A 70,790-nucleotide genomic window follows, 5' to 3' on the forward strand; every position below is an offset into this window, starting at 1 on the left:
AGAGTCTTTATTTGTTACAAGGAGTTTAGTTTCAGCGGAAAAGAAAAATATGCTTTTAGATCTGTGATATCTTACCTAACAATGATACATGTCCACACATTTACCAGCTGAAACAACTGAAAACTAAAGCATATTTTATAATTTATATTCTTGGGCACAAATCTAAGTCTTCCCACAAGAACAATGTGCATGCTGCATTGTAGTATTCCAAATACTCCTCAACAAACCACTTTGATTAATGGCGAAATTGCCACGGGGACTGATTAAGAACTAAATAGATCTAACTCATACTAACCAATGACCAACAGGGGTAGTCTTCAAATACAGAAATAACCCCCAAAAAATCCCAGAAGGAACAACTTTCTTTACTGGATCAGAGGCTAACAGCTTGATAATCTCTCTAAATAATTTAACTGCTCATCTGAGCACTATGAGCACCGTACTGCGGAAAGCATGGCAGAAAAAAGTACTAAATTACTTTCTTAGCTCTAATGCACAACCACTTTGCACCTCAGAGAAAACATTTGTTTTTCCTTTGTTTTTCATCTGAAAAGCAGAAAAGATGTGTTTGTAAAAGACCTCATGAAATGCACGGTTTTGCTGTTAAATTATTATTGTGTTATTAAGCTTATTCTGCAGTGACTGCTTTTATTTTCTGCATTAAATATAATTTCACAGCATGTGCTTTATTTTCTTCGGCCAAACTCCATGCTTTTTCTCCTCTAGTAGAATCTAAAGACTTGCCTGGAAATTGTAGAAGGAGTTGCATATGTTTAAGCGAACTGAACAGTACAGCAAACAGGAAAAGGCATTAAGAGCTATTGAGAAGTAACGTCTTTGGAGTTGTCTATTTTACATATTTATTACAGCAGTAACACACTTATTTAAATATTGCTTATCCTACCACAAGATTCTGAAGAATCCCAAAACTGGTGATGTCTCTGACTCCTTTACCTTATTACTGAAACTAACCTTTCTCCTTCTTTTAGGAACTAGTATATTGTTGATCATTCCAGCTAAGTGCCCTTCTCTTCATTTTGGGTTTCTGGTCTCATCTGTCTCAAGAATCTTCCTCCCTGAGAGTAAGTGTAGCATATTCCTGAAGTATCTTGTGCAGCTTCTTTCAAGAGTTCAACCATTTGCTCTTAGCTTGCTGCCTGTGTGCAAGATCACTGCATAAAACATCCCTGTAAAATGTGCTATGAAGATGAGCAAAAGACTCGCAGTGAGAACATACTGGAAAATTAAGAAGCTGCCCTAATCATAAAACATTAGTAAAGAAAACCATTACTACAGGTAGGTGCAGCTCTAGCCCACCAAATTGCTGCACAGTTTGGCAGATGGATAGAAACAGGTTTGAGTCTTATCACCTCTATATAATAAGTATATATCTCAATTGGGTCTCAGTTACACCCTCTGTAAGATGGGGATAAAATATCATATGCCTATTTGATGACAGTTATCACCATCATTAATAAAGATTCAGGGGAAATTTTACTTCAAATGATACCTTCTAATGTTGTACTTCATACTATAATGAGAAAAGCACTGCTGCTCATTTAATTCAAGTTATCATTCACTTGTGAGATATAACATGGAAGGAAATCCTTCAGACTTAGTATTTCTTTCATTTAAGTGATTAGCAATAAAACTTCCAGTTATTAAAGCAGTGAACCACTTTCAGACTAATAAAGAATAAACTAATGTCCTTTGTGGACTGGAAGGAAAACGACATTTATTCCTTTACCAAATAACTTCTGAACAGAAGGAACTGAGCACTAACCTGGTAGGCTGTGGTTTGTAAATACCTGAAACAAAACTTTCATCCTGCCTGTACCACTGGTTAAGAGGCTGCATTTCTTTGCACATTCAACAGCAGGTTTATGCTTGAGGAATGAAGATGGCACATCAAACAGATCCTACTCGTCTGAAATGCTTGAGTCTGATTCTCCTTTAGAGTGAATTCCAGTTATATTTTCTTTTGATGATTTGCCAGTTCCCAAAAAGTGTTGAGTAAAACCTGCCTGATTATCATCTGTCTGCACTGTTTTTTCAGTCACAACTGTCTCTTTTGATTCCCCATGAGATGCAACACTTAACATTTTCTGCTTTTGCATTATTTCAGTTAGTTTCATTCTTTAAATTATACATTTAATTAATTCCAAGTTTTCCTTTTGTAATATTCCTGGCAGGATCATCAGGCTTTCACCCAACAAAAACCTGAAAGCAATGAAAAAAGAAATACATATACAAAGGATACAAATACAACCCTGATTTATATACAGCACAAAAGCCAACCTAAGAGGTCTCTTATAGCATGTATTGGTCAAGACTTTGCTTCACTATCTCTTCTTTTGCGTTCTAGGTTTAAAAATATGCCCTTTATATAATAAACCCAGTACTACACTTATTGTACCATAAAAATTCAATTGAATTCAAAAAAATAAATAAAAATATTTCCCAAAAAACTTATGACAAATGTTTGATGTCTCATGTCTTGACACTTCTTCAAAATTTCCAAATGCAGTAAAACTTTATGGTGATCTCTTCTGACACCACCTGGAAGCCCCCACCTCAGGACCATCAGCTGGAGTTACAGCCTGTTTCTTTACAGTAATTGTATAACTGAGGACAGGATTCTTCCATTAATGCATTTCTTTCTGCCTCTGATTCCGACACAAGCAAGCATAATGAAATCAGATTGTTCTAATAATGAAAAAAAAAATCGTTGCAGTTTTGATTATTTTGCTGCATTTGATGACAAGAAAAGCTTTGAATGAGCCAGAGGATAAATATTTCTCAGACAAGACAGATGTTCTCACAGGGCATATACTTTGTACACGTGCAACTTAAGTTTAATTGGACATTTAAATACTGATGAGCCAAATTTGCATGTGCAAAATGTACATCTAAATCCAAATTTTGTGTGCTACCCTTCCTTAGAGCAGGTAAAATTCTGAGCTTGCAACGCTCAAAATAGTAAACTACTCAGAATCTGTCAGGACAGATGAAACTAGATTTGAGAGTTGTATCCATCTCTTCATATAATGGAAATTGCATTTGCTTGGTATACAAGAATCTCACAGCTTCATATAAAAATGTCTATATTTGCTCCTGTGTATAACTTTCTTCTTGTTGACATTCTTTCCTGCCCTCAATGATTTACGATTAACACCTTCAAAGATATTTTATCATCTTTTAAAATACCTCAGGGATGTTTTAACACGCAGAGAAACGGTTTATCAACTGTATTTTTTAGAAGAGTAACCAACCATGTTCTTAAGGCTCCAGAGCTCAAGCTGTTCCTCGCTCTTTTCTTTCACCTCTTCAATACTTCTGTCATGTTCTCTCCCTGAACAGATATCCAAAGAAGTAATGTTTGCTTTTCATATTTAGTGTGTCTCCTCATAAAATACATTTCTTCCCCATTTCCCGATCCTGCAAGACACCGACCACTTCTGCTTCTTTTGAGTTTATTGATAATACAGGGTCTAGCAGAGTAGGGCTTGTGTCTGTCCAACAAAAATTACTGTGATGATCACAAAGAGATTCTGCTCAGTCTTTACCAGTCAGAGGTTGTAGTAGAAGTCTCAAATATATACATTTAAAACAGGAGAAGATAAATCGAGGGGAGACATATTGTAGCTTGTGATATTGTATTATGTTATGTTATATGCAAAGCGACACAGATTATCTTAATTAGTTCCATCTGTACCAGTCAGTACCATACAATATACCTGTCTATATAAAAGCCATGAAGGAAACTCGCAGTGATGCTGAGTACCATTTTTTGCCCATGCTGGGAAGAAAACCAGGGGAGAGACATTATCTGTAGGTATGCACCATGAAAAGAGGTAGAGAACATTCATCATACCATGAAATTAGGAAAGACAAGGTAACTGCTCGTGAACTCATCTGACCGAACAGTTACTTGACACATACACTAGCTAATAAGCTAATGTGTCTGTTTGCACTCACAACATACTAAACATCACCATCAGCAAGTTAACAGAGAAAAAATGTATAAAAATAGTGGGTTCATTTAAGCTACTAAAATTATCCCACAGAACTTCACCTTTTTAACTCTTTCAGACTGATCATAATGCCTCTTAACCAAATTCAGGTAGCCTTCATTGGCAGCATACATGTGGATGTCTTGTGTCCCAGGGAAGGGAATAGTATATCTCTTTTCCTTCCATCAAATGAAAAGGATGGAACTAGAGCTCATTAACAACACATTGCAATCTGCACTGACTTCTGTAACACAAATTTATTGAAAGCAATGCTTAATCATATGGACTGTAGCTATAAAGTCAACTTAAAATTATCCATAAGCATTTACACGTCACAGATCCACTGCATGGGGACAGACTCTGAAATAGGCACTAAAGCCACTGAGATCCAGACAGTTTTACTAAAACAAATTCATTTCCCTCTATACCTGTTCAAATGTCCACTTTGTTCCAAGTACAGTTATGTTACTTTATTCATTTCTATGAAGTGAAAACTTTCTTCCCTTTTCAGATTTAGGCACATACAGTTTTTGTACTGCTTTCCTACTACTGGAGACAGAAGGAAGCAAAGCACTAAGCATCTGCTTGGACACTACCAGAGGGAGACAAACAAAAGACAAACCAAACCAAACCAAACCAAGCAACCCCCACACACAAACCAACCCCCAAACCCCATGCAGTCACAGAAAGAAAATCTTCCTATGCATTCTTTTTTCATATAAACATCACATAGGCAGCTTTAATTCTGGCACATCCTTACTTCTGAGTAAGATTGATTTCCTTTAAGTGGATTTGTAACTTTAGCACTATTTTAATCTAGGAGATAAATTTCTATACTACATCCTGTACTTTTATCATCTAAAGACATATGGCATGAGGGGGGAAAAAAAAAAAAATCAATGTCATGCTGAATGCCAGTTAACTAAAACCTGGTAATATTCTAGTTCTGATCTTCAGAGAAAAATACAAACCTGATAATGCTGTGCACATTTGTTCACCATCTATAGAGGCTCTGTACTTTTTATCAACAGGCTTCTGCACTTTCCCTATACTACTATAAATTCTGTCTCTTCAAGGTCAATTGAACCATAGTTTTCCCTATAAGTAGAGATCAAATGGTTCTCTACGGCGGAGACAGCAGCTTTTTAGATAGTAATGCTTTCTTCATGTGTTTGTCCTGCAGGAAATAATAAAATGCATTACTAACAGAGACACTTGATTTAAAGAGCCTGTTCAGAAGAGTGACTCTATACAAGACTATGTTTATGTTTATCACCTCTCAGTGACACTATAACAGATAATTGTTTGAGAAGGAACAGATTATCTTTTCTTGAATGATAGCTTCAAAACTCATCCCAGACTGACTTTTTCATTTCAGTGATCATTACCAGTAATAAAGATACTGCAGAAGAAATTATGCCCTCAGAGATGCACACATAACCCCATTTCTTTCCACTAAGGCTGTGCAGTTATAGTTTGGCTTTCTCTGTGATTGCTGTGACCTTATCCCACCTCACATCATAAGCAACTTGCAGCAGGTAAATCACAGCAAGAGTTTTCAAATTTCTGCTGTATTTAGACATAAATACTTAAAACACATGCTACTGTAGGAACCATTACCATGAAAGCTCAGGAAGGGATAGTTATGTAAACTTTAAACTAGACGGACAAACTTTCAGTCTGACATGGGACACTGGTGTCTGGATATAGACTCTCATATGTCTTGTGTAATTCAGCCATCTAGAGTCACTCCTCACTTTGCTCTGAATGAAGGAGACAGAAAAGAAACAGTTAACTCTTTATTTCACCCATATAAAATATTCTAACATGATTTTCCAGCACCTAGTCAATGTGTTTTGTCTTAATTCTGGTAGTGCACTACCAGAAGTTGCTTCTGTGGGCTCAGAAACAAACAGGAAACACAAAAAGTCAGGCAAACAGAAATTCTTCTCACAACCGTGGGGCAGACCGTTCTGAGATGAAGCCAAATCCATGTTTGTGACAGAATAGGTGACAGCAACAGAAAGAAAATCTACAATCCTCTTGTCTTTTACCATAACCCCACCTCATGCCAGAATCTATGGCTCTGCAACCCTAAGCTTAGCCATTGTTTTGTTGTATCGTCCTGCAGCAGTGAAGATTTATCCCGTACACTCTTCTAGTTTTCAGAGATACATATGAGGATGTTTTTCCTCCTCCAATCCGCCCAGAACTCTCACACTTCTGGTGTTTCATCTGTTGAACAAACATTTCCTCCCCGCTTCATTCTGCTGTTAAGAAGTACTTAGGATGCCGTACTATAAGCTACAAAACACAGTTGAAGGAAACAATTTGCAAAGTGGAACTATTTCTGGTTCAAACCAGTTCCATGATTTTCATAGCATGAATTTCACAGCATAACTTGAAATCACTTGTATTGCCTCAGATGAAAGGACTCCCTATGTTTGCACTTCTGCCGAAGGTCTTGTATGAATAAATGCTGGGGGTTTTTCCATACTCCTATTTTACTGACCAAAATCTAATAGCTCATCAGCTGGGCCTGCTTTATCTACGCACCCCACATCCAACCCATTGCAGTGGTACTGTAGACATCAGCAGCCCCAATTTCCATGTCAGCTGTGCCGGGGTGAGCACAGGGCTGAGCAGGAGACATGAGGACATGTGGCTCATCAGTCACAGCTGTCACCCCTCCTCTCAACCCACTGACAGAAACTCTACGTTATTCCCTGGGATTTGATACATGACAATGCAATGAAGCATCTTTGGCCTTGGTTCTAATAGCACTGAATGAACCTGTATTTAACAGCACACAAATACAATTTAAGACTGCTCTGAAGTTTTAATTCAAAATAAAGTATAAAATACCAATGCGATAGTGACAGTTCTTGTGCCCCTGCCATAATTTTTTTTCCCTCCTATATTCTTCAAATACCTGTATCAACAACAGAAAGAGCTGAACAGATATTTGAGAACAGGTCACTGTGTTTCAGAGATACCAAATCATTTTGTAGCAAAAACTGCACCCATCCTGTGCTAATATCTCCTGTAAGTTGAGGCCGGCAAGTGCACTGCCTAGCGATGTGCTCCAGGGCACCACAAGGACTGACAGATGAGGGCAAAAAAGAGAGAGAGACTCCCTGCCTCCATAACAGCAAGCAAACAAACCACAAAATGACAGCCTGCTGAGGAAAGTTTTGAAAAAAATGAAAAAGCATATCTTAATATTAATTAGCAAACCAACAAAGGCACTAGCAATATTAACCCATTCAAATATGTACTAAAAGACGGAGGAGCAAAAATATTTTAAGTCAAATTTCAGTTTAAAAACCTAAACTTCATTTAAGCATTGGCATTGCCATCTCAATTTTCTGCACCAAATTTGTCCCAAGGAAAGATTCTCAGAGACAAATTTGAAAAAGGGAAAAAAAGTAAGCTATGCTTGATCAGATGAGATTTCCAAATGATTACTGCAAGAACAACACTGTATATAAAAAGTATTTTTTAAAAGCTCTTTCAACTGGTGCTTCAGCAAGGCAATTACTATCTAGGCAGTATGGAAAATTTTGTAAACTGATGAATTCCTTTTCAATCATCCTGTATTTTAGACACTTGCTACTTTTACTGTTACTAGTATTGACATTTGTTTTCTCAGGCCAACCAAAGATTTACTGCAAAACCCATTTATTTAAATATATTGTGTAGCCCTACAATCAAAACACTCTTGCCCTACTGAATTAAAGCATAAACCACCATTTTTTCACTGCCAGTGGGTTTTTAATTGAAAAAAGGTGGTGGTGGTGGTGTGTTTTTCAACAGTGTTTAGAATTCCCACTGTAGTCATGATCTCTATTTACAGTTGTGCCTATCTTGGTAAGATTCTTTACATTTTCCCTCCCTCCCCCTCACTTGTTGCTGCTCAGGCCTTTCCATAATATAAAGTACCTAGACTTTTGAAATGACCACATTCCAACCATCGTGCCTTATGAGAAAATGGCTTAACGACAAAAATCACCTTCCCAAATTTGCAGAGAAGCAAATAATTGATACAGAAGTTCCCAATGCAAAATATTTTCCTTGAACGAAGACTTCCAAACAAACACGTTTACTAACAGAACCATAGAAGCTTTCTCAGGTATCTTCACAAGAGTGTGTGGTTTATAGGCAGACTAGGAGCTGAAAAAACAGGCATTTCACAAGTTTGCCATTACACACAGTAACACCATCAAAGCAAGAGATGTGGTTTTGATCTATCCTTCCCCCGCCCTCCCTCACTAATCTATTCAGATAAATTGTCATGGCAACTTGACTCATACACCAAGGATTGGAGCAATGACAAGTCAATTCCCCTTGGAAACCTTGTGAAAAGAAAATGTCCTGCCTGTTCTGATGCTGGCAGACACTAAAGCTGAATGCCCTTCCTTCTCACAGGACTGCAGTGTGCAGCCACAGCAACTTCTCCCTGCCAGACACTCTTGCTCAGATGTAGCCATGAGCCTCCCATTTATGTCAAAGGCAAGAATGCGTAATTTGGAAAAAGTCCTGCCTTGTGTACTTTACCAGCTTTTACTAAATATGAGTTGAGTTCATAGAGAAATCACGACCTTTTGAAATTAAGAATTCTTTAAGTATTTTCCTTACTGAGAAAGAACATACACTTACTGATTTTAAACCCAGCGTTTGAAGAAAAAGTACAGCTTCTTCTTGGATGACAGCAATACACACCATATTTCTTTCAGATGTCCACAGTCTCTTCAGAAGAGTGAAAAGCACAGAACAAATTCAATTTTTCTTCCTTCACCTGCAGTCACAACAATTCATATATTTTTTCTTTATATCTATGAAGACAAGCAGTATTTTTGCAATATATTTAGTGTATCCTCCTTTGTTAAAACAGATATAATTCAAGAGAATGATACTAATGTGTGCATCTCTTGATGCAGACAGTAGCACAAACACTTCCACTCCGTCAACAGAAGTCCTAACATGACAGTCACATAAACTATCCTCTACTTGCTACACCGGCTCTTGGCACCAGCGCCCAGAGCATCCAGCCTGCGCCTCTAACATCCCTCTCACCAAATGCTGTGTGCGGCGGAGCGCGCGCTTTCAAAGAAACAATGAACGTAATGGTGACTCTCTTACAATTCTCAGTGGGATGACTGACCCTCATATTAACAGCAAACACAACTACCCTGAAAAACACGTAAACATATACTGAGAGAGGGAAGATGTAATTCTTCCACCAATTTTTAAGAATGCTTTCTTTGTGACAGAAAATCCTTCGCAAGTTCAAACTTCACCCTAGAATTGCAGTAGGCAATACACAATTAAAAAAAATAAACACATACCACAGCAGATAAATAGGCGTTTATTAAAGTTCATCTCAAACCAAACAACAATAAGGGACATTAAGGCATCTTGTGATCAGTAACCATTCATATAGCAAAGACGACTTCTCTTTCTGATGCAAGATAGCAGATTAGGAAAAAAAAAGTTCTCCCAACACATTTGGCAGATTGCTGACTTCCACCATGCCACCACTTGGTCAGCAACCCCTCCAAGGAATGCCCCATTTCTCCAGTGAAAGAGCTACAGAATCACAATACTCACTGAGACACGTGCAAGAAAGCACTTCTCCCTCCCCTCAGACGTCCAACCATCTGTGGGGATGCACACTGGAGAAAGACTAACAGATGGATACCGCAGAGAATAAAGAAGACATACGCCTGCTATAACCACTCAGTTTTGAGCAGACTAGAATGTTTGGCCTTGCTTTCGCTACTATTTACTATTTCAGACAGTAACTAGTGAAGAAGGGACCACAAGCTTCAGTCTATTACAATGTAACAAGTTTTATGTTCTCCTTCTACATTCATATTAGATAAACAAATGACAAAGGTCTTGTTTCCATGGAATAATTTATTTTGATGAATTATGCTGTCAAGTGACCAATCACTGTTATAGTGCTTTTTTCTTCAGTTGGAATAAGAACACCAGGAAATGTTTACAGCATCATTGGGTTCACTATAACAGGATTTTTACTACAGAATAAAATATAAATTAATAAACACTGCATATAGCACTATTCACTTCACCACATCAGCTCTCTATATCCTTTGTCACATTCTAACCTTCATTTAAGGCAAGTTTGTTTTTATTTTTCCAAAGAAGACCACATAGTCTCGAGATAAACTTGTGTGACTAGGTTTGTGAGTTAGGAAATTGAGCTTTATAAAATGTTTACTTCAACAAATATGAAAGTTACTAAGAGAAAGATGGTGACCCAAAATTGTACTGTATTAAAAGGTGGAGTTTCCTTGTACCAAAGTCCTTTATTCATCATCTTTAGAACCAGTTTTGCTTAACTATAAAAGAGACACAAAAAGAAAGTATTCAGAGTTTAGACTGCCATGCCATTTATTAGGAAACAAGAACAACGTTATCTCCGTCTTACATAGAACACATGTATATTTAATTAATAATACAGACTGATTGTGCTACTGTACCAAAAGACTGAAAAGCATAAAAAATAATTTCTTAAGCTTAGACACTAAATGAGCTTATTTCCTGAATGCAAAAGTGGACTTTATAAAGCAACACCGCAAAAACCCAGAAAAACCTCAGGGTACTGTTTCTATTTAATTTTAAGATTCTGTCACCAGCTCTCAAAAATAAATAAGATGGACTAATGGAAAAAAGTATCTCCACGCACCTCTGAGAGAATTCCCATGTGGAAATTTACACGATAAAAAAGAGACATTAATTCACTATTTCTCACTTTTTTAAAGCTAATTATTACATGCAGTGCATCTATCGTGATATCTATCTGGAATTCAAGAGATCCACTACAAATAGCCACTTTTAACCCAGAAGGACTCTGCCCAAAACCACCATCATCATTTACTTGCTCTTATTTAACAACTGCACCAGTAAGAATTACTTATAGTTGTGTAAAATAAAATAGTTTACTTTCAAAATTGCAAAGCAGCTATACGGATTTCCACTGAATCAGCAAAGAGAAGAGGCTGGCAGAAATCAATGCAGAGAGAGCAAGCATAAAATAATTATTCACTGAAGGAGCTACAGCAGAGAACACTCAGGCTTGTAGGAGGCAGCAAAATGCTCCCGCTTGGGACAACTCCCTTCTGCTTACTTATCCATTGCCCTCCAGAACGTGGCAACACCGCTGACTTTATTTTACATCTTGTTGCCAGACGAAGACAGAATATTTGCAGTGCATTTGGCTAGCAAAGCTCTCTCATCATAAAATTAAGATTTAATTGCTCAATAAATAAAAAAGACATACTAGGCCAACAAAGTTCAAAGAGGAATCAAAGTCCTTCTAACTCTAATATTCAGAAGGACTAACCATATTAAAGCATTTGAGTAATATGTAAATTAGAATCCAAAAGAGCAACAGTTCTTACTATTTCTTGAAAATATTAACATTGAAAAAGATGGCTTGAAAATACTTACATGCTGGATGCACATAGAAATGAACCAGACACCACAGTCAAATCCAAACAAAGTTACGAAGAAAAGCAAGAAAAAAAATCAGATTAGTTTTCTTGAAATGTAAGTACAAATTATTTTTAACGTACATATGCAGTATTTCCATAATACTGCATACCATACAGTCATGCTACCTTAATTACGTCCACCCAGTTCCATCCTCGCGGAAGCTCCCCTTTGTTATCTGCAGAATAAGAAGGTTTTATTTTCAACATACAAGCTAAGGGGAAATCTTTACCATTCCTTAACATCAACACACAAAATTCTAAAGATCCAAAAACCTTAATTTCTCCACTACAAAGCCATGAGGACAAAAAGAGGTACTACTGCCTTAAACATATACTTCTTCAAAGTAGTCCTGTTTGAATAAAAACACTCCAGTCCATCTGACATTTAATTTAAAAGGCAAGTCTAACATGAGCTGGGCTGACCAGCAGTGATGCATTCTGTCAAAGAAAAAAATTTTACACAACTTTTGCTTTATATGGTCAACATTTAATCTGCCAATTATACATCAGGTCAGAAAAATTATAGGCAGAAATTGCTATCACAGGGTACAACTCGTTGCTCCAATATGACAGTATTATCCAGATCATTATTAAAAATTAAGGTTGAACACATAAAAGTCATCAGCAGGATTAGCTGAAATATTGAACGCTTTTCAATCAGAAACCTACCATTTCATTGAAAGCATAAAGTATCTGCAGAAGCATCTCTATTTTGAACATACAAACTAAATTTAATATTTTATTTTGGGTTCAAAAACAAATACTTTCATTTAGAAATTGCATTTTTAATAATGTCAATTATTTATGAGGGCCCATGAACAAACCATGTTTTCTGTTGAAAGTGAATGTTCAGAAGGCAGAAACACTCTCCTCCCACAACTATTTTTTGAAAATTGTACTTCTGTCACGTATTGAAATAAAGATATAAAACAAAACCAATAACATTGTGAAATCCCCACTCTACAGAAAGTTGCTTTGACCAGAACTAACAACTCAGGCAAAAACAATTCATCTAAAACAAGTAAAACAGAGACCACAGACTTAAAGTAGTTAATCTTATAAATAAATGACTGCTGACCCTACCAAGATGTCCCTACCATAAAGTTTGGATTCTCATACTGCTCAAACAAAATATTATAGTGAACAAACCTGTTTTATCGGCCAGTTTTCGTTTCTGGGTTTTGGATAACTGCTCCTTTTTATCTTTTTTCTTACTTGCTGGCACATCGGGAGTTTCAATTGCAATACTATTGCTTACTGAAGTCTGAGAAGGACAAAAATGGTTGTTAATATTTTGCATATTTGTTCCACAGATACCTCTGTGTGTGATGACTGAACCTGACATACTAAAATATCTTGACTGTCAGAAAGAAGCAATGCTGTCAGCAGTCTGCAGCATTTAATCAACACATAATTGTGACTGTAGTTTTAAAACAAGGGTTGGGGACTGGAATTTTTCCTTTGAGACCTGCAAAGGGCACCTCTTACACTTTTTAAATTTAATCATGGAGTGTGGTTTAGTCTGAAGAGATGGATTCAGACTTCCCAAGCATGGAAAACAATCCTTCTCCCTCAAAGCAAATCTGCAGCAACAGAGGCCAATAACGTCCTTGTACAACACAGAAGCCACAAACAGATCCAGCCTGACTCATTCAAGACCCTGGAGCTGCACTTATGTAATCCATTGCATCCCAGGAAGGTTGCAGTAATTTGCTCTGTCCCCCCACCCCCCTCCCTGGGCAGATGCTTTTAATCTCCATTTCAGCTCTCTTTAGTTTTGCTTCTGCTCCAAGTCTTCATTTTTATGTTATTCTATGGGACAGAACTGCAGCCCGCAAACATTTTGGTGTAATAGCAAAATAACAATTAACTGTAACAATTATGAGCATAGAGCATTATGGCACCATGCTCTGTGTGTCACTGTTTAGCCACTAGCATGGGTATACCCGATACACTGATTAACAACTTAAAGACAGAGCTATGAAGTATTTAGAGTTGTCATAACCTTTTTTTTTTTCAGTTTTAAAAGCAAGAGATTAAAATCTGAATTTACCTACTTACCACAGTGTTAACCGGCTGCTTTTCCATGAACAACTCTTTATTATCTTTGGCATATTCAAAAAGTGTGTATGTCATAGCAGTTCCAAGATTTGCTTCAACTTCTACCATTAACTTATCCAAAATACTTTGTTTAATAGCTGAAGATCTAAAAGAAATCATAAAACTCCACTATAATCTAGACAGATGAAGAAAAGCTTCTCAATCAAAAAACCCCTACATATGAGGCTGGGAGTGAAGCTGTCATAAATACTGACATTGTGTTGTTGAAAAAAGCGTCCATCGATATGACTGGTGCTGTTTGTGGATATGTTTCTGGCCAAGAAACTTCTATTAGAAAGGCTTTGGGGTCTCCGCTTTCACCTATCTGAAGCGAAAAGAAAAACTTTATAAATCAACAGTTTCCAGTCACTCGTTAAGGATTACAATGTCAATATGCCTGTCTTTCACTTGTTTAAGACTATCCAGATTCCTTAAGATAACAACTATTATCATCATAAAGGTATCAGAAAATAAAGCTGTTATCTAGAAAAAATACTAAATTTCTGACATCAATATTAACTCCTACCTGGCAGTTTTCATTCTCGGAGAAGCAAGAAAAACATTCAAAGCTCTCTTTATTTTTTTTTTTTTTAATTGCTTTGTTTTAAAAACTACTTTGCAGCATCTGCAAGCCAAATATTATACAATAATATATGTGAACAGAAAAGATGAAGCCTTCTTTCCCGCTCCCATGCATCCAAGATCAGAGCAATATGAAAACAAACCACAAGACAGTGCTGAGATAAAGAGAATGATAAACTAGTGACCTGAGACAGCAAAAAACAACAGATAAGAATTTCAGTATTTCTGACTTCTATTTTATTTCATTATAAGAAGGAATGAGTAGTAAAAGATTTAAGAAGACAGTAGAATGAGAATGGATAAAAAAGCATAACATTAAAAAAGCCTCACTTTAATAATCATTCACATCCAACCAATTAAGTGAACCCAAATTACACATATGATCCTTACAATTATGTTGAATTAAATTTTAAAAACATTTTTTTTTTTAATTTAAAACTAGTACAGGTGCTACCAAAGGCATGCTATACAAACAGAAATAACAGTTTCACACATGATTTGGAAAACTAGTGCAACAAAGTTGCTTAAATCCGTATTCTAAAACCACCTGAAAATTCTTCCTTATTTCCCTCATTATAGAATAGTCCATATCTGGCTTCATCAAATTTTATAGAATGACGTGTAACCAGAAGAAAAGTCCTAATCAAGGTAAGGGTACCGTACATTAATTTTTTTTTAAAGTTGGTGCTTTTTTTTTTATTCACAGTGTCTGTTTCAGCAGAGTGGACAAACTGACATTCAGAAGCATCTGTTTTAGAGATAAAATAAATAACACTTTACACCAAGAATCTGCAACATTTTTCAAGACATCATCTACAGTGTAGCAGTCCCGTTCCCACCAGTGCCAGGAAGAGAACTGGGGGTGCAGTTTACAGAGTTGCCTCAGGAAAGCCCTGTCTGCACACTGAGCAAATCCATACCGAAATCTGCGTGACATGACCGTGCTCCTCCTTTTCAGTGCAACCTAAAAATTGGGTGGTCTTACTTAAAATGCTGTTGCTGCTACATTTTCTCAATATTTGAAAAACATTTCTTTAATCGCAATTTCATAGCACACTGATTACAAAACAGCTGTGTTTTGTATGCAAGATGTGTGAGAAATGAGGTTCAGAAAAATGGGATACTAATTCTTTCTACCTTCTCATGCATTCACTTGCGCTATGCTTTCTCACAATACAAATTCTCCTTCGTAGGAAAGATGTATTATTGCCCTTTTCTGCCACTAAGTTTTACAGTATTTAAATTGAGTTGTCCTAACTGTTGACAATTATTTTTTGTCTAATAAATATTAGCAATGAGCAAAGCTACTAAAATGTAGAATGATACACTGCAGGCTTGCAGATATGCTGCATTTACTCTTTTGAAGAAATTAAACTTACTAATAAAGGTCCTATCAATGGAGGAAGGCTGCGCTTAAATGGATGGGATTCAAGTGCCATTAATTAAGTTGACCTATATTTCATTACAACTACTGATTTTATTCTGAAGCTATTTGAGAAGTTACAAAAAGGTAATATGCATATGGCATTTTCAGAAGTCTCCCTTCTGTCCCATAGGTGCCTGAGTTTTCAGTAAATTTCTCTGGCCATCTAAAGATCTGCCTCAGTCTATGCCCAGAACTTCCAGGTCTTTAAATTTTGGAAAATTGCAAATCTCAAGCTCAGCACTCCCTGTATGTATTTTCTGGGCAGACTGTATCAATGTACATACCTGAAGCATTTTGTGAATTTTCTCTTTAGCAAGTAGACAAGGCATGCCAGCTATCTCTGGACAAAAGACTGTAATTTAGCAATAAGGAAGTTTCAGAGCTTTACATAGAGACTGACTACCTAGTTTAAGTATTATTAAGCATTACTCAGCAGGCTGGCTCCTGCAGCCAGTCTGCCGCTTCTACCTACGTAGTACATGGACGTGTAGGTAGGATGCCCAGGTAAGGGCTGACAAACCTGCGTGGGAACAGGTTCCTAAAGACAAAGCATTGTACTATCAAGAATCACCATACCAAAGATCCTGAAACAAAGGCCTGCAGATCGAGTTTTCACTGCCCACCTTACGCCTGTTCGTTTCAGAAAACGCCCGGTATGTCAAACACAGGGCAGCAGAGCAGCTTCGAGGCGAAGCGGGCACCGCAGAGACCCGCAGACCTTGCCCCGCCTTACCCGGTACTGGAAGGACACGGGGCTGAGCTCCCTGAAGCACAGGTCTCCCTCGTAGATAGAGCGCAGCGCTTCCAGCTCCATCTGCAGCACGGACAAGCCGGTTACCGCCGCCAGCCCGCACACGGCGCTCGGTTTGACACGCTCCGCACGGCCCTGCCGCTTGCCCGGCCCGCCCCGTTCCCCCCGCCCCGCCGCCGCCCGGCTCCCTCCCCCTCGCCCGCTCAAGCGGCCGGCTCTTCCCTCCCGACCCCCACCACCTCCTCTCTCCGCGCACGGAGGTTCCCTCTCGCTGCAAAGGAGCGTCCCGGGCCGGCTCCCCTCAGGCCCCGGCGCGGGCAGGGCCCGGACTCACCTCCTGGTCTTCGTTGGCCGCCATGGCGCGCGCTGCGGGGCGGGCAGTGCACGGAGATCCGCTCCCCACCCCCCGTTCTCACCCTCCCTCCCCCCCTCCCCGCCGCCGGGGCTGGGCGGGACCCGCTGGCGCGGCCCCGCCGGTGTGGCGCCGGTGTGGCACAGGGAGGCCCGAGCGGCCCCGCCTGATGGACACACCTCCCCTGAGGGCAGCGCGGACCCGGTCGCTCGCTGCTATTGGTGCCCTCTTCCTGTCGTCACCTCCTCACTGTCTTTCCATTGGCCAGCCCTGCGAGGCTTGCATCGCTTCCTTCTTCAGCTAACTGGCTCCTTCGCCAGTGACGCGCCCGCGCGGGCCCTCTCTGACTGGCCCGGCGGAGAAGCGGAGGCGTCGATTGGTCGCTTCTGCTGCCCTTCCGATGCCCGGCACTCGTTTCCTGAGGCGGTGGCTCATCCTTCGCTCCGCCCGCCGGCGCCTCCCGTGACCCGAGGCTGCTCCCGGTTGTGCTGCCCGTGGCTGCGAGCGGCGACTGGGGAGACGTGCCCGACACCGGGTCAGAGCCCGGCAACGCAGCGGAGACCTCCTGCAGCCGGGCTGCGCCGGGGAGGAGCGGCTGGCCTGGGCCGCCGAGGCGCCGCGCTGAGAGTCGCCCTCCCGCCGCCTCGCAGGCTGCCAGCCCGGGCGCAGGATGACCCCGACGCAGTGGGACTTCCCAGTGGAGCTGTGCTGCCGGCCTATGGCGTTTGTCACCCTCACCGGCCTGGACGTGGTGTACAACGCCGTGCACAGGGCCGTGTGGGACGCCTTCTGCGCCAACCGCAGGGCCGACCGTGTCCCCATCTCCTTCAAAGTGCTGCCCGGCGACCACGAGTACCCCAAGTGCAGGACCAAGGTACCCAGCGGCCTGTGCCCCGGCTGCGCCCCGCCTTGGCGGGCCCGGCCCCTCGCGGGATTCCGGCCTCTGCCCGTGTGTCAGGAGCCGGCGGCAGGCCCGAGGGGCGGGATGCGGGAGAGGGTGCAGGGGAAGGGCTGTAGCGAGAGGCTGCGCTGATTTACCCGGGTCGCAGGCAGCTGAGCAGCAGTCGCGCTGCTCAGCTCTCGGCTGGAGCTCTGCTGCCTCCCCCGCGCTGTTGGAGGGGAAGCCCGAGAACTTGAAGTGTACGAAAAGCTGTCAGGGCTAAGGGAGAGCCACTGGCGTTGTGGCGGAGTGGTATAGATGCACAGGAAACGACGGCGCCTTAGTTCATTAGTGAGAAGCAGAGAAAGCAAATATATATTTTTTTAAGTACTTGCTGTTCGTTTATTCAGCATTAAGGTGTGCTTGTAAAATCTGAGCTTTGATGAAACCCAAAGTTTAACTCTGCAGAAACTATATATTTGAAATTGGTGTATTTTGAAAAAAAAAAACGTAAAGCTTTTAGGCAAGTGAAATGCAGTAGAAATAATACTTTTGCTCTAATTGCTGCTTTCTAATCACAGTTAAGAAGTAATGTCAATGGGCAATGACATGGTTCTGTGATGCTGGCAAGGAACAAGAATGCTGTTTTCTCCTGGCTCTGTTTGAGAGCCCCCTTTTAAATAAACCTGATTTTTCATGAAAGTGTGCAAAACATGCTTCTGAACTTGACCTTTTTCTCCCGAGTACCTGGTATCTGCTGTTCTTTGTTACTGCTATCTCAGGCATCAGGCTCCGATGCTAGGCAATTGGGTGTATGTCTTGATAGGAATCAAAGGCTTGAGGGGAATAATGGTAAAGATGACAAACATCTGCAAGTGGCAAGAATGTAGAGGAGATTCCCTTTCTGCTATACTAAGAGGCCAGTAAATGGATTTGGTATCTTGCTTTAATAACCTCAATATTTTCAGAGAACATCCTATGAATGGTATATTCCAAAAGGAATACTGAAGACTGGTTGGATGAACAAACACCTGAATTTGGTTCCAGCACTTGTGGTGGTGTTCTATGAACTAGACTGGGATGAGCCACAGTGGAAAGAAAAACAGTCGGAATGTGCTACTCGAGTTGAAATTGTCAGGTAGGGTTTTTTCACTTGGTTCATAATGTGCTACAAGCTAATGGAAGGTGTGAGTTGCAGAATCCTTTTTGAATTCTAAGATATATAACTATTATTCTTTTCCTGAACACAAGAGGAACTTGAACTTTGCTTTTTAATGTACAACTGACAGCAAATAAACTTCTTTTTAAGAGGTTTCCTTGTAAAAGACATTTAAGTAAAAATAGCCCCTGAAATTTTGCTTACTAAGCTGAGCACAATTATTCTGTTCCATCTGAACAGCTCACCATTCTCTGAATGGCTGTCGTGGTTTAATTGCAGCCATCAACTAAGCACCACGTAGCTGCTCACTCACTCTCCCCAGGCTGGGATGGAGGAAAGACTCGGAAGAGTAAAAGTGAGAAAACTTATGAGTTGAGATAAAGACAGTTTAATAAGTAAAGCAAAAGCTCCTCACATAAGAAAACCAAAGAATTAATTCACCACTTCCCATGGGCAGGCAGGTGTCAAGCCATCCCCAGGAAAGCAGGACTCAATTGTGTTTAACAGCTACTTGGGAAGACAAAATGCTGTAACTCTGAATGTCTTCCCCTGCCTCCTTCCCTCAGCTTTATATATTGAGCATGATGTCATATGGCATGAAATATCCCTTTGGCCAGCTGGGATCAGCTGTCCAGGTTGTATCTTGTCCCAACCTTCTGTGCACTCCCCATGTGCTCGTTGGCAGGCCAGTGTGAGGAGCTGAAAAGTCCTTGACTGCTTAGTAACAACTAAAACATCAGTGTGTTATCAACATTATTCTCATCCTAAATCCAAGACACAGCACCATACAGCTACTAGCCAAAAAATTAACTCTATCCCATCCAAAACCAGGACAATGATACAGCATGTTGTTCTGTTTGGTTTTATTTCTTATATAGCATTATTTCAATGCTTGCATCTAGACAGAAATCTCATTTTTTTCTGATTATTCAGAAGTTAGAAGTGAAACCTTGACACTATGCTGTGTTGGTTTTATTTTAGGCAAAGTTTGCAGGGAAGAAATACGAAAGTCGCTGTGGTCTTGATTCAGAAAAAAACACCGTTACCTCCAGGTACTAGAAAACTCTGTGCATGTTTGCAGTGATCTCACTTTTCAGAAGGCCTGATGGACTGAGCTGGCTATTATTTGTCACATTATCTGCAGTTCTTAGTATAATGTCATCTACATACATTAAATGCATTGTGGCTGCAGGAAGGTATACAGAGAGGAAGAGTGCTCAGGGCAGTTGACCTTAACATTTGTTACTTTCATCCTTGACTATTTCTTATGTCCAGGTCTGTGTTTTGATACACAGTATCAAAAATTATTTGCCGGTGTGACACACCTCCTTACAGGCGAGTGACATTTTACACCTTACTTGAGATTAAAAAAGCTTTAAAAGCAATGAAAACTTAAAGAAAAGGGTATTTAGTACCTACAGAAGCCATTGAACTCTGTTTTAATCGATACAATTCTGGAGTCAATTGGATCTGTGAAATGTGATATGTTTTAATGTATGTTTCTGTAGAGCTGCTGCTTCAGCTGTAGCTGCATACTTTCTAGTGTCTGGCAAACTTTTTTTTTTTTTCTTTTCCCCCCTCTACCTGCTATACATACTTGTCTGGATGCTATTGCATTTTTCAAGACAAAGGATATTTAATTCCGTGTGACAGAGGAACAACTTAAGTCATACTTATAGGTTGTTGCTAGCTAAGCCATTCCTAGAAAGTTTCTGCAATGTTTTCTACTGGGTGAACTGCATAGTGCTCTGAAAGAAGAATGGATGTGATCGTAGTTTTATCTGTATTAGATGTTTCCATACCTTCTACTTGTCAAGCTTTTAGAACTAGTTTGACATTGCAGCACCTCATACTGCTTACTTGTGCTTTCCTTGACTTTACTAGGGGAAGATGTTATTGCATCGGAGAGGGCAGCAGCTTTATGTAATGCCTGTGACCTTTCTGGAAAGTCTCTCTTTGTACTTCCACACACTGATCATCTTGTTGGTTATATTATAAGGTAAGTGACTGTGAAACATTGTTTTGCTCTGTGTGCTAATGGAGATGTCAAGAGAGTTGGTAGGTGGGGATGACTGCTGTGTGACACGCTGCTTGTAGACCAGCAGTGGATGTATTGTCTGTTTGCTGGAATCCTTCAGATTGTTCTGCAACCTGATGAATTCCACACAGGTCCCATTTTTGTGTGAGGCTGAGTAGTGACTATTGGAGATGGTGCTTTTGAAGAAACATTATTAGATATCCCAAGACATTCCCTTCCTCAAGTCAGGTAGAGGCAAAGTGGGCTTTTCTGCCTCTACACTGGTTTGGGCCTTGCTGGTTTGAAATAATTTTTCCTACATAGCTTTCATTAAGTGTAACTCTGTGTTAGCAGGTCTTTATTTTTGCACCCCCGTTACTTCTTGTCTGTATAGATATCTCTCTGTTTATTCTAAGTGGCATTTATATGGTTGCAAATATTGTGTCTTTCTCATTTTTTTTACATTTCTTATGCTTCCCGTTTTAATATTTACAGGGAACATAGCTTCAAATAAATTATGAAGGCCTTTCAAAACAGAACAGGGAAAGGAAGACAGTCTTGTGTAGACCTAAAAAGGAGGGCTCAAACTAAGGCAAATCATGGTTTATTAAAATTAGTTTTAATTTTTCCAGATATGTTCAGGGAGAGGAGGAGTCGTGGTCTGAAAGTCTAATTCTTCCTTCTCTCACCCTCGTATTTATATATAAACAATAAAGTTCTCAACATAAATCAGTGCTGTTATTGTATCTGTGCTGCTCTTAAACAATTACTAAAATTGAACAAAATAAAGTAACTGTTACTTCTAGGTTTTCATGTTTTACTCAGTGGCAAAGAGGGAATGTTCGCTGCATGTTAACTAGTGTAAGCTTTTGCAAACTGTTGCATTTTGATATGAGATTTGCAACTGTCTCCAAGTTTATGAAAGTGAGGCTATATCTTTAGGGATTATTAGCTCTTCATGCACATTAAAAAATGTTTGAGCATATAAACATGTCAAAATTCCTGGTATTAATATTTTTGGTTTGATATTTTTAATTAAGATTTTGTAGCAGTAAAAGAGAATTTTTTTTTTAACCTTTTGGACTGGCTTGTCTTTTCTCATACATCCACAATACACTGCTAAATTAAGTATGATAGGTAGACTTAATTTATCTTGTCTACCTTTTGTGACTGAGCTCATAGTTAACAATTGCTGTCTATTGGTCTGTCTTGTTTTCATCACCATTCTCTGTGTGGTGAGCAGAACACAGATTGTCATCTGCCGTAGTCAAAATCTGCAAGTGATCCTTTCTTGGCAGAGTAACAGAATTCATCCTTTATTCCCTGTGTGTTTCAGTGCTATAGAATGTATTCCTCTCCTGGATTCTGGTCTTGTTCTAGTTGATGTTACTCCTCATGATTTGATCATACAGCATATGCTTCTCAGGTCCTCCTCAGACTCATACTGTATTCAGTGTTCTGGGCCACTGTCTTTCTCTTCTCCCTCTATGACTTGCCTTGGGCTATTTATCTTGCAAATACAAGTTCGACTGTTACCTCTGCAACCCAGGTAGCTGTTGATGTTTGGACAGAATGATGAAACCCTGTCTGGGCTCTCATAATTTTATTTACTGCTATTTTTTCCTTCCCAGTCCTTCCCCCACAGTCCAGCAAATAAGATCCTGACCTGCTCAGACTTATCCCAGGAGCCTCTGCAAAATTTGCTTGTTTTGAATGAGGCATCTCCTCACTTTCTGTTGCTTTGCAAAAGCCTAACAGCTTATCCTCAGACTTTTTCATGTTAAATACTAGAGATTGCTGTGTGAGTAATCAATTCACCAGGCTCTTGAATGTACTTGTTCTTTGTGCTCTCCCTGTTTAAGGCTTTGTGTGAAGATCTTTTGTCTGCAAACTCTTACCCTGTGTGGTAACTTGAAGAGTTTAGTAAAACCTCAAGTTTCTTTTGCCAGCCTTAAAATAAGCATGATTAAAAGTTACTTTTTCTGAAGTTCTTAGATTCTTTGTATGTGGGAAAAACTTAGTGAAACTTATGAGCAACTTTGTTGCAGGTTGGAAAATGCTTTCTATGAGCATGCACAAACTTACTATTACACAGAAATACGAAGAGTTAAATCTCATAAGGAGTTCTTGAACAAAACCACTCATCAGGTAATATTACCCTGTTTCTGAAATACTGTGCAAGTTATAGTGCATGCTAAAACATGAAAATAAGGGTTGTTTGTTTAAACATTTTTTATTCCCTCCCCTTAAGGTTTGAAATGCCTTCTCTCAGTATAAAAAGTAAAACTAGTTTTAATTTCTGCAATTCTGATTTTGGTTTTGTTTTTATATTTGTCTTCCTTACATCTTCCCTAGAGAAAGAGCACGTAGGAAGAGCCATAGCCCACAAATGAAGTTCTCTGAAATTTTCTATATGGGTTAACCTGTTTGAATATAGTTTTTTAACAAGTTGTGGGAAGTGCTTCCCTTAGAAGCTCAGAACTTAAACTTGCCCTTGATTTGGCTTTTAGCTTTTGCTTTTTAAGTTGTTAAATATCTGCTCAGACACACAACGTTCTGTTACAGTTGCTAGCTTCCTTCCCTTGGAAACTGGGATCCAAGTGTTGAACCCCAGACCAACAATCAACACTAGTGTAGAGATTTTTGGGGTGTTACAAAGCCTCTCCTCTGTTCCAGAGTGAAAGGCTTAGAATAGATTAAATCTGTTGAAAGATCACAGCTGTGTCATGGTGGCAGAGAGAACTATTAGGAAACAGTTGCATAATCAGTTTTTCAGGTCTCCTGGTATATTATGTAAACCTCTGAAATTATCACCTGTGTCTGTTTTGTACGTAACAGGTATGTTCAGGTGTTTGTGAATGATGTACACTGGTTGTGTCTTGCAGCTTTTATTTGTTAGACACCAGTTCAAAATAGCATTCTTCAGTGAGCTGAAACAGGATACACAGAATGCTCTCAAGTAAGACTCATGTAATCTTCTCCCATCTTTTCTATCCCAAATTACTGCTAAGACATAGACTATGATAAATATTTTCTTGAATGCAAACTTATTTAAACATGTATGTAAGGAGTGAGTTCTTCACTGTGAAGAACACTCTGATTGGAACGCTGTTTTCTGCTGTCAGCAATCCTGTCCTTAAATTCTATTATCTTAGATGATTTAACTCTAATTTAAATATTTCTGCTTAGAAATTACAGAACTGCCTATAATCTTGTGCATGAATTGAGGGCTCATGAAACAAACATGCTGGAAATCAAGACCATGGCAGGATTTATAAACTACAAGGTAACAAGTGTACTTCTAATCTTAGGCAACCTTTACTTAAAAAGAAAACAAAAAAACCTCCACAAAAATGTTGATGCATCTTTAAATGTTGATGCGTAAAGTTTTATGGATGAGAAATGGCTATCAGCAGAATACCAGTTGCACTCAGACTTGCAAAGACTTCTGAGATCCACACAAAAGAAGGATCCTTAGCTGAAGTTTGGGAGTATCTTGAAGGACTCGCATTCATTTGAAATGCAGTCAGCTGAAATACTAGACTTACTCTAACTCTCGCTCTGTGCAGCAAGAATGAATACAAGGTTTGCGTGTTCCTTGAATACTTTGTCTTCTTGCAAAACTTAAGCCAATATAGTTCAGTTCCTGCTGTTAGGAAGAAGAAAGTAACTCTTTAAGAATCAGGCATACTTTTGTGGTCTTTTGAGGGCTTTTAGGTAAAACAAAACCATCACACCGTTCACAACAGTCGTGGAGTTGGACTCCATCAAATTCCATTTGCAGACTGCAGGCTTCAAATATAATGATCTCCCTAATGGCTCTGCAGTTCCATCTTGAGTTTGGCTGTGAGCTACGAAATCTTCCATTGATGATTTGAGGGAGAAAGGGAAGAAAAATAACATTAGATAGAATAGAGGACCATGTGGTTTCAGGTGTAGTACATTATGGTTTACATCTGTTTTTCTCCCTCTTTTCTGTGCTATTTGAGCTCTTCAGAAATATGTAAAAATTGTTTGTTTGGGTTTTTTGCAGGTGGCTTTTTTTTTTTTTTTAACCTAATCCTTAGCAGCCTACCAAAGTTATTTTTCCTCTTATTTTCATTTTTTCTAGATCTGTCGCCTCTGTTTTCAGCATAATACTCCACTGGATGCAATTGCTCAGTTCAGGAAACATATTGACTTGTGCAAGAAAAAAATAGGAAGCGCAGAACTGGCTTTTGAGCATGCTGCCTGGATGTCTAAACAGTATGTTTTTGCCTAGTAATGTTTCTGTTCCAATTCTTATACTACCTTATGCAGTTCACTGTTTTACTTGTCTAGGCAAGACACAAATTCTGAGCTCTTTGTCTAAGAAAGAGAGACACTAGATCATAAAAGCTATATGCTGCCATGCCATTTTGCATAGATTATTGACCACTTTTCTCTGGGCATGAGCAGGGTATGACATAAATACAGCCACAGAACTTAGATGCAAATGTCCAGAGAAGTATGTGTCTTAAGACTAACCAGAATTTTTGATTGAAATGTACCTTTCAGTTCAAATTATCATTCTGTATGTGATCTTGATGGCTTTTGGTTTTTTTTTGTTTTTGTTTTTTTTTTTTTTGTAATAGGTTTCAGGCTTTTGGTGACTTGTTTGATGAAGCTATTAAGCTTGGATTGACAGCAATTCAGACTCAGAATCCAGGTTTCTATTACCAGCAGGCAGCCTACTATGCGCAGGAACGGAAACAACTAGCAAGTATGCTTTGTAACCATGATGTAAGTTGGGAAGGGATGCCTCTCGCAAGTAACCTGGCTAATAGTAAACTGGCTAATGTTTTAATCTCAGATGATAGTGGAATATGTGTAAATGAAATCCAAGGGAAAGATATGTGCTTTTGCGATGCTTACAACATTACAAGGATTTGTTATGTATTGGAAAGGTTGCTCCAGAACAAATGCATTGGTGTTTTTTTAATTACAAATAATTCTGATGTGTTTTAAAAATACTTGTAAAAATAATATACTTTCTACATCTTTGGATGCTTGAAAACTTGTTGTTTTATTTTCCAAGTGTATTTCCCTATACATACACTGTATCTAGTGACTTACAGGAAGCAGAGAAACAACAGCATTGGTATTGCAATGCTGAGGGGTGGGTTGTTGCTGATTTGGGGTTTTTTGACACTTGCCTGGCAGAAAGGGTTCCATGGAAAATGGATCTCTGCAGTTGATTAGACGTACATGATAACAGTATATAGCTGCTCTCCAGCTGACATGTCCTTATTATTTTAAAATGTCTGTGTTCCTATTGGTGCTATTTATTTGTTGTTCTTGGATTATCTTGTTAGGAACCAGTTTTTTAAAGGATTATCCAGTTATTCTTTAACAGTAGTTGAGACAAAGGAAGGTGAATGAGGTAGGATGTCAGACTGAATTAATGAGAAGCATTTAAATGGCTGGTAGTACTAAAGTACTATTTTTATACAGGTGGCTGGAAAGGTCATATGTTTTAAAGCAAATTTCTTCTTTTATGTGCATGTTTATCAGAGCATCAGATCACCTTTAATGCTTTAAAATTAAACACAAACCCTTTTTTTATGACTGCATTTGTTGAATTTACAGTCCTCTGTGATATATCCCAATCCTGACCCACTGGAAACGCAAACTGGAGTGCTTGACTTCTATGGACAAAGACCATGGCGGCAGGGAATATTAAGTACGTTTCTGTGTCTTGTGTCTGTGACATTCAGACAAACTTCTTTAATTGTTGATCCTACCAGCTGACTGGTTATCAGCAGGTAATCCCTTTTCCATAGAGCCAGATGCAAGTCAGGGACCTCGCTCTCTTGTTAGTTGGTGGTACAACTTAAATCAAGTGTCAACGGGAAGTGCAGGAAGTGTGTTTGATCTCTATAACAGATAGAAAAAGGAACCTCAGGTTTATGCAGGATCAGGTATTCAGCAAAGATGCATGGGCCATACTGAAGCTCTGCTGCTGCTTTGTTTCAATTGCTGCTGAAGCTGCCTGTAACCTGTGTGCTGCAGGAATCCTGAAACATTTCTGAAAAATATTTTTGGATTTTCAAATAGATTGAGAGGATGCAATGACTAGATTTTAATCTAAGAAAGAAATTTGTGGTTTTTCCTATTAAGGAGGGTGTTTTCTCAGAAATTCAGACTTCGAATGTGCAGCTTTGAGCTATGTATGAGTATACATGTGGTTCTGAGATCTTCATTGACTGTAGCTTTACTTCCCTTTCTCATTCTCCATTTGGTCTCCTGTTCTTTCTTCTCTGTACATCCTTTGGGCTTTGCTGCTTTATGACTGCCGTCTTTTAAAGACTTTATTTCATTTGCTGTGAATACGATGCTGTGTAACCTGTTTTATTTTCAAGTGTTACTGTTTTAGAATTAGTTAGAATCTACTGCTAAGGTTGAACAGTTTAAGATGAAGAGAAACTTTACCTGCTAATATATTCAGACTTTTTGGTTCCATCAAGAGTTTCTATTCTTTTAAAACCCTGTACAGTTCCTCAAATGTTGGTGTTCTCTACTTCTAGAGAAACATAAGCTTGAATCCTTACATCAGATCAGATAAGAAAAGGGATGCAAATTTCTTAACTTATGTGCTTTAAATGTTAACAGATGCAGCCTGAAGACTAGGTCGTCTTACTGTAGTTTGCTATTTTTGGACAGCTTCAGATAACTTATTTTAAATGAGAGGCAAGATATTTGTTCTAGAATTTCCCTTCTAGAACACAGAGGGTGGATGGGTTCTTAAAGCAATATATCTGTCTCCTAGGCGAAAGAATGTTTGAGAGTTTGAGTGTGCTTGAGTTGAAGCTTGTGTTACACATATCTTACCACATAAATAGACCTTTGGGTCTGGACAAAATTCTAATTTCATGGATTTTTCACTGTCTTATGCAGGCTTTGATCTTTCTGATCCTGAAAAAGAGAAGGTGGGGATTTTATGCCTACAGTTGAAAGAGAGAAATGTCCTTCACTCTGTAAGTTTTACTCTACACACACAAAAAAAAAGAAAAAAATCTGTTTTCTAACATTATCCTAATGTTTGCATATATAATGATAACAGTAATGGTTTTATCTGTTAGGAGCTAATAATCACTTTGTTGAGTAATGCTGTCGCACAGTTCAAGAAATACAAATGTCCAAGAATGAAAAGTCATTTGAGTGAGTATAGACAATCAGATGCATTTTTAAAAATAAATTTTGCGGAGACTTTTGGTATTGATCTGATACTTTTTTTTTTTTTTTTTTTTTTTTTTTTAAGTGGTTCAAATGGGAGAAGAATATTACTATGCTAAAGATTATGCCAAAGCTTTGAAGTGAGTATCATCCATGATTGCTTCTTTCACATACTATTCTTCTCACTAAGACCCCATGTCTTACTGCTATGGAATAATGTTGAAAGCTCATCTAAAATGCGCATAGTACCTGGATTTGATTGAAGCGTGAGCCTTGGAGTCTATGAACTCCACTTTTATCAAAGAAAGCAAAATGGCTGTGATGAGTCAGTTATTAGAGTAGAAAAACTTCCTGCTGTAAGATGTTGTGGTGATTTGCCTTATTGGACAAGTTTATTTATGTAAAATTTCGATTACTTATTTATTTTCAGCTCGGTGATTGTGTGCCGTCTTTCTCTCTCCCCCAGAAGCTGTTTCTGAAACTTGACTGCTACTGCAATGAGAATATAGTTACATTTAATTGCAGACTTCATAGTTACAAGATTTAAAAAATACAGAAATGTAACTGAATTTCATTTTGTTTATATGCCAGGGAATTAGCAAAAGGAATTATTTTATTGGTGCAGTTTTCTACTATTAATGACTACAGAGGTAGGAAAGCTTAGTGCTGAGGTACAGCTACCATATTTTCTGAAGGATGTGTCTTATGCTTAGTTTTTTAACTTTGTATTTTTAAGGGGAAACAGAATCAAGCTCATGTTCAGTAGGAGTCCCACAACATTTTCATTAATTAGGTTTCAAAGATCACATGTTGTAAAGTGAGTATGTTTGAGGTAGGACAGATGTGTTTACTGTTGTTACCAGCTCACTGGAACCTATGTGGAGGAGAAGATAGTTTAGGATAAGCAGATCAATTTGTATTAAGCCTAATTTTTGTACAAACAAACATTTCTTACTTAGGTTTCAGCAGATTTTTCTGAAGTAGGCAGAAACTCCTATCTTGAATAGTTAAACACAGTTTAAAAAAATCGCTTTGCTAATAATAGCAAACATTGTTTAGTATTAAAACCATATTAAGATGTGCAGTTTTGCTTGATAGAGATTAATATATTTAGTGTTTGTAGGTCTTTGAAGCTCTTGAAGGGAGCCAGGGGATAGGAGGTAGGAGGGAAAATAAATGTTGCAGCTTAAAGAACATTAAAATTCTTCGGTTTAGAAGGGGACTTTAGCATGGGGTTTTGGTTTTTCTCAAAACTTACCACATACTCAGTAGTAAAGCTTATTTGTAATGCAGTGCTGGACTAAGACTCTTCTGTCCAGTTGATGTTTTACTAGTTCTTTATGTGAAGGCAGGTGAGATTTCCTGTTGCCTTGTGAACATTGTTCTAACCTGAAATAGAAAATTCATGAAATAAATGTTTCTTTGCAGTGATTTCATGCTGTTTCCAATATATCATTGCCATATGTAAACAGTAGACTTGATTTGAATCTAGCATTTGTTTTAGTGAAGATGTTTTCTATTAATGGTACCAAATAAATGCAAGCTTCTAAAAATATTGGTGTGTATAACTTGTTTTTCTCAATTTACTGTGTTGCAGGCTCTTGGATTATGTTATGTGTGAATATCGCAGTGAAGGATGGTGGACTCTTCTCACTTCCATATTGACAACAGCTCTCAAATGTTCATATCTGATGGCCCAGCTAAAAGATTATATGACATACTCCTTAGAGCTACTGGGTAGAGGTATTCTTTTAAGAAATATACTCAACCTGTACAGAAAAATTAAAGTACATGTGTTTGGAAGCCTGACAAATCATTGTCAGACACAGTGCTTACAGTACTTCAAATTATTTGACTAGAAAATAACTGTATGCCTGTGCTGAATTGTTATTACCTTCTTTCATATGGTGGAAGTTGAATTTTCTTGCTCTTCTATTACAAAATTCATGGCATTCAAAAAGGTTGTGTCAGGCTATCTGAGGCACAGAGCTTTGTTTGAGACTGTTCAAATAATATCTCAGAAACTGAGCTGTGGGATGGGGGAACAACTGCAATATAGCTAAAGGGGAAAACCACTTTTCCTAGTAAGTAACAAAGCCAGCACCATTCTTGTGGACTCAAACTCCCAAAATGCTTCTCTGATTTCATATATATATATTTTTTTTTTTTTTTTACTAGAACTCTACTGATTAAATATGCATGTGGTATGTTTTAGGGCAAGAATGTGGTGGCTGCACAGTAAGAATGCAAGCACTCTGCTTCATGTAATGTCTGTTACTTGACATTGCAGAAATAATGCTTTTGTGCCCTAAATTGCTAACTAATACCACTGGTAGGGTAGGTGTGGTAAAAACGGGTTTGCATCTTCTGTTAGCCAGCCAGGCTACTCTGCTTTGTATTGAAGAATAGACAATGAGACAAACCCACCTTTCTTCGTCATTGAGAGAAGAATCCTTATTTTTATTAGTCCTTTTTTCTTCCTATCACCTTGTCTATATGTTGTTTGTACTATTATCTGAGCTTGCATCTTTGCATGTCCCAGAGTTTTGTTTTCCACTGTTTCTTTTGTTTTTAAACATAAATAATAAGATACAGACATTGTTCTCTTGGGGTTTTCCTCCAATAAATTATGAAATGGTTGTCTAACCAAAAATATTTTACTTGGCTCAAGTGGAAGTAGGAGGAAACACTTAAAATGGGGTAAATTCTGAAAACTGAATGAATCCTTCATTACTGGTAGATAGATATTAGAATTTTTTTCCCCAGAATGTGTTTTTGAAAGGTGAAATCTAAAGGAAAGATTTATTTTAAAGTGTGGGGTTTTTGGTGTTTGGTTTTGTTGTTTTTAAGACTTACTTCTGTCTTCTAATCTTTGGGTTTGTTCTGTTTGATAGCATCTACTCTAAAAGAAGATCAGAAATCACGAATAGAAAAAAATCTGATAAAAGTTTTAATGGTAAGTGGCAAAACTTGTAGTGCCCTTTTAAATAATCTGAAGAGTGGTCAGTGTTTGGTAATCTTCTTTTATTGTTGTAATCTTCTATCTGGATACAGAATGAAAGCCCTGATCCTGAACCTGATTGTGATGCTGCTGCTGTGAAAGCATCACAAAAATTGTGGGCTGACCGTGTTTCCTTGGCAGGCAGTAATGTTTTTACAATAGAAGTGCAAGACTTTATACCATTTGGTAAGTAAAAAATTTACACCAGATTATAAATTTCAATATAGTTATATCTTGAAAATAACTAATTAGGGAAAAAATAAAAGTGTATATCAAAGCCAACAACACTGAAACTTTTGTTTCATCATTGCACTCTTACTATCTAAGAAAGATAATAAGTCATGAGAGAAGCCAGTGATCTCTTGTCCCCAACATCTATTACTAAAGAAGAATCCTTTGACCATTGTGTTGGGGGGTGGGAAATGTCTGAATTTCCAGCTGAGGCTGCCTATGCCTTTAAACCCAGTAGAAGTAGTAAACCCTTGCTTTTTGAAAGACTTCTGCCATTCTGGTGTGCTTTGAAGTAGGGTTCTGTGGAAAAAAGGGTGTAACGTGAGCAAAGCAATACTCCTCATAGAAAGGGGGCATGAGTGAGTGTTACCTGCAGAAGAAGTGTATCCACATGTACAGGATTACTTTTTCTGCTGGGCATCTGCCTCGCCGCTCCACTGCAGAGGTTTTGGCCACGTCCTGAGAAGTGGCTTTCTGTGACAGCATTAGCAGCTGTATTTGTCCCACTTACATACAAACTGAAGTTTTAAAAGTATACACACAACAATCCTTACCACAATGATTTCAAGAGTGTGCTTCTGGAATTTAATGTTGTAGTTTGGTATGTTTAACACCTACTTCTTCTTTGGATTTTTATTTTTTTCAATTCCAGTGCAGTGCAAAGCAAAATTTCTTGCTCCTAGTTTTCATGTTGATGTTCCTGTGCAGTTTGATGTATACTTGAGAGCAGATTGTCCTCATCCTATCAGGTTTTCTAAGCTCTGCATCAGTTTCAATAATCAGGTAAACATGGTAACTATCTGTCTCTGATGTAGTAATAGAAGCTTATTATAATAATGGAATAATATCTATTTTAATTTATGTTTTAAAACACTATTTTCAAAAAATTACATTAATACTCTAAGTTAGAAATATGTTTTTCTTTTTGCGTTATCTATCACTTTTTGTGAGTATATTGATACTGGGTTAAAACTCCCAAATACCATTTGATTACTTTGTCTATTACATATGTGTTTTTCTATGGAGCTCTGTAAAGTTTCAGAATTATCATTTTAATGTCTCTTAATGTTATTACATTAATGAATAAAATGGATATCTTGTGTCAAAGAATTGTGTTGTAATTACTTGTTAAGTAACCTCTGTAGTTTGAAAAGTAGCAAGAACCCATATAGTTTAATCCAGTAACACAGAGTCTTAACATTTGCTATACTGCTATTACTCTCTAAAGGTGTCTTAAGTCTGGATTTATCAACTTTTTTTTCACTGTTCCTCCACTGTAGGATTACAACCAGTACTGTGTCGTAGAAGAAGCCTATCAAAAAGGTGATATTCTAGAACAGTCATCACAAGGAACAATGTGCTTAGTCCCTGGCAAAACAAGGAAGTTCACTTTCAAATTTGTTGCAAAAACAGAAGATGTAGGAAAGAAGATTGAGGTTTGTTAATTTGTTTTACACCTTTCTTATTGATGCTTACAAAGAACATAAACTACAAAGCTGCCTCTAATCTGACACCAGTTACTAATGTCACTGCAGTTCCAAATATTTGCATTTTTGAAACTAAGTACCAAAAATGAGAGTAAAATTTTATTGTCAATACCAAAGCAAAAAATTATCACAGAAACTTAAGTATTGCTTCAAGTGTTGTGTGGTTGTTGTGGTGGTTTTGTGGGGGGGTTTTTTGTTTGTGTAGCTTTTGGAGCTGGGAGGGGCAGTCATTGTGGGTTTTTTTGTTGGTTGGTTGTTTTTTTCTAATGGGCAAGGGATGGTATAGCACTATGGGAGGGCACGAAACTACAGGATACTACACTGCACACACATGAGCACAGACACTTTTCCCACCACTCTTTCCTTAAATGAAATCCTGGAGTGGTGGAGTATCTTCTGCCTGCAAAGCTGCCGGAAGCTTTTTGGTCATATAAAGGCACCATAAAGATATGGATGTTGGAGAACTCTATTGTTACGGGAGGTCGTCTGAAGACAAAGTTATCAGTATGTGTTATCAAATTTGTGTCTGTCAGATCACATCTGTGGATTTGATCCTGGGAAGCGAATCTGGCCGCTGTGTGATCCTGAACTGGCGTGGAGGAGGTGGAGATGCTGCATCGTCTCAAGAAGCATTGCAGGCAGCACGTTCCTTCAGGCGAAGACCTAAGCTTCCAGATAATGAAGTGCACTGGGACAGTTTGACTATTCAGGCAAGCACTATGTGAGTAAAAACTTGAAAATATCTAGGATATAACATTCTGAGTCTCCTGCGAAGTCCTGATCACTCTGCCTAAAAGAAGAAGAAAGACTTGTTGGCACTTCTTTAATATGAAATTTTAATATGTCTTTGCTTAACTGGGAATAAGACATGTACTATCTTAATTCTTTGGGACTTTTGAGACTCTGGATAGCTAGAAGTACAGAAAAAGCTTGCATGGATCTCTGAGCATACCAACTATGCTTTAGTTCTCCCCTTCACCTAACTTCGCTAGATAGACTTTTCCTGTATTTTTGTGCAAACTAGGAGGTGTTATTGTTCTCTTACAAAAGCCAGCACACAAAGAATCCCAAAGAAGCTATATTGGAAAATAATTATTAATGAATAGGGTAACACTAATTTAAATATATTCAAAAGAATTAAATCTGATGGCTGTTGGTGGGGGTGCTTTTTTCTTTCCTGTCAGAACATCTGAACCATTAATGCTTATTACTGGGGTTCCAAACTGGTTTTACAGAGTTTTTCCATCATGCTGCTTTTCAGGAATCTCACATCTCCTAGTTGTCAGAACCCTCTTAAACAATAGGCTGTTTTAATCTCCTTTAAACTGGTCTTAAAAACTTGTTACATAAGAAACATACAATAACAGAGTCTTTTCTCTTAAAGGATTATTTCTAGAGTGCCAAACATTTCTGTTCAGCTCCGTCATGAACCTCCTGCCCTGACTAATGAAATGTATTGTTTGGTCGTGACAGTCCAGTCACATGAGGAGACAGTGGCCAAAGATGTTAAGCTTACAGCAGGCTTAAAGCCAGGTATTTGGGGTTATTTTATTTTAATCCAGCAGTCCGCTAATTGATGCAATGCAGAGAAATATAGTAAAAATGAAGGTTAGGAATGATGAGGTACTTGTGGCAAGATTTAACAGGCTCGTTCAGTTATGGTTATTTTATGGTTATTTTAACCCCTGCTTTTCAGTAGTGTTTATGTGGGTATTTTCAAAAGATAAGCCTATATAATTTTGAAAGAAAAAATGGAGGCTTTTGTATTCCTTCCTAACCTTTTATTTAATTTGCTCATAACTAAATTTTTCTTTTCCCAAGACACAGATCTTTTTCTTGCTGAGGTGAAAAGGTTATCCAGTGCTAGATAAATGTTTTCTTATTATAGTCTGTGGGTTTTCTCTCCCACTCACCCCTGCTTTTTTCTTCCTCCATGGACAATGTGGTTTAGTTTTTAAGCCACTTGAAATTTGGGGAGCAGTGGAGAACTGAGAAGGTATTCCTTTGAATGAAAAGGAAAAAATGCCAACATTGTATGTTTAAGTCGTTGTTAGTGGTATATAGTTATTGCTGACAGTTTTTAATATGTGAAGGCAAATGTTACAGTTGGTACATTTATTTGTAGCAATTATCCTAAAATGTAAAGATATTTTTAAGCCACCAACATATAGGATGCAGTATGTGCTATGTACTCTGAAATATAACCACATTCCCTATACACTTGTATGGTTCATTAAAGTTAGTGGAGTGTTCTTGAAACTTATTTAATTAGATGTTTGAGCTTGGGTCCAAAAGCAGTGTTTAATCATTGGTCTTATTGGCCCCTTGCTCCTTGATCTTGATTCTTAACACAATATGCAAGATCAATGTGGGCTTGCTGATTACATTAAAAGAACAATTGAAATTTGACATTTCATTTATAGGGAAGGTAATATATTTTACACAGTGGCAACTCTCTGGTGAGATGTAGCTTGTTTTGCTTGAAAATTATCCCACATGATTGCATTCTTCTAGTCAACCTCTAACTGAAGAATGGTGTCATTTAACATCTATACTTTTCTTTTTATGTATTTTAAACACAGATTTGGAAGAAAAAAATTTAAAAGATGTAAAATCATTAAGCTGCGCTCTTGAAAACAGAGGAATCGCAGAGCAGTGAAACTTCCTTTTTATTTCATATAGAGTACCAAGAAAAACTTGGATCACATAATCATGTTGTGTTTTGTATATGGTAGGGAATATCTAGATATGACTTCTGATTTTTGAGATTTTTTTTTTTTCTCTAGTCTAAATGAATGGATCACATCCTGCAAGGTTTTTATTCCATCGAAGATAGAAAACTTAATGTGTTGTCAAATCTACCCTCTGTTGGTACTTTTGAAAGCTTCTGTCAACCAAATGAACAATGTTAATTCTTCATGCATTGCTTTTTTGAGATTAATGTCTTATTATTTTTAGTTATTGTATTCATGCTTCAGTGATGTAAGCCTGTGTGGATATTAAGACTGTTTTTAATCCTAGGGCAAGATGCCAACCTGACTCAGAAAACTCAGGTGACTCTTCATGGAGCAGATGCTTGTGATGACTCCTTTCCTGCACTGCTTCCTGATATCCCTGTAGGAGACCTGCAACCAGGGGAAAAGGTGAAGGCTTAAAACCTTAAGAAAACAGTGATCAACTAATAAAAGACTCTCATAGAAGGACCTATATTTACTTTCAGATATCTGAACCGATAAATGAAATACTTATGGCATATTTTACCTATTGTTTACTTGTAGTTTAGCATTTCTTTAGCTAGATCCCCTTTTGGACTAAAGTTGGGAATAAAGTGTATTCTGGGATTGTTGATACAGCTAGGAGATAAAAAGTAAAATAAGGAGGCTAATCTCAACTGTTAATTAAATGCACTGCCTAATGGACAGTAGCTAATAATAGCCAGCAAGTGTGATTCAACATGGTAGAGGATGAAATATGCAGATGTTGCACCAAAATGAAATTGTGACTAGTAAATTAGAGGTTGGGCATATCGTATATTACACAGTAATGGTTCTTTTCTTGTACTGTTAAGTAACAGACAAGCATCAGTATTGAAGCAACTGGAGCTGGGCTACTCTGATTAAAGTCATTCACTGTGTGATTAAGATCATGCACTATAGGAGATTCTTTATGGTCACAATAATACATATTCTACTATCACCCTCTTGGACTAAGTAAGCTGATTAACAAGTTTTGGACATCCATATGCCTAATTAATGTAATGTAGATACAGCTTGTCTCATACTGTCTCCTTTATTTTGCAGCTGGAAAAACCAATATATATTCGTTGTGGAACAGTCGGTGCAAGAATGTTTCTGGTTTATGTTTCTTACTTAATCAACACTGTTGTCGAGGGGAAAGAAATCCTCTGCAAGTGTCACCGGGTAGGATGTAAAGATGTGCCAACTGCTGGAGCTACATCATGAAATGCAAGAAATATTTTCAGTCTAAAGGCTGTGATTCCAAGCCTCTTAGAAGCCTTTCTAGTAGACAGAAAAAATTCAAAATCAGCAGTATGGTAGGCTAATTTAGAATGAGCAGTTTCATAAGTATAATCAGAAGAAAAGTTTCCTATATTTATTCTTAAATATCTTAAGAGACATTTTGCCTTGGGGATGACTTGGTTAAATTGGTGATTAAAAGTAACTTTACATGAGTAAAAGTAACTTTACATGAGGTCTTAAACTGAATATCACTTTTCTTCCCCTTCTTCTTCCCACCCTTTCATTACCTATACAGGATGAAACTGTAACCATAGAAACAGTATTTCCCTTTGACGTTGCTGTCAAATTTGTCTCCACAAAGGTATGTGTTTGAAAAGTTGATATTTTGGAATTGCACGACTTTCAATAGTTGCACCCTGTTTAGTTAGCAATAGCCAGATCTTGTGTGTCTTGACAGCTGGAGCACTTGGACAGAGTATTTGCAGATATACCATTTCTCCTGATGACAGACATCCTGAGTGCCTCTCCTTGGCCCATCACCATTGTAACCAGTCAGCTACAACTGTCAGCTTCCATGACCCCAGTAGATCAGCTGGAATCTTATGTGGAGAATGGTGAGTTCTCTTAAATTATTCTCTCTGTCAGTAGGATACATTTACATAAGTTGGAAGTAAGGAAGGGGGATATTTTAAACAGCATTTGCTTATCAGTCTCTAAATAGAAATCTGCTTGATGCTCTAGTTGGTTGCCAGAACTCAACTTAGACAGCAGTATGCTTCAAAATGTGGTTCTGCTTCACTCATCAAGTAAATAGACGTGATTGGTAAATGGTGCCCAAAAATCTAAATATAACAAATGTAAGAGAAAGCACATGAAGGTACTTCTGATATGTAACTTCTTAGGTATCCATATGAAAAGATACTCAGTATTTCCAATGTGTATGGACTGCATATATTTCCTGGAATGCAAACGTTTTACCACATAGTAGGGGCAGCATCCAAAGGCTAAACTGATCCATGTCCATGAAACAAAAAAATATGAAGCTAGACAGGGTAGGCTATTAAAAAAAAAAAAATAGAAGCAAGGAACTTTTTAATATATTAACACAGTTTAAAAGCTTGTTACTTAAATGTAAAAAAGAAATTAGCTTAGTGAACTCTTAAAGACTGAGATCTGTGTGTTAGCTTTAGAGTCAATTAAATTGGGTGCTTAGCAATAGAGCTAATTGAAAATCTTCCAACAAAACATCATCTTTGCATTTGCTTAGTCAGAAATGTGAAAACATACATTTGATCAAAACTTGGAATACAAATGGGGCACTCTGGATGGCTGCCTGATTATGGGGCAGCTGCCCACCTGGGTAATCTTGGTGGTCAAAATCTCACCCTAGAGCCTTTCATAGATTCAAGGGTTACCTGGCAAAATCAATTGTTTCCCAGGTTCTTTAATCTTCAAACTGTAAGATTTTATCTTCAGCTCTGGCACATTGTGCTTCATGGCTTCCAGCTGATGCTCCTAAAGAGCTGTCAGGAGGTACGAACCCCCTCAGGTAGCAGCTATTCAGCTGCCTAGACTTTAGTTGGTATCCCTGCCTCCCCCCCCACCCGCTTTCTAAGACTTAATAAAGATTAATTATTGTTTTGAATGACTGAAACTTCTATTTTTTTAACAGTGTTTGAAAAACAAACAAACAAACAAAAAAACAACCAACCCAAAACCAACCAACCAAACCAAAACACTCTCCAAGTGAAAAGGTTGTGAGGTTTTGTGGTTTTTCTTGTTTTGGTTTTGTGTGTTTTTGGTTTTTTTACTTGAATGAACTTTGAAGTTGAAAATTCAAAGCCAGTAGATTTTTCTTATGTTCAATCTCTTCCCCACCTCTCATCCATTTGGTTGGGAGAAGAGAAATGTACATATTCATTTTAAAGCATGAGACATGCTGATGTTTTGGAATTTGTTGTGAAAGAGAAGTGTAGAATTTGAATCAGCGTTATTTTGCTTTTTTTTTCTGCTTATGAAATCTAAATTTGTAATGGCTTGTTCTGTGTAGACATGAAAGACCTCATGATGCTGTTCAGAAAGTAAATTGTCATATGTTTGTATATGTCACCCTTTTATATATTCAGATACTTCACAATCTTTATTGAATTTATTTCTTATAGGTGCAGTTTGCAAAGCACTTCAAGGCCTTTACAGCTGAACATTTGTGTTTGTGTAATATTGGACTTTTAGGCTTGGTGGCTTCTGCAGTAATGGCTTGTGCTTTGATTTTAAACAAAATCTTGCTGATAGTTGTTTTACAGACAGGTGAGAGTGCAAGTGAGTGCTTTTGCCTTCGATGCCCACCAGTTACGAATGCTAGTGGAGTGGCAACTGGATGTTATGTCATTTCCTGGAAGAGGTGAGCATCTCTTCGCCTAGATGGGGAGAGGAAACAAACTTGGTTTTAGGCATGATGGTGGGGTGGTATGTATGGTTTTTATTTATTTATTTATTTATTGACTCTTCCTGTAGCAAGTGCTGTCTAGACTTTGGACCTTACTAATTATACTGCTTAGCTTGCTAGACTTTTGAATAAATATTTATTTAACTTAAGAGATACATATTATGCGGTTACAGTTTTAACATTCTGTGAAGCTGGCTTCTTGGCTTCTTGGTAAGATATTAGATCACTTTCAAAGCTGTTTTGTCACCTTCCATTCCCTGATTTCTCCAGTCATGAAATATTTTACTTGAGAAGCCAAATCAAAGGAATAGTTTTGCAGTAGAGGAAACAAACAAATTTCTGAAACGGGAAAGCTGACTGTTTTTCTACCCTAGATGGGTGGGTTTATGTATTCACTCCTTTTTCCAAGTCAAATGTTTAGGTATATCTTTCTTCTAGTTTCCTTTTTTTAGTTTTAGAGCTGTTTAGCACACTTACTTGCCTTTTACTTTTATCTCCATGCCATGGCACTTTTTTGCTCGCTTCTAACAATACAATATAAGGATTTGGGTTTTTTCTGTCCACGACTACAATGATTTTAATTTAGTCACATATAAATGATGTTCTTTTGGTGTACTCATTTGGTACTTTGTTGTATAACTTTCAACACAGTTTGCATTTGTCTTTTTTTTTTCCTGCAGAAGTTCACCTGTGGAAAGTGTACCTGTCGTTAGTACAGTCATCACTCTCCCGCATGTGATTGTAGAGAGCATTCCCCTCCATGTTAATGCAGGTAATAGTAATTTGGTAATATACATGTCCCTGTTAGAATTCTAAGAACCTCTGCAGTTTTACAGCATCCAGACCTTGCATTTCAGCAAAAGACTGAAAAATGGTGCTGGATATTATGGGGCTAGTGGAAAAATCTGTACTGTTGCTTAGACTGGCCCCAGCCTTGCCCCCTTTCCCCTATAAAATTCAAGGGAAGATCTAGAAGGTTATTATCGTTACAAAAGTGCATTCACTTAAGCTGTCGGTGGATCGACCTGTGTTTTGTGGCAGCAGAGAGGCCAGAGTTACCTCTGCTGATGGCACCTTCCCAGTAGGTTTGTCTAGATGCCTATGGCAAGAATTGTTCCATCCACCCACACCCTGGCTGCCTCCCAGAGAAGAAATAGCCTGGAGAAAGAGAGCTGCTCGCGGGCAGGTGAACTGTTTCTCTTGTAGCGCTTCGCCTGCACAATACCAGAGGGGGAGTGGAGAGCTCACTGAACACACAGAATTCCTATGCATTCCCCAGTTTGGTTTCACTTGTACTGAGATTCTTCCACCGTCCTTTTCTGTTACATTTTGAAGGAGCTTCCTGGCAGTATCTGATAAGGTTTTGGTAAGCTGAAAATACCCAGTATTAACCAAAGTGATTTCTAGTTAGCATTCCTGGACAATGTGTTAATAGTTGAGGGTTTTGTTACTAGATGTTGAGGTAGTGTTATTGAAAAGTTGTAATAAAGTTGTGTTCTGCTCTGTAATATCTAACTTTTTTTTTCCTGAGAAATCTTGTCAGAAATGCTTTAGATGCCCAGTTATTCTATCTTTTTCTTCAAACTTTACACTGCTGTTTGTGATAGACTTATTTTTTACATATGGAACTTTAAAATGTCTTCTGTGTTACTTTTTTTTCCCAAAGATCTGCCATCATTTGGTCGAGTCCGAGAATCCCTACCTGTCAGATATCACCTGCAAAATAAGACTAACTTAGTCCAGGATGTGGAGGTGTCCGTGGAACCCAGTGATGCCTTTATGTTCTCTGGCCTTAAACAGGTACAAAATTGTCACATTTACTCATCTTACCAACTTATAATGCATTGATTGGATGTACGCTGATGTACAGAGAGGACAAACTCATTGTTTTTTAGATGTTTAAAGTATGATAAACTCTGTCTGGAAGAATGCACGGATGCAGACTCCATTTAAAGAAAAGTTAAATGGAAACCTGACTAGGAGCCGTTTGTCATGTTGTTTATGGGCAACATGGTGTTTCAGTGTAGATGTAATAGTTTAACTAGAATAGGAAAATAGTTAAATTTTTTTCCAACTCCAGAAAGTGAAGAGTGTATAAATACAAAGTAAATGGAAGACTGTTCTTGGTCACAGAACTTACTTATGTTTGGCTTTTTCTTTTCTTTTCTAAGATCCGATTAAGAATCCTTCCTGGCACACAGCAGGAAATGTTGTATAACTTCTATCCTCTGATGGCTGGATATCAGCAGTTACCATCTCTTCATGTGAATTTGCTGCGATTCCCAAATTTCACTAGTCAGCTGCTCAGACGATTCATACCGACACACATTTTTGTGAAGGTAAGGCTGTGAGAAGTGCCTTGTGTTTAAAGGCTCGCTGTGGGGCTGCTCATTTTTTGGGGACTACCATTCCAGCTCTGTTCAAAGCTGAGTGTTTCTAAGCAGATTAAAATGGCCAGCTTGTAACAGAGATACTTGCTTTGAAAGTCTTGGTTTGTGCAGTAGTGGCATTAACCAAACTTCTTAAAAAATGTGTTTAAGTACATTACAATTAGATGAACTAGCTAAATGTGCTTAGCCTGTCCCTGAAATTCCATGTTTTACTCTGTAAAATAAGTTTTAAAGTTGTCTGTATTTTGAGTACAATGGAGTGAGCTAAATGTAATGAAATACTTTATTAACATAAGTTGTAGCACTCCTGAAAAAAAGTGTTTGAGCAACCTGTATGTGACTGGGTTCTGAAACACTGCAGCATCGCACATCTCCCTGAATATATTTGAAAAACACATCCTCTCAGTGAATCTCTCAGTCTATATTTTTTTAAGTGATCTGACTGAAGACAATTAAGTCATTTCCTGAAAAGTACATCACAGGTTCTTTTGACTTTTTGAGAATAATTTAAATCCACTTGCCCAAAACAATGCTTTCTCATTCCACTGCAGCTGTTTCCACAATATTGCATTCACTTTTTAGTCAGTCTCTTAGCAAGCAAGGAGCCTGAAGAGTTTGTTTATATGACTTGAGATGGACTTGTTCAGACATCTGTAATCCAGTTTCCAGGAAACAGGCCTGGCATTCTTGCAGTTTTCTTATAGCCAAAAGAGATAGGCAGAGCTTACTTTTTATGTATGCTGTCAATCAGTGGCTCTTCTAGATTGGTTGTCAAGATGTCCTCCTAAGTCAATACAAACAGTTTTTTTCCTCAAAAGCATGTAGTTCCCAATGCTCCTGTGGAGCCTCTCAGGCTTCAGAATTCTTTATTTTTGCTTTGGAGTTGTCAGGACCTCAAAAAAACTTATCATAAAGATGCCTTTTCATTAAACCTTCCTCCTTGCTTTCTCCCATCTCTAGTGATTCTACACAAAATTCCTCCAAGAAACTGTCGGTCTCATTCCTGTTTCATGCAGTCATAGTTATCCGCTTTTTATGTGGCAGTAATGCTGGGAACCCTGATCAGCCAGACCTTGTGCTAAGCCGTCCAAGTGTGTACGGGGATGCTCTTGGTGTTTAACAGGGCAGTCAAGGAGCTGAGGCCTCTACCAAGTACTCACTTGGCCAATCTGAAATTTCAGTTGGATGGTGTTCTCTGTGTTTGTAGGCTTAATGCCACACTTGTGTGCTACAGCTGCATTGAAAAATACAGTGTATTGTAAAGCAAATTTCACAATGGCATTAGCCTTCTGTGTTTGTTCTTTGTGGTTGGTTTGTTTGTGTGGGTGTGTTTTGTTTTGTTTTTAATTCTCTATTTTCTTAAAGCCTCAGGGTCGTCAAGCAGATGATAACTCAATTGCAGCTGCATAATTTCAAGACCTGTACCTCTGCACTTCAAGAAAATGGGATGTTGCACAAAATATATAAAGCTCGCTTTGGAAAGGTGGCTTTGATCAAACCATGAGAATTAAATTTTATTTTCAAGTTACAACTCTTAGCAAAACTAATGTTGTAAAAAACCTAGTCTTTCTTTAGGAATAAACATATGGGGGAAAACTTGGTGCTTAATTTAACAGGAACATTCTTTTGAAGTTAACTTTGAATGTCAAACTCTTAAAAGTATTATTAAAGCATATTAAATATCTTGAGTATTTAAGTGAAGAAGTGCTAATTCATTTGACCAAAACCAAAAGATGTTTCCATAATTAACAGTAAGTTGAAGTTTCTACTTACTGAGATTTACAACACTGAAAACGATAATTCTTGACAGAAGTTTGTTTGGTGCCACTTGCGTTGAGGGTAGAACAGGGTGTGCAGGAGCACAGTAAACTACAGATGGTTACATTGTGCTGTTGGAATTGAGCATCTCACTGTTGTTTTTTTTTAAAACCATCGATCTAAAAGGCATTATTTCTTCTGGGTAAGCCATACATGCAAATCTGAATTCAGCAACAGCTAGCCTAATGAACAGAGAGATTCATTCGGAACATCTGGACTATCCAGCCTGAAGTTAATATGATTTGGGATTATTTTTACACACACAGCTTCCAGATGAAAGGTATGTCTTGGTAGTCTCCTGTGTGAATGGATGTCCTACTGTTGTACAGCTCTGGATGAACTAGTGTTTAAAATACAGTAAATCATGTATATAAAAAATGCATTGTGAAAACTTCAGTTGTTTAACTTTCTAAACAATTACATTTTGATTGCTTGGGAAATACCTTATTTATTGTCAAAGTGGAGTTCTAATAAACAGCTTGTAACAGAGTACTTCTGAAACTGTGTCCCTCATTGCATTGTTTTCACAGCTGTTATGTCATAACTCAGGTCTCTCTTGTGGGCTGATATGTATGTTTATGGCACTGAAGTAAAAAACAACAGCTGTAATACTTGGAGAAAAGCATTAGCGAAGCATGTAAACATTCCTTACCAGTGAAAGGACTGTGGACTAATTGGCAGCCCTGAAAAAATACGTGAGAGCATATATAACTTTTCCATGAAGTGCATATGTAGTTCAGAGGTTTTTTTCAGTATTAGAGGAGGAAAAGAAGATGACTGACAAACTGTGCTGGGAAGAACAAATGAAACCTTCGTTATTCTTTGCATAAATATCATTAACTAAGTGGCAGTCATGGAATAGGTATCTTATCTCTTAAATTAAGAGTGGAAAATGTATTTCATTTCCAGATTTTTTTTTTCTTTAAGTAGCCACTCAGATTACAGCAACTCTGGCACCTCTGCTACTGCTTTACAAAAGACATGTTGATGCAAGTGATATAAGTGTTTGGTGCAGAACTGGGGTGCCTTTTTTCCACCCCCTGAAAGAGTCTAACAGCAAAAGAATGATTTGCATTCCTTTGAGAAAGGAGAGGGCATAAAATGCTTTGGTGGTTACAGTGATGTTAAAGTTTTAAGTGAATTGCATAAATAGGTTTCTATTTAAGATGGTGAATAGTGAAAGTGGGAACAATATAAAAATAATATAGAAGTACAGAAATGCAACCTTCTCTCACATCATGGAAAAAATTACTTGCTATTTTGCCATAGTTATAGTTTCTTTTTTTTTTTTTTTTTTTAAGAGAATCTTTCCTTGGTTTGTGTGATGTTATTGTAGCTGTAAACACTACAAAGCAAAGATTTGTCTTAGTTGTCTGTAAAGTGCTAGGCACACCTTTTATGCTATGTAAATGACTGATGTGGATGAAAACATGCAGCAAGCAGGAACCACCTTGTTAGAAATGCTTGAGAAGTGATTAATGATGACTATCTTACTGACTCATGGGCTCTAATGCTGAGGGGAATGTTTGTGATACGTAACCCAAATCCCATTGGAAGTCTTGAGATAAAAAGGGCACGTATATTTCTGGGTAAATGCAGGGTTTTTATTATTTACTGCATTTTGATGAGCACCATTCAAACTTCAGTGTAGACTACTTAAATGTAGTCTATTTTAATTGGAACTAATTAAGCATCAAAGAAAAGAGAAGCTACTTTTAGACTAGTTTTAAAACCTTCCAGGGGAAAAAAAAAAAGGTGAGATGAACATGTTCAGACTGCTACTGAGCTGGAGACTGAGCCCAAGCAATAGCGTTTCCTCCCCTTTTATGCCCTCAAGTTCCTGAGAGGGGATCACCCCAGATCCCCTGGCCTACAATGAAGTCTAGAGCAAAGAAAGGGACTCTGTCCCTTTTTCATTGTTTGTGACCACTAAATGTTATTTATAGAAGTCCAGGAGAGGTGAAGGATTGAAAGAGACATTTCAATTCCTGATCAACGTTTAGGGTGTTGCACAATGCCTTCTCAGATCATTGATTTACACATGGGTGCTGGAGGTTCTACCAGCTTCCTCTTTGCATGTCCTAATGGACAAGGTTTTTCCCTTCATGCTCTCTCTGCCTTCATTTGGAGGATTGAAAGTTTCTGGGTAAGAAGACTTCTGCTATGACTCTCCTTCAGGTTTGAGGTTGCAGTGTGTAGAGTGACAGATTCCCTTGGCTGTAAGAGCTGTGCTCTCTCATGATAGTCCACAAGTGACAAAGCAAACAGCTGTAATAAACGTCAAAACATGTATGATAATCACGGAGGGAAGGAAATGATAAAAGCACTCAAAAAATATGAGAAGGCTTTCTATTTAGCTTTCTGTATGATGTTTAGTTTTTGTTTTTATTTTTTCCTGTGGGACAACATTAGAAAGCTAAAAAGCAAAATAATGATATTTTAGTACAGCTTTCAACTACCAGCTGCTATATAACAAGGAAAATGCTGATTTTTCTCTATCTGCTATAAAATAGCCCATTGATAAGACTTTTACCTGGCCAGGAAGTTGCAGAACAGTTAGACAAATGTTATATTTTAATAAAGTCTCTCTCTCTCTCTCTCTGGGTTACTGTTCCTCTGTGGAAGACTTTTGTACAGGTAATGTAGCAATTGCCTGCATTAATTTATGACCGTGAAGATACTCATCACTTGGAGTGGATTTGGACTTGAGAAGTTTTTCGTTCAAATACACTTATAGCCCAGGAACGAAGGGGACGCTGATAAGAATGATTAATGAATTCAGTGAAGGAGCTTTTAGCTAGTGAGAGAGGAATGCTCTTATCCCCTTCAGCCAGGTACTACTGAGTGTGTGAGGTAATTTTAACAGGAATGTCTTTCTGTTTCCTGGGTTAGTTACATGTCCCTAAGAGGCTCTTTGCGCTGACCTGAATGGAGCTGCGCCTGTTTGCACCTGGGGGAATCTGGCAAGGCCAGATTCATGCCAGGGCTACCCCATGGGATGAAACCTGTGCTGGGACCACGTGGGATTTACCTGGGATTTCACTTCTGGGGAAAACCAGTATTACTTACAAGCACTAAAAGTTATGATCTATCCATGATGGTGAAAGGGCATAGCATTTTCTATAGGAAAATAGAGATGCACAGCTATGATTAGGCTTTGTGTTTGTTACTGTAATGCAAATCACTGTGGTAAACTTTGGCTTGTGATTGCTGTCCTATTTCTAGGTAAATTAATTAGATGTTTTATTAATTTCTTCATATGAGATCAACGAACGCTGGCTGTTTGAACTCTGCTGGATGGTTTTACTGCAAGTAATCTGCCTGCTGAGATCATAAAGCCAAAGACCATCTCCAGCAAACCAGGGCCTGGATCTCCTGGAGTTTCCCCTGCCCTGTACGCCCAGGCTGGAAGGAAGACTGTGCTGAGCCAGCTGCAGGGTGCTCCCCAGGTGTTCGTGGGGCAGCTGTGGCCCACGCTGCACTTCCTTAAATATACTGACTTTGTTTTTCATGGGAAAAAAAAAAAAGCGATGGGCTTTTCCACTTGGACTCCACTAAGCCTCAGAGAAATTTCCTTCTAGGAAGCTCACAGTTCTCTTCCACTAATGACACTTGGTTAAAACTTCCTTTTCTTGCTTGTAGACTGTCTTTCTCCCAGTAGCATCATTGTACTTGCTCAGTGCTCTGGATCTGTGAAGTCACATCAATCTGCAGCCTACAGAGCTCAGGCATGTCCCCAACTCCCTCCCCACCTTGTACTGACCCCCACATGTTCTGCTAAGAACTCACAAAATAATAAAATCGCGTTTTAGTGACCACGTGGTATTTCAAAATCAGCTGTGTATTTTCCTTGCCCTTGCCTTGGGAAGGCAGCTAGCACCGAGGGCAGGAACCGGTTGTGTGGTGAACGCCAGACAGGCCCTGCACGGTGGCCTGCGCTCTGGGTTTGCTGTGTTCTGGAGCCATGGTTTGCATTGCTGTTGGAAGGAGGGGGTGCACTGCAGGGGTCTCTGTCTTATAAAGTCTCCTGAGGGTATATGCACACCAGGGATTGATTTTGCAATGTATCTTGCACACCTGTTTCCAGAAAGAAAAGCTGCCAAAACTTTTATAAATCATGAACTATGTTTTTCTGCTCTCCATCACATTTAGTTTCCAATGTGCTCTGAGCCATTCACTCATATGGCCTCATGTCCTTTGTTGCAGGCTGGAGCTGTCCCAGACCCCTGGAATGGGTGATTCCCAGCTCTTCAACCTCAGCCGCAACAGGGTATGAACATGTACTGCCTGCTTTGGGGCACGAGAAAGGCTCACCCAGGGCTTTGTTCCCAGCAAGAGAGTTGACCCAGCAATTGCCCATCTACCCTGGCCTGGGTACCACTTTCTTCCTCTGGCCTTGGGGAAGGGGAAGATGTTGGACTGGAGGTCCAGCTCCTGGGGCCATCTAAGCCAGGAGGAGCAGGTCTGCCAGGTCTCTCATTACCCTGGCGTTATCAGCCCAAGTCCTTCCACCCTTGGTTTTCAGTGACTGCTCTGCTACCAGCGGTACTCCTCTGTGCTCTCAGGTTTTCCCCCAATGGGGCTTAGGGGTGCAGGGCCAGAGCCCCAGCGATGCCCACAGACTGCTTGCACATGGTTCCGCCTGTCAAAAAGGCCACGAGTTTGAAAATGGAAGCCATCAAAGCTCGGATTAGCAGTAGTCAGCCCAATTGCCCCTAACCCCTCTGTATAGCACCATCCACTGGCGCCTGCTGAAGCCGGATTGCCACAACTGCCGGCTGGTCGGAGCTGGGTTGCATCCAGCTCTGATCTCCATGGGGTCTCCAGGTGCACCACCCTGAGTACTTCATATGGTGAGGCAGTGCGTGCCAAAAGAGAAGCAAGGAAACCCTGAAGTTTCCTTCTTCCTCCCTCCTTTCCATAAACCTGTGCCTGCTTCACGCCTGTGTCAGCATGATAAACCCGGAGCCATCCACCCTTTGAAAGCAACAGTAGATGGGCCTCAGAAAGGGCCACAAGGTCAAGTATGAGCTGATCATAGTGGGTAGCTGCAGCATCTCTGAATGTGCTCTTTCAGCTCAGAGAAGTGAGACCACAAAAGCTGGCTGTTGGGTTCTGTAACATGCAGCATTTCCTACAGCAAAGAGAAGGAAAAGCCGAAGTAGTTTTCTGTCTAAATCTACCACATATCCTGGCAAAGCTCTTCCCATAACACACATGGCAAAAAATACTCATTCCTAACTCTGCCTTGCAAAGAAATTATCTGATTCACGCAACTCTCTTCTGCACAAATATGAAACAGTGATGTCTCAATTTTTTATAAAAAAATAAAAAACCTCATTTCCATTAAAATCAAGAGAAAATGTATTTAGAAGAGTCATTTTTGCTACTGTAACAAGAAATTATGTTTTCTGCTGGGTTTGACATTTACCAACAAAGCCGGCTGAGATCTAGCTACTGAAACTTGCACCAGCCCAAAAAATAACTCAGGAGAGCTCAGAGCATTCCCTGGTACAGCTCTTGAGCTCTCGGTGCCCTTTCCATCTGAGCCAGCCCTCCATATCCCAGTGGGGCAGGGATTTCCCTCAGAAGCCACGGTGGGGTCGAAGCAGAACTGCTGCCATGACCAAGGGCAGCCCTTGCTCTCCTCGTCTGAGGCTGAGCTGGGAATGGTGGTGAAACAGGGGGTGGCATTGCATGGAGATCCCTTGGGAAACCATGAGGAAGAGTGAGGGAGAGGAGAGGGGAGGATGGGTGGTGTTGGATGTGGAGGAAAAGAAAAAAGAGGAGCAGAGTGGAGAAGGAGCCACTGCTCACCATGCCTGACATTTTTAAAACAGTAAGCCAATAATAGCTGCTAGAAGAACAAAAGCTAAACTGTCTGGTTTAGCCTGGTGCTGGGTCTCTGGATTATCTTCAAAGAGGGACTACAAAATTTAGAAGGAATTAAGCTCTGGGAAATGTTAAATCTGACACACCTGGTTTACCGAGGTTTTTTACTTTCTTTTTCTGGATGCTGTTGTGTTTTCATTTTTCTGTCAGAGTGCCAAAGGCGATTCTCTCTGTCAAATGTAGACTCTTGACCTTCTAGTCGGGATGACAAAGGAGTTATCCCAGGGTGTGTCCACACCTGTCAGGCAATATTAGGCACAAAATAGAGCTGTCTGTCTTCTTTAGCTAAAATGGTTTCACAAATGCTTCATAAATGCCTGTCTCCACAGAGCAGAGAATTGCCTGTATTATCTCGGTGCATTCAATATTGAGATTGATGACAACTGGGGTCATCGGTTAAACTGTCTAATCCTGACAAGCCGAGGCAAAGGGAGGAGGCAGGAGAGCGGCAGGATGGCTGCAGAAAATACCTGCAAGGGACATGGGTCCCCAGAGCTTGCGAGGGAAGCGGCAGCTCTTTGTTGTGACTCACGCACCAAATCCCGCTGTTCAGAGACGCCGTCTCAGGGACTTGGCCCGTACTTGAGGATCGCCAGTTGTGACATCGGGCAGGTTTACCTCAGCTCCCGTAAAACAGAAACAGAGCTTGCACCTGCAATTATGGCTATTATAAAAAGATTAAGGCAATGGGGCAGCATTCAGGAGACAGAAGCCAAATTGCCATTTTTGCAAAAGGCTTAAATGTAATGAAGGGCTACTAAACAAGGAATTAATTCTCTTACATCCAGCCCAGCCTTCCTTTCACGAACTCTGTGTTGCCAAAGGGGACCTGAAAGTGAGCATCTAGCCCATCAACCTTTATAGTTCTCTCTTTGAAAGGAAGATGACGGGGCGGACAAGCTCACCGATGGCTGGCAGACACCGTAATCTCCATGTGCGCCAGTGCCTGGCACTCGCCCAACAGGTACAAAACCAGCGCTGGAAGAGCTGCGGCCAGTCCTGAGGGACACGGTGCCTTTCACCTCTCTGCCCGCACACAGGAGCATTTGCTGGGCTGTTCCACCGCCCCACACCACTTAAAAGAGCAAAAGGGGAGGATTTGCACCACACCAAAACCAATTTCAGACTGTTTTAAAATTGATAATTGCTTATTGTAGGCAGCTGTAAGGTGCCTGTTACTTTTGTATTTGTAAAACAAGCATGGCTTTGACTGAACTAGATCACTGAGGGCAGGAAACTAAAGGCCTGAAGTGAAAAGAGAGAAGAGTATTGAACAGAGCAAACTGGCTAAGAAATTTCTGTTAAAAAAAACCCAAACAAACAAAACACAAAATGAAACAACAAACCACAAACAAACAAACCCACAAGATGGGAATTTCTCTTTCAGGGCATCTGTACCAAGCAAAGAAACATCAGAAATTGGTATCCTGATCAATAAAAGATACAGATATGTTTAATGCATGCTGGTAGGATGTCAGTGGCTGGAGAAGCAGCAAGTGTGAGCAATGAATTAAAAGGCACAGCATTCAATATCTCTTGCTACATCCAACCTTCCCCTGAGCTCAGAGGTGGTGATAGTGGTTAGTCCCCCCTCCCACAGGCATTTTTCCTTGCTTGAGTGCAAAAATTATCTTCCTGCAAAGCTCAGGGGATTCTTGGTTTAGAGGAGGCCAGAGGAAGGCTGTAAGCCGGGCTCACATTTTCTGAACTGAGCCATGCTCAGTGGATCGGTGCACAGAAAGTAGAAAGATGTCACCAGGTGGTTACAGAGAGTGAGCCCGCTGGCCAGCCTGGGCTTTCTGACAGGAAAAGTGAGAAAGTATTGGCACTGGTGGAGCCTCCTTGGATCTTGATTTACTGTATCCCTCTGCTGCTTATCAGTATGGGTGCCTGCCTGCCTGAAACACAATGCAAAACCTCACAGAACTTTTATAACCAAAACCAGCAACACCAGTCGCTTTCCCTTTTTCCAGTCAGAAGGGAGGTGTTATCATCCAAAAACTGGCATGCCAAATGACTGTGGAGCTTCCCCATCCTGTGATCTGGGAAAGCCTCCCCACATCTGTGCCACTGAGGGGGTCTGTGAAAAGCCAAGATGCGTCAACTAGTCCTCCAGTGCCCCATGCCAGCTCACCACATGCTTGGGGGCACCACTGAAGGTCTCTCGACCCCACTTGCATGGATGGACTGCATGGTTCCCATCAACACAGTATTTTACAGCTCTGGTTTTGGTTAGGCATGGTATTCCTGCCCCTTTTAAGCCTACATCAGAGCTGTTCAGCTGGGACTGATGTCCATGCATTGCCCACAGCTGTGCTGCCAGGGCAGAGCCAGGGCTGCTCACAGAGCCCGTGCCCAGCTCTGGTTCCCACACCCCGTGTGCTGAGCACCCTGCCTGCAGAGCGCCTTGTTGCACAGAATCCTTTCTTTTTCATAGAATCACAGAATGTTAGGGATTGGAAGGGACCTCAAAAGATCATCTAGTCCAATCCCCCTGCCAGAGCATTGTTTTTTCCTTCCTTTTGTTTTCCCTCGGTGAGTATTGTGATAGCAGCCCCTGCTTAAATTTTTCTTCTTGATGGTGGAAGAGTTTATTTAATTGTTTGCTTGGAAGTGTTTGGCTATGCTTATCTCACTTTTTTGGTTAGGCACAATATATACTTCTCGAATGAAAGTGCAGGGTTATGGCTCATCGTGCTCTCCTTTCAGGTCCCCAGTCTAATGGGGTCCCTACAGGAAAATCGAGCCAGTACAGGTTGGAGCTCTTGGCTATGGCATGTCACATCAACAAGGATTTCCCCTTACCTCACTTTGCCTGTGTATGCCATTCACATCTGCATAGTCTTAGGGGTATACGTCTTTCACTGTAATTTCATTCTCAAGTGCAACTTTGCACTGCCTGCAGCATTTCTTCACAGGACTTGCCTTGCACTACATGAGAAGGGGCAGTAGAAGGAAAACATACCTATTCAAAGCAGAGAAATTTCAGATTAAAATGCCAAGGCTGGTGGAAACCTTCTGATCCCCTTGGGCTGACTTTGGAGTCATTAACTCAGTGATGTGAGGACTGCCCAGGATCAGCCGCAAGCCATTGCTTGGTGGGGCTGGGAGTCAGCAGAGTCCCCCAAAGCTTCAGGCCATGGGCTGCAAAACAAAATATGAAAAAGAACAGAGAAATAGGTTTTATTGCTCTTTCTTCCAGAAAATTAATGGCCATTTCATTGACAATTTATTTCTGTTGCTGGTAAGGGAATCATAAAAACAAAACCCAGTTATTTTGGCATATCAATGCCTGAGCTGCCTGAATGTGTTTTCCGTGGTTCTTGAAAGGCAATGCGACAAACAGACATTTTAGGCAAACTGGCATGCCATTTCCATAATTAAAATTGCATGTAACCTGCAAGTATTGAGTCCTTTATGGCTCCAGTGGAGCAGAACTGCAGGGTTTGAAGCAAAATCCTGTCTGTCAAATACATGGTCTAAGCTCGTGCCTTAGTGTCTGGCTGTAACCTGGCCAAAAGCAACCATCAGTATCATAGCAGATAAGAGACAATTACAGGTTGGAAAGCATTTTTCTACTCTAGATAAATATATTCAGAGGGATGAGATATAAATATGCTTTTCTCTTCCCTCCTTATTAATTTGCAGTCAAGAGTTTCCCATGCAGGAAACCTATTCTGGCTCCATTTACCTGCCCCACTGTGATGAGCTGTTTACCAGCTTTTTGGCTTCAAAACATCTGTAAGTCTTATTTCCCTCTTTGCAATTTCATAAATAAATAAAATTAAAAGGCTTTCCAATCTCAGGGTTTTAGTGCAGTGTTATTTACCTGTATAAATGTAGGCACCTGAATTTGAATGTCAGAGACTTGCACCCTGCATTATACATGTCCTGTGAGTAAACTGGAAACTTGTTTTCCATGTCTGCTGGGGAGGTGACTTTTCTCCTGGTCAGTGTAACTTCCCCAGTATGGGTAGGCTATTGTTGAGCACACAATAGATAATTGTCTGCCTATCGGCTCACTTATCCAAGCCATAGTCACTTCATTGCAAAGATTTAATACCGTTGCCAAAGGTTTTCCTGAAGAGGAAGATGGGCACTGCTGCCATAACTCACGATCTCCTCTCCTCCCTCGGGTCTCATCCTGCCCCCGGAATCCTTCTCGATGCCAGCAAGTCTGAGTCAGGAAAAAGCACAGAGCTTAAAAATGATGCAGTCAGCTGTCTCCTACGCTGCTTATTAGTTGGGTGTTTAGTTTGGACCTAGATCATCACTCCTCACGCAGGAAACTCCCATTGACTTCGCTGGGAACTCTGCCTGAGCAAGGACTTCTGAGCAGGGCTTCTTGATGGAGGATGGTAGGACAGGACTGAGAACAGAAATACTTGACTCCTACCAGAGCAGAGATTGTCAAATAGCCATTCCCAGGGTGATTTTTAATAGCAGGACTCAAGAGACTTTACAAAAGTGAGAAGTATTATCATCATCCTTGTATTAGAAAAAAATGGTTACCAAAACAAAAGAGTGAAAAAAAAAGCGCTAAACAAGATGCTATTTTAGGAATTGTCGGTGGGAAATCAGTGTCTTCATGTAATGCAAACTAGGCAAATGAAGAGCTATATTTGCCTACAATGGCTGCCACACTTCTGGGAATGGTTTTAAGGAACAGCTGCTAGCGCACCCCTTCTACCACCTCGCTTTTCTTACATGCAAGTTACCACCACTGTTCACAATCTCTGTGGTTTCAGAGCATTCATTCTTCTGAGATTGCTCCTGGTTTTTCTCAGGCTATGACAAGAAGAGCACCAGGCCTGTGTGTTACGGACATATCTGCTCCTGGACCCCGTCCTACCTGCACGTCCACAGTGGCAAAGCCAGAAGCCAGAGTCAGTTTACACCAACACCATGTCCAAGCAAGTCTGGTAGGCTACACATACCTCTCTGCTGCGGAAGGAGGAGGATGCAACTCGTCTCAAAATTGATTAGTGAGGTCTGTAAGTTCTGGTCTCATGAAGGCTGAAGTAAGAGCTGTATTTGACAATGACAGTCGCACTGAGCTCTGCATCACTGGGCTGCTGGTGAGAGTCTCCACCTTCAGTCAGCCTTCCACATAAAGCATATATGTTCAAAAAAAAGCCCAGGCATCCTGTAGCTGGCAATTCTGCAACAGCTTGGTGGTTTCTTGACAAACACTTCAGGCACCCAAAGCCCCATGTAATGGTAAGAACAGCTTCTTCCTGGGAAGTGTGCAGGATTCCCTCACCAGATAACAGCACTAGATGGGTAGTAAGGAGTGAAGGTATCATTTCTTCCTCTATGAAATCACTAGAAAGATTTTTTTTAAAAAAGTTTTCCAATAGGAAATACCCTTTAAAAAAGCCTCACAGAAAATATCCTGAATAAGACACTTGCCTGAATACTGTGTCTGAAGCAGATCACTTGCTGACATACTATGTAGGCTGCAAAAAGTGTGTAACTTGCCTTACTGTGTACAAATCGAGGAGACACAATGACTATTAAAGATGCTTGTTTCACCTCAGCCTGCCTTTTCCATTCTGTATCCTGGGTGAATTCTGGGGGAATACTCTTTTCCCAGAGAATTTTTAATACGGTGACATTTGCAGCAGACAGAAGTACCATGCCTGAGCTCTGGATCAGGCGATGCAGACAGTCAGAGAACACAGCTCCATCTGGTTTGTTCGGCTTTCTGCTCCCACCTAGAATAAACGACGCCGTTTGCTGAGGACCACTTGCCATTGCTGATGCATTCCAAATAGATGTGTCTAAATCTTCAGGGGTTTCACCCTGCTAGGAGGGTAAACTTCTGCCTTTCTAAACACTTCAGAGGCACTTAGGAGTTCCACTTCACCAGCTTTCAATACCTGGCCGTAAGAAGATTGTAGGCTGTCGTCTTGGTTGTATTTCTACTGGGAAATACCAGATTTGCTTTAGTTTGGCTATAGATCTTGATTGCTTCGAAGAAATCCCTAAAGTGAGAGTGAGAGAGGCTGTTCGACCCCAAACTGGCAAGTAATGTAATGCAAATAAACCAAAATAAACCGAATCCCCCAGAATTCTGAGGCCAAAAAAAAAAAAAAAAAAGTTTGAATCAGTAATGAAATGGGAAAAAGGGGAATAATGAAGGATGAAAAGTTTACTCGGTACATACTTGTCACCCACAGCATTTTTCCAGGCCCTTGAAACAACAGGAGTCCCTTAATCAGGGCCTTGAGGTCCAGCTCAGGCAATCCTGGTGCTGGCTTTTACAGGGATGGCATCTAAGCTCCAGCATATGGTGTATTTCGGTTTGTGCCACAATCACTGTGCTCCGTCCGACATGTTTTGAACAAATTTATAGCGTACTCTCTTTTGTTACCCTGTCATTACACTTGTGTGTGACATTTCATGTGTACAAGCTGTGGAGAGAGGTTATGTGCTGATGGAGGGAGAGAGGGAGGAATAAAGAGAAGGAGGGAGGACCAGCCTGTAGCACAGGGGAGAGGTGTGAAACACTGTGAGGGAAGAGGTGATGAAAGCAGGGTGGGAGAGGATTAGCATGCTGAGGACTAGCCTTTACAGGAGAACAAACCAGGGACAGGGAAGATGTTGACAGCCCACAAGTGTTAGTGCAAATGCAGGAAAATGTCTGCGTGGCATGTTTTGCCACACCAATTGCTTAAGAAATTAGCAATGAAGGAGAGAGTAATGTTGATGCCATGACTGAAAGCTGACAGGTATGCTACACTGAATACGTGCTTTTTCCAGAGGCAGAGGAAGGATCATGGATTGCCACTTGAGATTTGGGGGCTGCAGGCAAAATGTGGGGCCCCACATATAAGCGCTCAGCACGCATCTGGTGCAGAAATCTAGAAACAGACAAAAGGCTCAGTTTGGGTCCTTTATTCATGCAGGGAGGAATAAAAATTGAAAATCCATACAAGCCCTTAATTTACCCAGTGACTCTGATCAACAGTCGAGATGTCAATGTGATGTGCCCCACGCAAAGGCAACACAAAGGTGAGCCCTGCCCAGGAGAACTGAAATGAAAGTATGATGGGAGAGATAAAAGGCTGACATAATGCAGAGAGGAGGAAGGCATAAAGTAAGAATAACGTGAGTATGACAAGATCATGACAGTAGTTCGATTTACTGATACTAGCTCTTTTAAGAGGCAATCAATGGATCAGGTGAACTTTGGGAAGGACAATGAAGATGCTGGGGGGTCCTCTTGCAAAGCTTAGGGCTCAATGACAATGTGAAAGTGCTCCTTTGAAATCCTGACAGCAGCAGCACCAAAACTACTGCTAGCTTGAAATCTTGTATTGCGTGGATACTTGGGAAGGGCTTAGAGACTTGCAAGACTGTGTTAATAGGCTCTGCTCCTGGCTCAAAATGACTCATGGTGATTCTGGTTAACTTATTTTACCTCTGACTTCCCCTTTGGTAAAGTTGGTTTCATACAACTTGTCTCCTTGTAAAACCCTTTGGGATGCTAGTGGATCTGACCTGCCTCAGTACAATACCTAGACAGCACTGGATAAAACCCCAAAAGTAGGGAATTGGGGTGTCAGAGAAGCCTGACTTATACAGTGCCCCAGAGAAGAAAATGGATGAAACGAGATGGAGAGTGCCACAGGTTTTGAATGAGGTTAGAACCAAACAGGTAATAGTTTAAGGGGGCTAGAAGTCCCAGGGGTCGTTGATGTGAGTCAATTCAGGAGCAACAGCCCTGACCAATTCAGGAGCCCAAGCCCCATTTTGAGAAAGGAGAGATTTGGTTTAGCCGTGAGTTTGAGGGTTTCTTCAGAAGATGGGAGTGAGATCCCTAAATCTGCTTTCTCTAAAGTGTAACTGGCACCTTGTCACCAGTACCTGTGGCTGAGCAGTCACCTTCTGCCTTGATGTATGCCCCAGGCCAGGCTCTGCCCAGAAGGATCTCTGTGATTTCTGCTCAGCCCTTGCACATTTTTGCTGAGCTCTCACTCAAGCCTCACAGGCAGCCACTGACCCGGAGCGCAGCGGAAGCAAAATATTAAACTGCTAGAAAAAAGCCACAGAAGTTTGGAGTTGACCTTGCACTCGCTCCATCACTATCAAATTTCAGTACCCCTAAGACACAAAGCAGCTCAAGGTTATTATGGGTGAAGCATAAGGTAATGGATGTCTGGACACAGTGAGGTCAGTGCTGCTCACTGGGCATTTTACCAACAGCTGTGTACCTACTGCAAGAAGTACAAATATAAGGACCGTGAGACTTTCTGAGATTTACATAGAATGGGTCGGGGAATCCAGGGCAGAGCTGCCGCTGTATTTCATGCGGGGAAGGGAAAAGTGAGGTCTCCCAGAAGCGGCAGGTGAAGGGAGAAAGTCTACACCACCAGCCGGGACACGCGGCAGGCTCGTTTCTTTACCGGGAAAGGTGCTCCAGTTCCCGTGCAAGGACGGGAGACGGGCCGTGGGGTGCGATGGGATGCGGTGGGGTATGGGTTTCCCGGCCGGGAGGCGGCGGCCGCTGCCCGGGATAACATCCCCGCCTCTCCCGCGGTGCCGGACCGTGCCGTGCCGTGCCGTGTCGGGGGTGTGCCGGGGGCGGAGCGGGCCGGCCCGGGCCGGGCCGGGCCGTGGTGGGGGCGGAGCGGCGCGGAGCACGGACAGCGGCCGCGGGAGGCAGCGCGGCCGCGGAAGGCATGTTCATGCCCGTGCCTGTGCCCGGCGGCGGGCGGTGAGCGGCCATGCCGCGCAGGGCGGAGCGGTGCCTGCAGATCGCCCCGCACTCCCTGGCCATCGTCCTGGGCGCCGCGGCCGGGGAGCGGCCGGGGGGCGGCGGCGGTGGTGGTGCCGGTGGTGGTGCCGGTGGCGTTGCGGGGCCGGCGGCGGAGCTGGGCCGCCACCGCATCGGCTACGAGATCTTCGCGGACTTCAAGCGGGAGAACATGCAGCACCACTGGGACCGGAGGGCCACGGCGGCGGTGGCCGAGACCTTCTTCCTGGGCTGGATCGACGAGCAGGTGCTGCTGGTGCAGGGCAAGGAGGAGCACCTGGAGGTGCTGCGGCAGGGCTGGGCGCGCCGCTCCCTCAAGCCGCCCAGCGGCTTCCACATCAAGTGCCTGGGTAGGTGCCGGTGGGGAGCCGGGGGGGGTCTGTCCGGCCCGGGCGGGAGGCGCGGCGGCCCCACGGAGCTGCCCTCGGAGCTGCCCTCGGAGCGGCCGCGCTCGCCGCCGGTGCCCGGCGGAGTCAGGGGCTTGGGGGTGGAAAAGGGAGGCCCTCCCCGCCGCGGGGTTTGCACCCCCAAAAGTGGGTGGATGCGAAAGGGCTGAGGCGGGACAGGAACGGCGACTTTGCAAGGATGCGCTGCGAGTAACTGGGGTTCGCCAGGAGAGCTACGGGCGACGGCTGTAGGGTCGGGTGGGAGAGGTGTGTTCCCCCGTTTCCAGCGCGGGAGGTTAAAACCATAAACCGTAAATTTTGGAGTATAGCCCTTGCAGGGTGAAATGCCGGCTGTCTTGTGGGCCAAGTTCTGCGGCTCCTCTGGCATGCCCATCCCACGTGTTTCTTTACAGGGGGATCCCGCACCCTCCTGAGCTCTGAGATCTTTACATACCTCAGGAATGACTGCTGACACTTACAAAGAGTGCACGTTTTTAATTAGAGTTATAACTGGTTCGTTAAAAAATAATAATTTCGAGCATTCAAAATCTAAAAAAAAAAAAAAAAATTAAAAATAATAATTTTAGCATTTCTAGTCTTGCCAAACCACTTTATAGTTGGATCTACTTGGTGGCTTGTACTTGTGTCACAGTATTGCTGTGAAGGTGTCGCCCGTGGCAAAAAGTAGTAGTAGAAGATGTGGAATGTACGTTTATTTGCGGTGCAAGGCAGGTGGATTTTGGAGCAGTAAATGGCAAGTTTGTCACGCTGTGGTGGGCTGAAGATTCAAGTTATGGTGTGATCCTTCAATAGAATCTCACCTGTGCACAGTGTGGCCTAGGAAGGAGCATGTGTCTTCATGAATTTTCTTCAGCAACCAAAAAAAAAATCCTACCATGGAGAGCAAAAATGTTTGTAGCACTTATTTTGACACACACAAATAAACAAAAAATCCTCTAAGAAATAATGCTATGGCTATTTGGTGCATATGTTGGGGAGTTGTGAAGAACAAGGGAAGTTTTCATTAGGATTAAGGTACTTTCATAGCTTAAAACACACAGCTTCTCTTATGGAGAGAAGACAAATCGTGAAGATTTATTTTATTGCTGTCAGTGTCTCATTGCTTCCCAGGGCTGCTACAGTGGTGATGGTGAGGCAAGCTGTCTTCTCCTTAGGTACAACTTCTGTCATGTGTGCCTTTCACAGCGGGCACCTGGAACAGGTCACAGAGTTAGAGATGCTCTCTCTGCACTGGGAGTTTCAGATCCTTAAAATGGGATGCTCCCATGCATGTATTTTTTAAAATAATTAACTGTGAAAGGTTTCATGCAAAGAATGGAGCATGAATATTTGGTGTTTCTCTGTTTCCTTTTTAAATCTTGCTTTTGAATGTTTTTAGCTGTCACTGCCCTTCTAGAATAGGCAATGCAGAGTCTGATCACTTCTGTTTGTTGACAGTCTTGTCCCTTGCACAGTTCTCGTACACTTCTTTGTCATATCCCCGCCAGACTTATTCAAATGTTACTATTTCTTCTGTGCTGGGGGGAAACTCAGAACAAGCTGCCTGTTTAAAAATGAGCTAATGGACCTTTTTTCCCTCATTATAGTGAAATTTCCTCTGGACCTGACAAAACAGTATTGGAGGATAGGTGGTAAATCCCATTCTGGTGATAGAAAAGTTTTCTGTGTTCCACCAATATTTGGAGGAGGGTAAACAGTTGGGTAGTGGACCTGCACTGTGGCAGCGGTTTGGATGGAGCTGCTGTTCATGGCCAGCAAACAAGGGGGGAACACCTGCACGTGCCGCCTTCCACCCAAGGCTGTTAAATCCTTGTGCCTTCACTTTCATGGCAAAGTGTGGTGGTGAACCTAGAGATGCGGGCAGTGGTTGGTGCTAGCCGCTCAGTGTAGCTTGTGTGGGCTTTTTGGCTCCAGTGAGACCGAGGATGAAGAGCTTTGGAATGGGTCCTATCGCCCGATGGAGTGTAAGGGTCAGTGTTTGATTTTTGGGGTGTCCCTGGACCCTATCCAACAGGTGACATTCCTCAGGCTGCTGTGCAGGAGGGCCCTGGAAGGGTGGGCTCTGACCTTGACGTTACTGAAGTCAGACCAGGAACGTAAACAGGTCTTTGTCGCTTGTTTTAAAATACAGAAACACAATTTTTGCTAGAAGTTCATGTTAATAAGTAAGCTCACTGGTGTGTAAATAATGTGCATTCCTTGAGGGGTTATCTTCGATGTGAATTTACAAAAGACTGGAGCGAAGAGTTTTCATTTGACTTTCGGAATAGCAAATGCTTCTCAGTATTTGATTCAAGGCTAAGAAAGAAGAGCAGGGACCTGCTGGAGTCTTGCCTGTTGTGCAGTGTCCTTAGCTGTGCTAAATGAGATGGCAGCAACTGATTTTTTTTTCACTGTATTTTTTCCACACCCAGACTGATAATTCAGGTCTTATATCTAAGTAGATTCAACTTGCACTGATTGTAAAGTTAGGTGGTTAAAGAAGAGTCAAAGTAACGGGCCTGGCCTGTGGGCATGAGTATCTGCTTATATGTGTGTAATTGTATTTTCAACATAATTAGCTGCCTAATGTGTAAATGGCTGTGACTTATTTAGGAGCTCTCTCCCACTTTATTCTCCACTTTGTAGCTTTAAAGCAACAAACAGTACACCTACAAACACAAAGTCCCCATGCTATTCAGCTTTTAAAAATAAGTGGTGGGTATCTCAAGCTGAGAGAAAAACCTGCCTGTTGGGAGGTGCGGAACAGTAATATTTTACTACTGTTAATAAATAACTGATGGGGTCAAGGGGAAAAGTGGCATGGTATTTTTGATGAAGGTGAAGCTGCTGTTTTCTGCTGCTCTGGCCCAGTCGGTGTCCCCTGTGCTGTGGGGGAATAGGGGGTTGCTGTGGCCAGGTGTAGCAGTGGGGGGGTGCATGGGGCTGGCCCGGGAGGGTCTCTCTCTGCACGCCAGGGCTATGGGGGTACCCGGCCAATGCTGTGGCAGTCCATGGGGCTGGTTCTTGCCTTTTCTCTTGCCTGTTTGGCTGCTTGCAGAAAGGTTTGGGGCAGTTATTTGCCTCCCTGTCCTTGGAGCCTGGCTGAGATGGGAGGCTGGAGGATGAGCTGCCTGCCCCAAAGTGATGCAGGGAGAATGTCCTGACCTCCTGTTGCTGCCTGGTAGGGGGCAAGGGACAGAAATGCCTTCTCAGCTGCACAACCTCCATGCACAGGTACAGGTCAGCCTTGGACAACACTTCCTTTCACCTGCATCATAAAGGGCTAACATGACCCAGAAATGATGACTGCAGCCTGACTTTCAAACTTCTGCTGGTGTTGCTGATGTTTCTTGTTCGTTCTGATCCAGAGCCGTGGCTGTTCTGATGAGTAATGGGGTTGTGATGGCTACAGAGAAGGTAACTGGAAGAAAAAGTACCTGGTGAGGAGGAGGGAATACTAAACCTCTAATAGGCACAGTACATTTTCTGCTGCTGGAATTGTGAAATATAAACCAGGAGAGGACTCGTTGCTGAACAGTCTTTTCCACATTTAAGTCACCCCCACTTGATAACAAATAACGCTTGCAAAGTTCCTGAAAGTGTGATGTGTATTTAACAGGGACAGCCCTTGTATGCTTGGTGCAAGTGTATCTGAGCCAGAGAGTAAAGGGATTGAAATCCACATGAGATTGATGTATGAAGATTCAACTCTTGCACTGTAAAATTAGATTAGACTGTGAAATAGGGCGGGAATATGAAGCATGTCAGAGAGTTGCCTTAGTACCTCAGCTTAGGGTTTGAGGATACAGGGAATGAAATGTTTCACGTGTGACTTAAAAACTTACCTCTCTGGCAATTTTCTTAAACTAAATGGTTACACCATAAAAGCTTGCTCAGCATCCACTTTTGTAGCAACCAGACTTACTTGGATATTAGGAAATTGGTGGGTGTATCTAGGTTTTAAAGTTGGCTCAAGGGGAACATTTGGGAAACATAAGCAGACTTTGAATAAATAAAATGCTCAAAGCAGCACATACTAAATTTGCTGATTTAGAGGGTCAAGGAAACCTTATGCAAACCTAGTGGTCCTGTGATGAAATTAGTTGTCTTTGGTAAGACTGATTTGAAACTTTCCTGTAAGTTTGCAAGGCTTTTACAACTTAAGTCTTTAATGGGCGTTGTTATTTTAATAAGATTTCTGTCTTTGACACACCTTGCATTTGCACCCACTAATATTTGTCATCCTGGAAGATGATTTTTTTTTTTTCTCCTTTCAGCTCTTCTATGTAAGGCACTGCTGGTGTAGCAGGATGCTCCACCTGGTTTTCATATCTTCATTGCCTTTTGTGTTCCCAGCTGAGACTTCCTTCTCTATCTATTGCACTTGATTTCTTTGTCTTGGACAATGGACATCTTTGAGAGGTTTTCATACGCTTCGTGGAAGGGCCATGCCCTTTTGTAACAATTGCTTGAAAAGAAGTGACCAAACTTTATAACAACCCTCTGGTCATGCCCTGGGCAATTTCTCTGATTAGAAGCTGATGTTTCAATAAACGTATGTGCAATAATTAAACTAACTAACAGGAGTTATAGTTCAGCAAAGTCGGTGGGGCTGGGCTGTTGTCCATTGTTCCTGCTCGGCCAGGCGTAGGGGGGGGGAAACATTTTTTGCCGCGCTGGGAGCTGGAGCTAAGTGCTCCCTTTCTTTTGTCTCTCTGCCATGTTTTCTCTTGCCACCAAAAATTAAATTAACACCCCACCAGTTTAGGTTCAGTAATTTTCACAGTGAGTTTTCCAGTCATTAGTGGATGATTATGGTGCGGTGTGGACTGTTGGACATTAAATGTTACTCGTCTACAGCCAGTCATAAAACATGAATTGTCTTTTTTCCTCCCAATTATCTCCTTTATATCATGAACATTTCTTTTCAGTGAGGGAGCATTAGGTTTCATAGTAATAAAACCTCTGAGGAGGAGTTTGCCGCACACTCATCTGCAGCTTTTGTATGCCTCGTGGTATTACCATGGGAACTCCATGGGATTTATACTACAATTTTTTTTCTCCTTTTCTCCCACCCCAACTTAGATTTGGTTAGAGATCAACTACATGCTTTGTATATCTGTAAGGTGGTAGTTTCAGGCTAAAAACACCAAACCAAAACACCCCCCCCCCCCGCCAAACAAAACCAGATAAACTAAAGCTGATGACCTGCCTGAGGTGCTTATGAATTTACTCCCAGCTTTGAGCAAAGAACTTCACTGCTCAGAATTGTTGGGTTGGGTCTTTACCATACTTTGTAAAAGCAGCTTTTAGAGACTGGGGAGAGAAAGAGAGAGAGCAGCTAAATGAGTATGGACTGCATCTGAAGTGCCTGATTTCTCACTATGTGGTTTCTGCTTGTGTTTTGGGAGTGAAATCTTGGAGTCAGGAATGCTTTTTGCTCTTTTAAGAAAGCTGTGGATGGTCTACAAAACTAGTGCAAGTTGTCTAAAACGTACCGTGAAAATAAAAAACACACAGGAAGGGAAAATATGACCTATTACATTTCATTTATTTTTTTTTTTCCACTCAAAGCAGCTTCTCTTGAAGAAGCAAAGTCAAATACACTGACGCATGGTATTCATTGTGCAACTCAAGTGAAGGATTTATAAGGTTAATGGCCAGCTAGTACTGTCTCCCCACCTCCTTCCACCCCACAAAGAGCACCATTGTGTAGTAAAGAGTCCTTCGCAGTGGCAAATAAGTCATCCAGCCTTGCAAGTTAAGTATACACTCAGTGTAAAGAAGTGATGCTGTAAGAGAATGGCGGTGGCCAACAGCAGCCCTTGGCCGCAGGGCTCTTTGCAAGCGGATGTGGCACCAGGGCCCTCACTCTCTCCAGCTCTGTCTGCATGTGAGGGTCTGGTCTTTAATTAAAAATGCTCCTCACTTCCCTCCTCAAAGGGCCCTTGTCTTTGCATGGGAGCGGCCTGGCGGGTGTGCACTGAATGAAGCCCTTGTCAGGTGTTATTCCCAGTACTTAAGGTGGACTCCCAGGCTGCCAGTGTCACATTTTCATCTGTTCTACTCTTGTTTGGCACACAGTCATTTTTGGTTTTACAATAGCCAAGGTGGATGGGGTGCCTGGGGATGGTGGCAAAGGGTGGCCACAGGGCTGCCAGCCACAGACACCCTTATCTCTCCTGCTCTGCTTCATGGTTTGGTGGCACAAAAACTCGGTGGTGTGTTTCCAACTTTGTTCCTGCCTTTGTAATTTGCTAGTTAGAGACACGTTGCTTAATATTTTTTTATCAAATTGTAATGATTTTAGTGGACTAATTTTAGATCTTTTATGCATGTTGCCACAGTTTAAAATTTAGCTTGAAATGGGTTTGTTTTGATTCCTAGAGAGATGTGCATTTAGTGCAGAGATGCTATAGGGTCAGCTGTGTATGTAAACACTACTTTCCCTGGGCTTGAGTGGCAGGGTTTTGATCGGCTCCTTTGTAAAGGGAATGGTAAAGAAGTTGATGGTCTTTCCCAGCTCTTCTGGTGCTGTTGCCTCGGGCCATTGATGCAGATTGTGAACCTGTCCTTCTTTCCACTGACCAGGAGAATCACAAAGCTTTGCCATGTTCTTGTCTGCATTCAACACACCCATTTAGAGAGAGGGGCCAGCAGAAAAGATGCAACCCAGATGGATCGGGTGTCCTCCAAGACTCTTGGCATCCAGAGCTGCCTTCTGAGCAACATCACTCCTTCCCTTGGCTTCAGCAAACGTGGTGGCCAGGCTCCTCTTTTCTTGGTGGTCAAGTAAAGGCTGAAGTGGTTGGAGAAAAGAAAAGCTGCAACCAGATGGTGGTTTCTACTGCAGAAACTGAGACTGTGAAACGTGAGGAAGGGAGGAACTTCTTAATAATAATTTTCTGCAGTAGCAGAAATTTAACTACGTTCTGAAAATTCAAGCTCTCTCCGAACTTTGTTTCTTTGTTTTAAATAAAAATCATAAATGTTTTGATTGTTTTCTAAGGATGTTGACTGCTGGGAATGTTATTGCAGTCTCCTGTTTCCACTATCGAAACTGCTCCCCGGGTGGGCCAGATCTGGAAAGGTTTTAAAGGGTATTATGTTCTTCTTGAAATCAAATGCATTTACCTAATATGTAAACATGCTTTCTTCTGTCCGGTGTACTTGATCCCTCAGTTTATGACATGCAATTTCACCTGAGACCTGTGATGAGTAATATCTGCATGTTAAGAATGCACAAACACGTATATTTTGATGAAACAAAGTGCTTTCCTAGTGACATTTGAGCAGGTCTTCATGGCTCTTTTTCAATCAGGCTCCTGTTCTGAGCCACAACAGCAATAGAGCGTGCATTCAAAGGTCAGTAACTATCCAGGGAATCTGAATCGTGGTTCTTCTAGTTGCCTTTTTTTTTTTTCTATAGCAGAAAAGCAGTGGTGTAATATTGCCATCTGCACTTATTAAGCCTATTTTTTATTTTCTTATGGAAGAAAGTTACTATACTGTGCACTTAAGTATGCACAGAATAATGACTTCTGCAGTGTGTTTTCTGGAGCCGGATGTACTACTAACCCCAGCAATATGAGACTTAGTTGTTCTTCTTCCTTGAAGGGGAGGGACATGGGATGAGACACCAAAGCAGCAGAAGTTGAAGTAAAATACAGCAGCCTCTTAGTTTAACCTTGAATTCCACTGTCAAATGATTAATGAAGGGATATGCAAGTGGATCAAAGACTGCTCTTCTAGAAAGGCAAACCAATTTACTTAAAATCGATTAAATTATGCCAGACTTGGTTCTTTACAAGATGTATACACTATGACAGTGAAAAATATTTCTATTTCTAGAGCATGTTTTGGGTAGCTTTTTTCTTTTTGTTTTATTTTGAAAGCAGTTTTTTCTAGCTGTTAGTAATTCAGAAGGTACATAGGGTAGCTCATGCTTGCCTTCAGAGGAGAGTGGAGATGCTGAGGGGCCCATTGCTGGTGTCAGCACAGGGAATCCCACCAAAAGAGGGGAGGGGGGGTGACAAGGCCCAGTGGCTTTCCCAACAGCATGGCCTAAAATGTAGCAGCCAGCAGAACTAGGCTGGTTGTGGGGGAGGCTGATTCCTTCTTCTGGTGGCAGCAGAAAGGGAGAAAGGTGTGTTTGGGGATGGGGAAGACCTGGGGCTGGACTGTGGCCGAGCAGTGGCTTGGTCCCTGCATTTGTAGCAGGGCAGTGCAGCATCGTGTCCATCCTCACCAGTAACTGCAGCTCCAGTAACTCCTGCTTATCTTCTGCCTTTAAGTTGTGTGGACTGCAACGTGTGATCTCACTGCATGTTCAGAGGTTGTGAAGGAGAAAGACTGCAAGAACAGTGGTTGACACTGAGGCTGTAAAACTCAAGATGTATTATTAGCATTAGAAGAAGCGGAGTGCTGTCACAGTGTTTGAGATTTGGCAGCAGAGTCTTACATATATATAGTCTTGGGGCTTCAAAATTGAGCATTTCTTATTTAAAAATGGGAACTATTTTTCCATTAAGGAATGCCTATACCAAGTCTAGTGAAACTTTTAGCTTAAGAAGAAAGACAAATCAATTTTTACTCTTTCAGATGGTAGTTGTATTTTCCACTTTGGTAATAATATCTATGGATATCTTTCTATATACAAAGAATACGGAAGAAATATGTAGGTTTCTGGATGCGTCAGCTTTTCTTCAGGTCATTGTGAGGAAGACTTAATAGCCTAATAAATATATTACATCTACCTACCTTGTTTCACCAGTATCCTTGTGTCCATGTGCTTATAGAGCCCTACAACTGTGCCAGCAGCAATGCATACATTTCATTACTGATGTCCCTTCACAAAGAGATCAACCCAATATAAATGGGATTTATCAATCCCTGCTAATTGATTGTGTTCAAATGCTACAGAGTGATAACCAAAGTCCTGTAAGCTCCATGTGATGCTGCAGTGAACTTCTGTATGTTGAAGTTCAGTGTTTTGGGGGGATTTTTTCTTTTTCCCTTTTATTTTATGGGGATGTTTTAGTAGAAGGATCGTGGATGTGTCATTTGGCTGCCAGTAGTGCTCAGCCTGCCCTCGAGCCTTCCAGCTGCTCCTCAGCCGGTGTGGGAGTGGACTCTGCCCTTGCCTCCCGCCCTTGCAGACAGGCATTGAATGTTCGCTCTCCTGCTTGCACGTATGGCGGGGTTAGTGCCCAGACAAGTTCCTGTTTCATTGACAGATGAAATAACAATAGCTTGCATTAAGCACAAGCTGAGCTGTTTTCTTTGGGTTTCCCTGAAGGGCCTCCTTTGTCTCCACCATCTCCGCTCAGGGAAACCCGTGCACCTCGCTTAATCCGAGGGTGCTGTTGAGATGCTCTGGCTTCTGAAGACAGACGTAGGTCAGCACCTGTGCGGGACATTTCCACCTGCCCGGTTTGCCTGCCAGCAGGAGCCTCCTGCTGAGGTCTTGCAAATGGGGCCTGTCAAGCAGGATGGTCCAGGCTAATGTGGGCAACCTGGAGAGCCCAAAGGGAGGGTGAATGTCCACAGCACTGAGAAGGAGAGTAGAGAAAGGAGGCCCTGGTGGACTGTCACATCCTTGGTGTTTATATGGCTGTTTAAGTCAAAGGAAGAGCAGGTTGTGGGCAGCTGGATGAGCCTGAATGGAGGTTCTCAGGTGCCTGGTGTCACGTTGCGTGTGGTCCTGGTCTGGCTGTGAGAAGCCAGTGACTTGCCTGGGATGTAGGGATGTCCTAATTAGCTGCATGTTCACAAGGCAGTTTAACCAGTTGAAAAACAGGATTTTAAGGTCTATTTTAAATCGAAGACAGTATCTAACATACTAGACACTATCAGCAGGAGAGGTTATTAAAAATATATATAAAAGGGTGTGAATTTTCTCCCTAGTTTAATTAGATAAAAAATAATTTAAAGGGGCACGTTCACTTATGGTTTCTGAAGTGGGGCTGAAAAAAGCTTTGAGGTCACCGAGCGTTCCTGCCATAATTGATAATTGGTTACAATTATCATTTTGGCTAAAAGGACATGCTTTCTTGGTGTTACTGACTAAAAAATCCCAAGCAATTAAAGAGGAAAACATTAGTTTTGTGAGAAGCTGCAGAGAATGGTCATGAAGGGGTAAACACTGGGTAAATAGGGAGCAGGAAAATTATAATTTCCAGCCTCTGCAATCTTAGGTGCTCTAGAAACAAGTATGTTTTTCAAACAGGCATCTTCAGAACAGACGTCAGCCTTGTATAGAAGGCTTGTTTATGAATATGAACATCTGGAAGCAGCGGGAGACCAAAAGAGAAGAGAGGTCAGGCAGGTTTTTAGTGCTATGAACAGATAATGTTGGATGTTGTTCTTCATGTAGTAGGGAAGCAAGTCTGATAGGTGTCAGGTCTGCTGTGTTTTTATCAAAAGTGGAGATTTTTCTTGGGAGGTCTAACTATGTGGCATCATCTCCACCTTTCAGCAGATTGAGAGGTGCCTGCAAGGTGGGAATGGAGGAACACAGGCCTTGTAGGACTGTGAAGCTTTGCAGCATTTCTCAAAGACATTTTTTGTGCTTAAGCATTCCACAGTAGAAGCTTAGGGCAATTTTCAGCTGCAGTTCCTTCATACAGAGATGTGTGTGAGGGTGTATATAATATTTTAAGTGTTATATAAACAGAGGTTTCCCATTGCTTTGAGTGGTCTTGACTGAACAAGACACGGTTGCCCAAATGTGCACATAGCAAGTCTTGGCTTTGGTGGGAGGACTTGCATTTTAAAATACAGGCATGTTGTATATTCATGTATTTGCTTGACTGTTGTTGAGAGATACGCCAGAGGAATGTCTTCCTGGTTAATCTCAGAGTGGGTTGTCTGCGTCTAAGTCAGGAGCCCTTTGAAAATTAAGCTTGCAAAGTCAGGACTAGTATTCTTTGCATTTTTATTTTTGATACTCAAAAAAAACCAGCAGAAGAGTTCATCCAGGGTCTGTAAGTGCCTTCAGAAGAAGTACGAAGAGGAAGTCTTAATTAATACTTCTTCAATAGAAGTACGAAGAGGAAGTCTTAATTAATACTTTGTCAGTAAAGATAAGGTCACAAAAACTAGGCAACTTGACCTACAATCATTCTGGTTTCTTTCCTTGGGCAGGAATTAGTAGCTATCATCTTGTCATTTTTTATTTATGGCAATAGCTTGTAGCCGTTAGTTTATAGATTTCTTATTAATTCAAGTCCTTTGGTTATGTTTCTGAGGTATTTTCTGATTGTTAGTTTATCTTTGTTAGAGGTGTACAGCTAGAGCTCTTCAGTGAAGCTGATGCTGAATAGCTGTTGGAAGGTCTGTAGGGACTTGCTTCTTGGCTGCCTTTCAAGTGCAATATGGCTGTAAAATGTTTTAGTGTCAGAATCATTACATCTATCATTGCGCTGCTTTTCTCTGTCAATAACTAGTCTTATTCAGTGACATATTTGATCTTAAAGAGGAAAAGCAGATTTATCTGTGTGCCAGCACATAAGCCTTTTAAATTTTTTTTCTCAGATAATTGTTGGGCTTCTGGTTTCAGTGGTTATTTAAATTAATCCCAATGCCGTCTTTCCAATCTCTTCAATGTTTGTGTTGAGACAGAGCCCAAAACGTATCCTGTCTGTTGTGAGCCACTGGGCACCAATCATCTTGTGAGATGGAAGAGAAGTGGACTACAGACTTCAGAGTTTATTTTTGTGATGAGTGATGAGGGTAAAAAAGAAATAATTTTGACAGAACATTTTTCCCACTAGCTAAGAAAATGTTGAACAACTGGGATGTGCTATTTCAAAATTTTTTTTTTTTTTTTTTTTTTTTTTTTTTGTTATTTCCATACTGGTGAATGCTTTTTCTCAGTGTCTTGTGCACCCGTTTCCAATGCCAGAGGATTTTCCATTGCTTAGAATCATTTACATTGCCTCTTGTCCAACTCAGTAAGAACCTTCTGGTGTAATGGTCCTCAGCATCAGTTTGCTGACTTTCCAGTGGAAACACAGCAAATATAAGTGGTGCTTTTCACTTCTGTCTTTCTGTAGACCTTCTGGAAAGGAGCTCACAGATCACTTGGGGTTCTGCAGACACCAAGTTGAAAACCACTGACCTGATCAAGCCCAGCATTTAACACCTAGTGTGCAGGTATCTCTGCACTTGAAGCTTGTGCTGCAGACTTTGTCAAACCTTCCCTTTCATGGTTCACAATTCATCACCTATAGCCCCTACCCTGAACCTTAGTGCTCACTCTGCAACTTTTCCCCTTCTCCTCGCTTCAAGGACACCTGTGGTGGTAATGTTTTGGACAGTCCATCTAAGGGTGTATGGGACTGGCACTTCAAGGACTGCCTGCTGGAAAGCTTGGTCCAAGTGTTGACAGCACAAGTGCT

The 70,790-nt window shown here is 40.8% G+C and overlaps 3 protein-coding genes across 6 annotated transcripts; 2 read left to right on the forward strand and 1 right to left on the reverse strand.

Moving 5' to 3' along the window:
* Positions 1–9,360: 9,360 nt before the first annotated feature.
* On the reverse strand, positions 9,361–16,840 carry RWDD4 (RWD domain containing 4). 3 transcript variants are annotated; one of them, XM_082052013.1, is made up of 7 exons: positions 16,727–16,840; positions 16,375–16,455; positions 13,849–13,958; positions 13,595–13,739; positions 12,683–12,797; positions 11,660–11,709; positions 9,361–11,492 (listed from the first exon to the last, which is right to left on the reverse strand). In XM_082052013.1, the coding sequence occupies exons 1-7, from the start codon at positions 16,748–16,750 to the stop codon at positions 11,412–11,414; spliced, it is 606 nt and encodes a 201-aa protein (XP_081908139.1). In that variant the 5' UTR covers positions 16,751–16,840; the 3' UTR covers positions 9,361–11,411. The 3 variants fall into 3 exon arrangements, with proteins under 3 accessions (XP_081908139.1, XP_081908140.1, XP_081908141.1); XM_082052014.1 differs by lacking the exon at positions 16,727–16,840 and adding an exon at positions 15,926–15,993 and having other exon boundaries at positions 16,375–16,439; XM_082052015.1 differs by lacking the exon at positions 16,727–16,840 and adding an exon at positions 15,926–15,981 and having other exon boundaries at positions 16,375–16,438.
* Positions 16,841–17,175: 335 nt separating this feature from the next.
* Positions 17,176–43,836, forward strand: TRAPPC11 (trafficking protein particle complex subunit 11). 2 transcript variants are annotated; one of them, XM_082051113.1, is made up of 29 exons: positions 17,178–17,618; positions 18,593–18,762; positions 19,765–19,835; positions 20,668–20,782; positions 22,849–22,948; positions 23,686–23,759; positions 23,990–24,086; positions 24,912–25,045; positions 25,414–25,561; positions 26,408–26,501; positions 27,716–27,795; positions 27,901–27,979; positions 28,080–28,134; positions 29,592–29,737; positions 30,889–30,950; positions 31,049–31,181; positions 31,879–32,009; positions 32,507–32,662; positions 33,247–33,434; positions 34,098–34,246; positions 35,735–35,856; positions 36,514–36,633; positions 36,989–37,054; positions 37,151–37,307; positions 38,986–39,094; positions 39,820–39,911; positions 40,806–40,939; positions 41,311–41,478; positions 42,895–43,836. In XM_082051113.1, exons 1-29 carry the CDS (start codon positions 17,415–17,417, stop codon positions 42,937–42,939), a joined length of 3,399 nt encoding a protein of 1,132 aa, XP_081907239.1. In that variant the 5' UTR covers positions 17,178–17,414; the 3' UTR covers positions 42,940–43,836. The 2 variants fall into 2 exon arrangements, 1 of the variants encoding a protein (XP_081907239.1); XR_014183910.1 differs by lacking the exons at positions 40,806–40,939; positions 41,311–41,478; positions 42,895–43,836 and having other exon boundaries at positions 17,176–17,618; positions 38,997–39,094; positions 39,820–39,847.
* Positions 43,837–57,971: 14,135 nt separating this feature from the next.
* LOC309439504 (storkhead-box protein 1-like) lies at positions 57,972–65,346 on the forward strand (the record flags this gene model as incomplete). Its single annotated transcript, XM_082052171.1, has 2 exons — positions 57,972–58,350; positions 64,981–65,346. 2 exons carry the CDS (start codon positions 57,972–57,974, stop codon positions 65,031–65,033), a joined length of 432 nt encoding a protein of 143 aa, XP_081908297.1. The 3' UTR covers positions 65,034–65,346.
* Positions 65,347–70,790: the final 5,444 nt, after the last annotated feature.

The sequence above is a fragment of the Streptopelia decaocto genome, assembly GCF_964273445.1.
Source record: "Streptopelia decaocto genome assembly, chromosome: 4".
Taxonomy (NCBI): Eukaryota; Metazoa; Chordata; class Aves; order Columbiformes; family Columbidae; genus Streptopelia; species Streptopelia decaocto.

Excerpts from the sequence above, each read along its gene's own strand:
- TRAPPC11 (XM_082051113.1), top strand. The coding sequence starts at position 17,415 with ATGACCCCGACGCAGTGGGACTTCCCAGTGGAGCTGTGCTGCCGGCCT. Across the intron at positions 27,796-27,900 it reads AGAGAAATGTCCTTCACTCT|GAGCTAATAATCACTTTGTT; the intron begins GTAAGTTTTACT and ends TTTATCTGTTAG. Across the intron at positions 30,951-31,048 it reads ATCTGATAAAAGTTTTAATG|AATGAAAGCCCTGATCCTGA; the intron begins GTAAGTGGCAAA and ends ATCTGGATACAG.
- RWDD4 (XM_082052013.1), bottom strand. The coding sequence starts at position 16,750 with ATGGCGGCCAACGAAGACCAGGAG. Across the intron at positions 13,959-16,374 it reads CCGTGTCCTTCCAGTACCGG|ATAGGTGAAAGCGGAGACCC; the intron begins GTAAGGCGGGGC and ends TTTTCGCTTCAG. Across the intron at positions 13,740-13,848 it reads GCTTTTTTCAACAACACAAT|ATCTTCAGCTATTAAACAAA; the intron begins GTCAGTATTTAT and ends GATTTCTTTTAG.